The sequence below is a fragment of the Zalophus californianus genome, chromosome 6 (genome assembly GCF_009762305.2).
Source record: "Zalophus californianus isolate mZalCal1 chromosome 6, mZalCal1.pri.v2, whole genome shotgun sequence".
Taxonomy (NCBI): Eukaryota; Metazoa; Chordata; class Mammalia; order Carnivora; family Otariidae; genus Zalophus; species Zalophus californianus.
The window spans coordinates 122,511,317-122,583,405 of record NC_045600.1 but is presented as its reverse complement, the minus strand read 5'-3'; the positions used below and the strand labels follow the sequence as shown (position 1 = coordinate 122,583,405).

Here is a 72,089-nt window from a genome sequence, read left to right as displayed (position 1 = left end):
ATGGGATCATAGACACCCATCTGGAACTGACTTAAACTCTATGAATTTATATCATTGGTCAGTAAAGTACAACTTATGGCCAAATCCAGACTGCTACCTGTATGTATGTGGCATGTGTTGTCTGTTTGGAGCAAATGAAATCAAGGGAAATTTCAAACAAGAGATCTTTCAGACCATGGGAATCTGAAAAGTTGCCCACAAATAAGGTTAAGTATCAAAAGGTCATTCCTGCTTTTGGGAAAAGTGAACTGTAGGTGTTCATTCTTTGCATTGTTTATATTATTTCTCCATTTTGCACCCTTCCTGTTCCTTCCCACTGAAAATTATCATGGGTATCTTGTGAATTGTGTAATAATGAATCTTCTGTTAAAACATATACTTATTTATATTCCTTGATTTTGCTTAAAACTTGTCTCTAAGAATCAGGGATAGCTTAACATGCCCTTTATCATCAAGAGTTGGGAGGCCAAGTCTGATGTCATATTAACTTTCAGGGAGCCCAGATTCCTGATATCTGGTAAGAGTGGTGTGGGGTTGGGAACCAGAATCTCAGTGGTAGGGGAGTCAGAGTTGAGCATAGCATAGGTATAGATCAATGGACTAATGATGGTTGAGGCCAGGGGAGTGGGGACCAAAAATATTTTTTACTTATTTTTAATAATCAACAGAATTAATTGATTATTAAAAATAATAGTGGATAAAAAATAAATATGTTTTACCAGTAACTTAAAAAGTAATTAGTAAAACCAAAACAGTTTCCCTGGACATGTATAATATACTGGTATTTTTTAGTACTTTAAAATTTGCATCTGGACTTGATTTTCAGGAATCTAGTATTTGCTTATTTGTCATAATACTTTGCATTACCTGTGTGTGTGTGTGTGTGTGTGTGTGTGTTTTCAAATGCATATTACATAAAATTTACCATCTTAACCATATTTAAGTGTACAACTCAGTGGCATTCAGTGTGTCACATTACTTTGCAATCATCAACCATACATCTTCAGAACTCTTTTCATCTTGTAAAACTGAAACTCTGCACCCATTAAATAACAATTCCCCATTCTTCCCTATCCCCAGCCCCTGGGGATGACTATTCTATTTTCTGTCTCTATGAATTTGACTAGTCCAGATACTTCATATAAGTGGAATCATATAATATTTGTCCTTTGCTGTCTGGCATATTTCACTGACATAAGGTCTTCAAGATTCATCCATGTAGCATGAGTCAGAATTTTCTTCCTTTCTAAAACTGAATAATATTCTGTTGCATGTGTATACTACATATATGTGCCACATACATAATTCTGTTTTTTTTGTGTTTAGGAAACACTGTTTCCCATAGCAGATGTACCATTTTACATTTCTAACAGCAAAGCACAAGGGTTCTAATTTCTCTATATCCTTGCCAATACTTGTTATTCTGTTTTTGTTATTTTGTTTAATGTAATAGCCACTCTAATGGGTATAAAGTGGTATCTCATTGTATACTGATTTTTTACTGATTGGTTTATGTTCTTTGGAGAAATGTTTATTCCAATTCTTTGCCCATTTCTTAACCAGGTTATTTTGGTGGTGGTGGTGGTGGTGGTGGTTGAGTTGTAGGAATTCTTATATATTGTGGATATTATCCACTTATCAGATATATGATTTGCAAATATTTTCTCCCATTCTGCAGCTTGTTTTTTTTCCACACGACTGATACACAGAGGTTTTAAATTTTGGTATACTCCCATTTAATCTATTTTTTATTTGTTTCCTGTGCTTTTGGAGTCATCAAAGAAATCATTGACAAATCTATTGTCATGAAGCATTTCTCTATGAGATTTATAATTTTAGCTCTTAAGTTTAGGTCTTTGATCCAAATTCATTGTTTTACATGTGGATATTCAACTTTCTGAGCACTGTGTGTTGAACAGACTGTTTTTTCCCCCACTGAATGGTCTTTGTACTCTTGTTAAAATCATTTGACCTATAGGCAAAAGTTTAGTTCTGGGCTCTATTCCATTGGTCTATGTGTTTTGCATTTTTTTAAAAATATTTTTTAGGAAAAAAAAAAAAAAAAAAAAATATTTTTTAGGGGCGCCTGGGTGGCTCAGTCGTTAAGCGTCTGCCTTCGGCTCAGGTCATGATCCCAGGTTCCTGGGATCGAGTCCCACATCGGGCTCCCTGCTCCGCTGGAAGCCTGCTTCTCCCTCTCCCACTCCCCCTGCTTGTGTTCCTGCTCTTGCTATCGCTCTCTGTCAAATAAATAAAAAAAAATCTAAAAAAAAATAAAAAAAATATTTTTTAGGCTTTACATTTCAAAGTTAGCATTCCTAGTAGAGCTTTTAAGGATAAATACAATGAGGAAGATTTTATTTTATTTATTTATTTTAAAGTTATCTCTAGAGCACTGTTTTTGTTTTGTTTGTTTTTAAAGATTTTATTTATTTACTTGACAGAGAGAGACACAGCGAGAGAGGGAACACAAGCAGGGGAAGTGGGAGAGGGAGAAGCAGGCTTCCCACGGAGCATGGAGCCAGATGTGGGGCTTGATCCCAGGATGCTGGGATCATGACCTGAGTTGAAGGCAGATGTTTAACGCCTGAGCCACCCAGGCACCCCTGAGGAAAATTTTAAATCACAGTATTCTGACTAGGAATCTCTGACGACTTTTGTGATATAGGCTATGTGACAAGGATACAGTTCAGCAAACCTTTTTTCTAAAGGGCCAATTTATTAAGGACAGAGAGATTTACTTTTAGAAATTGACTCATGTAATTATGGAGGCTGACAAGTCCAAAATCTGCAAGGGTGGCCTGGTAGACTGGAGACACAGAAGATTTGCATGCATAAATCCAAAACCAGGCTGGAGACAAATTTCCTCTTAGGAAACCTCAGTCTGTTCTCTCTCAAGACCTTCAACTAATTGGATAAGACCCACCCACATTAAGGGGGTTAATCCACTTTACTAAAGGTGTATTTAGATGTTGATCTCCTCTAAAAAAACACCTTTGCAATTGTATCCAGGCTGATGTTTGACCAAATATATGGGTGCTGTGGCCCAGGCAAGTTGACATATAAAATTACCATCATAAATTCATCTCTCGTCAACTTGGCACTCATATATATTTCCTTAAACCGTACTAATCTCCAGGGGTGCCTGGGTGGCTCAGTCAGTTAAGTGTCTGTTTTTGGCTCAGGTCATGATCTCCCGGTCCTGGGATTGAGTCCCCCATCGGGGGGGCTCCCTGCTCAGCAGGGATTCTGCTTTTCCCTCTCCCTCTACCCATCCCCCTGACTCATGTTCTCACTCTCTCAAATACTCTTGGGGTGCCTTCGGCTCAGGTCATGATCTCAGGGTCCTGGGATCAAGCCCTGCATCAGGCTCCCTGCTCAGTGGGGAGTCTGCTTCTCTCTCTCCCTCTGCCCCTCCACCCTGTTTGTGTTCTCTCTCTCTCTCTCTCTCTCTCAAATAAGTAAATAAAATCTTTTTAAAAAATCAAGTAAATAATCTTAAGGAAAAAAGAGTCTCTCTCTCCCTCTGCCCCTCCTTCCCCCAAAAAACAAACATACTTAATTTCCACATAAAGATATTAACAATGTCCTACTTTTGCCTAACATGATACAACTATTTTGAGTAAAACTAAAAACTCACTAACTCTGTCCCCAGAAAAGGATACAAAGTCTTTGGGGGATCTTAACTTTTTTCCTTGCTATCCTGTAACTGAAATACTATGATGTAAAGTTAATGATACCTAAATAAAACATAAACCTACACAACTACCCAAACATATAACAAAATGAAGAGAAATACATATTACTCTTACAGTCCTCCTTCCTTTGGTTTCAGCTGTTATTTATAACTACTGTCTTCTACTACCCATTCTGTATCCCCTTTGCCTTCAGCAAGCACCTCAGCTGGTTGTGGTTCTTTACCTGGTGGTGTAACCAAACCTTCATTTCTAAAGAGTCTGGAACATGAGTAGTCTTTCCTTGTTATTGTAGGTTTTTATTGGCTTTAATTATAGGATATAGTAATACTAAGTGATGTCCTAAGGGATATTCTATAGTCCAAACATCCTCTTCCTTAATTCTCTTGTGGTTAGTAGTCCAATTTTCCAATGGTAATTAGGAGCAGTCACCTAGGCCAACAACACAGTGGCTCCTTTATTTGTTGTTTTGGAGACAAAAGGATCCCAAAGTGGCTGGATAGCAGTCTTAACTTCCAGTTCAGTAGAATCACTCTTTGTCTTCTTTTTGAAGTATCTGTCTTCCTTCTTCTTCTTTTTTTTAAGATTTTATTTATTTATTTGAGAGTGAGCAAGGGAGAACACAAGTTGGGGGAGAAGCAGAGGGAGATGGAGAAGCAGGCTGCTCACTGATGCAGGACTCGATCCCAGGACCCTAGGATCATGACCTGAGCTGAAGGCAGATGCTTAACCAACTAAGCCACCCAGAGACGACAGTATCCTTCCCTTTGGAACAAAAATCTCTAGGCCAGAAAAGCATAGGTCATAGGGACAGGAAGTAAAACTTTGCTAGTAGGTCACTAGGATTAATAAGGAATGGTGCTGCTCCCATTTCTACCCTTTAATTACTGGACCCATGAATCTTGACTGTCTGAGAAACTGTACCATATTGAATGCAGATTCATGGTATATACATCCACCTGGAAAATCCATGCTGAGCCCTGCAAGATATCGCCACTAGCTGGCACCGCTTCTGAGTATTTCAAAGGCCATTATACCATTCGATCAAGCCAGCAGCTTTAGGATAGCAGGAAACATGGTAAGATGAGTGAATTCCAACCATTGCTGTACTTCATTTTCTGTTGTTGGGGAGGAAAAAGTTTTCCTTACCCTTCTATGGTCTTTGGCTGGATCTGAATATTTTTTAAAGATTTTATTTATTTGGGGCACCTGGGTGGCTCAGTCGTTAAGCATCTGCCTTCGGCTCAGGTCATGATCCCAGGGTCCTGGGATCGAACCCCACATCAGGCTCCCTGCTCCGTAGGAAGCCTGCTTCTTCCTCTCCCACTTCCCTGCTTGTGTTCCCTCTCTCGCTGTGTCTCTCTCTGTCAAATAAATAAAATCTTTAAAAAAAGATTTTATTTATTTATTTATTTATTTATTTATTTATTTATTTATTATTTGAGAGAGAGAAAGAGTGAGCAAGCACAAGCAAGGGTGTGTGGAGCAGCAGGGAGCCCAATGTGAGGCTCAATCTCAGGACCCTGGGATCATGACCCGAGCTGAAAGCAGACTGAGCCACCCAGATGTCCTGGATCTGAATATTCTAAAGTAGATTAATGGGAAAATCATGCAAATTTATTGAATATAAATTGTATGTAACATGGGAGCCTTAATAAAGAAATGAAGACCCAAAGAAACAGACCTGAGTATATTGATGATAGATTTGTTGAAAAGTGGGCAGTCATGGAAGAATACATTAAGGAATATGAGGTAATTGTGGTAAACATGGGGAAACATAAAAGGTCTTGTTTGTTCAGCTTTTTCTCAGTATCCCTTTGTGTTCTGAGATAAGGATGTTTATTTTTTATGGATACTGGATACTTTCACATGTGGGTTTTATGGACTGTTTTAGGGAAGAAGGGTGAGGTGGGGGGTAGAGTATGAGTGAACTTCCTGATTCTGTTTTTTCTCAAACTCCTTCATTTTCAAATATTCAATATGCTAAGGTGTCATACTTGGGGGTAGCAGGTCCTGAACCCCATCACTATGAAGTGAGTTCCTTGATCAGAAGCAACGCATGTCAGTGGATATGATATTCTACAAGTCCATAGATGGTAGCTTGACAGTTTGGGCAGAAACACTGCACACAGGGAAGGCAGATCCATATCCAGAGTAAGTGTTTATTTCAGTAAGAGTGAAGTGTTGCCTTTTCTATGATGGAAGGGGTCCAATGTAATCAGCCTCCCACCAAGCACCTAGCTGACCACCCCAGGGAATGGTGCCATATCAGAGACTCAGTGTTGATATCTGCTGCTGCCAGATTGGGTTCTCAGCAGTGGCTTCATCCAGGTTAGCCATGGTGAGTGGAAGTCCATGTTGCCGAGCCCATGCGTAACCTCTGTCCTTGCCACCATTATCTCTCTGTTCATGGGTCTGTTGAGCGATGATGGGTAGCTGGGGAAATGGGCTGACTGGTGTCCACAGAATAGGTCATACTGTTCACTTGATTATTAAAATCCTTCTCTGCTGAGTTCACCCTTTGGTAAACATTCACACAGGACTCAAATATCTTCAATTATTTGCCCATTCAGAATAGTCTATCTGTATACCTCTTGCCCGGACCTCCTTATTGCCAATTGCCCAATCATGTTCTTTCCAAATCCCTGGCCATTCAGCCAAGCCATTGGCTGTAGCACTGCAATCAGCATATAATCGCATGTCTGGCCATTTCTCTTAAGCAAAGTAAACAACTAGGTGCACTGCTGGAAGTTCTGCCCACTGGAAGGACTTCCCTTTACCACTTTCTTGTGTTACTTCAGGACTATCCCAGAAAAGGGACGTAGTGCTGCAGCTGTGTACTTTTGAGTGGTGTCTGCATATCCTGCAGGCCTGAGTTTTCTCTTCCTCTATCATATGATCATAAGGAACCTATAATCAGCCAATTTTATTTTATTTATTAGTTTGAGAAAGAGCTCAATGCAGGACTATATCTCACAACTCTGAGATCATGACCTGAGCTGAAATCAAGAGGGGCGCTTAACAAACTGAGCCACCCAGGTGCCACCAAAGTGAACTTTTATTCTTCTGCAATTTTCTCAAACTCCATTAGCTTAAATTATTCAATATGCCAAGGTGCCATATTCTGGGGTAGTGTGGTCTGAACCGCATCAGTTGTAACTATTCAACTGTGAAGTTGTAGCCATAGATAAATATATAAACAAATGGGCTTGGCTGTGTGAGATAATAGAAAAAATATATATCAGCTATATTTTAATAAAAGAAAAATATATACACACACACACACACATACACACTCACAGTTCCGACACAGAGTTCCTAAAACCCTTGTGATTTTTTGATTGATAAGAACACTGAGAACAACTTTTGTTTTAATATTTGGTCTTTGACCCCATCCCTGACACAGAGCTCCTGAAACCCTTGTAAATTCCTTAGTGGTAAGAACCCTAGGAGCATATTTTGTTCTGAGGAGGCAACTCTGGGTGGGTTCCTGGATGGCTCCTGGATGGGAGCTGACCACCAGAAAGAAGAAGTCATGATTAGAACCTTAGAATTTTTCAGCCCCACCCCTCACTTCTGTAGAGAGGGGAGAAGGGCTAGAAATGGAGCTAATGATTGATCCTGCCTCCCTAATGAAGTCTCTACAAAAGTCCCCAATGCATGGCACCCCAACTCCATGGGACAAATGCTCCTGCTCTTAGGAACCTTTCAGACTTCAGCCTGTATATCTCCTCATATGATTGTTCATCTGTATCTTTTTATCATATCCTTAATTAAACTGGTCAATGTAAGTACAGTTGACCTTTGAACAATGTGGGGACTAGGGGTGTCGATTCCCACACAGTTGAAAATCTATGTATAATTTTTGACTCCTCCCCCTGCAAATTAACTACCGATAGCCTACTATTGACCAGAAGCCTTACTGATAACAAATAGTAGATTAACACCTATTTTGTATGTTACACATATTATATACTATATTCTTACAACAATAATTTTTCTTTTTTTTGGATTAGAAAGCATTGATATGTATTTATTATTTATTTATTATTTTTTTATTATTATGTTCAATTAGCCAACATATAGTACATCATTGGTTTTTGATGTAGTGTTCAGAGATTCATTAGTTGTGTATAACACCCAGTGTTCAACACACATGTGCCCTCCTTGATACCCATTGCCCGGTTACCCCAGCCCCCCACCACCCTCTCCTTCTGTAACCCTCAGTTTGTTTCTTAATTTTTTCAGTATTTCTAGGCTACATGGTTCACCTGCAAGTTTTTTTCAAATTGTCACAAATCTCTGAAAATCTTTCCAATTTATTTATTGAAAAAAATTGACCTATAAAGTGGACACATGCAGTTCAAATTTGTGTTGTTCAAGGGTCAACTGTAAATGTCCCACTGAGTTTTGTGAGCCACTCTAGCACATTAATTAAACCAAAAGGCACAGGAGATCACAGAAATCTCTGATTTGTAGCCACACCACACAGACGTTGTGGGGAACCTCTGGACCTGCTACTTGCAATTGGCCTCTGAAGTGGGCGGGAGCAATCTTCTGGGACTGAGGCTTAACTGTAGGATCTGACACTATTTCCAGGTGGGACAGTATCAGAGTTGAGTTAAATCAACTGAAATTTGAACTTTGTGTAATTTTCATGTGTCCCAAAATTCCCTTTCTGTTGATTCCCTCCCAGCTACTTAAAAAATGGAGAGGCAGTAGGTGAGATTTGGTGTCATTTGCTGACCATCTGGGGTGCTCTTGTCTGAAGCCTGGATACAGTGAGAATGTGTGCAAAAGCCATGGGTAGAAGAGTGTCTTTTTTGTTACTTGTGACCTGAGGGAGTATTCTCAAGAGGAGGGGCACTTCCTTCCCCGGCTCAGCCTCTTCTGGAGCTGGTCTTGGGATTTTCAAGAATGCTGTTCCCCAGACTGGGGGAAGGGAGCCTATAGCAAAAATCTCTCCTAGTTTTCCTGTGAATGGGTTGTGCCTGTAGGGAAACGCTGCCGCCCAGTGCCTTGAGCAAAGTGCCTGTAGGCACTCTCTTGGGCTTCTGTGCTCAAAGTGCGTGTTCTGTTTTGTCTTTTGACCCAGCTATCCGCTTGGGCTTTAGGTTTGTGGAAGAGGAATTATAATGAGAGTCATTGCCGCTAAGAGTCACTCCAGTGTAGGGTAGTGGTTAAGAGCAGGGGCAAAGTAACCAGAGTGCTGGGCTTGAATATGGGTTAAACAGCTTGTCAACTGTGTGACTTCGCGTGTGGTTCTGGACCTTTCTGGGCCTGTTTCCTAATACGTAAGAGGGATGGAAATAGAAAGCAACTCATACGGTTGTCATTTGGATTAATGATAAAGTATCTGGAAAATCACCTGATACACAGTAAGCAGAATATGTGTCTGTAAAATAAATAAATCAATAAGGAAAAATGGTTGTTTACATAGAGTGCAGACTTCAAACCATGCAGTCTTTATTCCCTTGAATTTCTGCTTCTGAATTTTAAATTTTGTCAAAAAAAAAACTTTAGCCTGTCTGCAGTATCATTTCAAATACTGTCCACATTCCGCAAATATTTAAGATACGAAATCATTTTACCTGTGTCTCAAATTGTATCTTATTTTATAATTTTAACTTTTGTATTTGTTTTAGTTCTGATACGTTGGAATAAATTTTAAAAAAGTTGTTTTAGGGGATGACTTTCATTTTCATACTAGCCAAAATGTTTTTAAATAAAAAAGACTAATGTATTTTTTTTTAAAGATTTAATTCATTTATTTATTTGAGAGAGTGAGAATGAGAGATGGAGAGAAAGCACATGAGAGGGGGGAGGATCAGCGGGAGAAGCAGACTCCCTGCCAAGCAGGGAGCCCGATGCGGGACTCAATCCAGGGACTCCAGGATCATGACCTGAGCCGAAGGCAGTTGCTTAACCAACTCAGCCACCCAGGCGCCCCCTAATGTCGTATTTTAAAGTCTCTTCCACAAAAGTCCTCCTAATGGTAGAAAAGATAGACTGGAGATTGTCTAGTGGTCCCACAAACAAAATTTCATATTATCTTATTTTATATTTAAAAATTTTATACCTTGTTCTGTTATATATATAATTGTATTTATTTTATTTTAAAGGATTTTTTTACCAAAAAAAAGAAAATATATTGTATTAAAATAAGAAACTCAAGCCTATTATTCATTTGCCTTTTCCCTTCCTCAAACATAACCATATATCATTTAATAAATGATATTAACTATAGTGCTTAAAACTACATTGAAAATTATGAACTTATACTGAAAAATTAAAAGTTATGTATTAAGAACCACTTAAATCTCTAAAAAATTATGCTTTTTGGAAGGAGTTATGTTATTTTTGTTTGAATTATCTGCAAGCTCCTTCAAAGGCAGGGACTATTTATTTGTTTCTGGATGTCCAGGGCATTCACACAGCAGATACTCAATAAATGTGTGTACATGAATAATCAATGTGTGTATGTCCCAGTCAACATATCTTTAATAATAAAGATCAGAAGACATAAGTATAGATATTTTATTAGAAAATGTTTCACTCTCAGAGCAACATATAAACTACTCTGCAAGATTAAAACAGGGGATTTTATCCAAGAAGCAGGACATCTTATTTTCAAACCAGGGCAGGATTTTTATACTTCCCTCACATTCAGGAAATACAAAACAATTTATATGAGTCAAGATCATCACAATCTATCACTTACTTTTCAATGAAAATTTATTAATGTATTAATTATATACATTTCAGCATATAATAATTTCACAATATAACAAACTCAAAACGGAAATCCACTTTCAAAACAAACTTTTTCTTTGCTTCTTCCTGTCCTCAAGCTTTTCCCCTAACATTGACTGAGTTACTTTAGAAAATGTTAAGTTTGTATATTTGAACTTATCACTGTCTATTTGGATTATTTCAAAAAGCAAGACAATTCAAAATAATGCTGTTGGGATTTATGCAGACCTTGCCCAAGCAGCAGATTTTCTTTTTTTTTTTTTTTAAGATTTTATTTATTTATTTGACAGAGAGAGACACAGGGGGAGAGAGAGGGAACACAAGCAGGGGGAGTGGGAGAGGGAGAAGCAGGTTTCCCGCCGAGCAGGGAGCCCGATGCGGGGCCCGATCCCAGGACCCTGGGACCATGACCTGAGCCGAAGGCAGACGCCCAACGACTGAGCCACCCAGGCGCCCCTCAAGCAGCAGATTTTCTAAGGACAAGAATGTGTGTAGATTGGAAGACCTCATGGTTAGAATCTAACCATTTTCTTTTGGCTGGCTGCCTCTTCTCGATCTCTTCTATTTACCTGCTTGCCTCCTACTCCTCCTGATGGTATACTTGAGTTTTGTAGTGGCTGGGGGGTGGGCTCCACTGCTAGGGAGGGAGCCTGGTATTCTTTGTTCTTCACCTGTCAGAGGAATTAGAAGGGCCAGAGTAGGGAGTCTGTGCGCTGTGTAGGTTTGACTGTGGCAAAAGCAGGTGAGAAGGACCACCTAGATAGAGAGATCACAAAGAGCAAGTACTTCATAATGACTGAACATCCTTGCACTTTTTTCTTTGAAATTCTCTTTTCCTTATTGATTTCTATGAGTTCTTGATATAGTATATATTAAGTATATTGCAAATGGATTCTCCTGTCTCTTTTAACCTTCTTTATTATATACTTTTGCCAGACAAGTGTCCTTAAACAACTTTTTCTGTATCATTTGATTGTTTGCTTTTTATTTGGTACAGTTCATAAATTCAAATGACAACTAAAAAAATAGGCTTACAGAGATGCTTCAGTGGTACATCTTTCTATCCTGTCCACCAACTTTCTCCTTTGTAGGTGACTATGTTAGGACACTTTTGTATATAATTTCTGATCAGTTTATTCTCTTAATTAACTTTTTATTTCAGAACAGCTTTATATTTACATAATTCTTTCAAAGATAGTGCGGTTATTCTATATCTCACACATATATTCCTCTGTTATCAACATCTTACGTTAGTATGGTGCATTGGTTGCAGTTAATGAACCAACACTGAAGTTCATACTTTATTCAGATGTTCTCAGTCTCTTCATAATGTCCTTTCTCTGTTCCCAGATCTCATCCAGGATATTACATTTAATACTCCTCTCTCAAGACTCTTCTTGGTTGTAACAAAACCCAAAAAGCTTCTCAGACTTTCTTTGTTTTTGACAGTTTTTGGATTACTATTCAGGTATTTTGTATAATTTCCCTCAAATGGAATTAAAAAAATATATATAATGTACACACCATAATATCCTCCTTTTTAAAATTGTACAATTCAGAGATTTTTAGTATATTCACAATGTTTTACAAACATCCCTACAATTTAATTCCAGAACATTTTATCATCCTATAAAGAAACCCGATAACCACTAGCAATCACTCCCTACTCATCCTTCCCCCATTCTCTGACCATCACTGCTTGGCTTTCTGTCTCTAAGGATTTGACTATTTTGAATATTTCATATAAGTCACTCATACAAAATGTGGCCTTTTGTGTTTGGATTTTTTCACTTAGCATAACATTTTTCAGGGTTCATCCATTTTACAGCATGAATCAATACTTCATTCCTTTTTATGGCTAAATGATATAGTATAGATATGCCATACCACATATTTTGTTTATCCACTTATCAATTGATAGACATCTGAGTTATTTCCTCTCTCTGTTATAATGACTGCTATGAAAATTCATGTACAAATTTTTGCATAGATGTGTGTTTTCATTTCTTTTGGGTTTTATATTAAAAGTAGAGTTGTGGGTCACAGGATAACTTTGTGGTTAAATTTTAGGTATTACCAATCTTTTTTCTACAGTGGCTGCACTAATTTACATTCCTATCAGCAAAGTATGAAGGTTCCAATTTGTCCACATCCTCCATAACACTTGTTATTGTCTTTTTGATGATAGCCCTCCTACTGAGTGTGAAGTGGCACCTCATTGAGCTAATCTTTTGCATTTCCCTAATGACTAATGATGTTGAACATCTTTTCATGTGCTGATTAGCCATTTGTTTATCGTTTTTTGGGGTGAATTATTTATTCAAATCTTTTGCATTTTAATTTATCTTTTTATTGTTGAGTTGCGAGACTTCCTTTAATATGATATTTGCAAATATTTTCCACCATTCTGCTGGTTGTCATTTTATTTTCTTAATAGTGTCCTTTGAAGCAAAAACTTTTATGTAACTGTGATAAAGTCCACTTTATTTTTTTGGCTGCTTGTGCATTAGGTATCCTATCTAAGAAAACGTTGCTTACTTAAGTCAACATCACACAGATTTACACCCATGTTTTCATCTAAGAGTTTTATATTTTAAACTCTTACATTAAGTCTTTAATCCATTTTGATGTAATTTTTATATATGATGTAGGAGTTCTGATCAGTTTTCAGATTCTGTAGCTTCAGCTGTATAGAGAAAAGTTCTTTTTATTTTGTTTTAATTTTGAGAATAGTTTTACTCCAGATTTGTTGTCCCTTAAGTTTATACCTTTGAGTGTATGACTTGGGGATAGTTCTAGACTTTGGAAAAAATGGAATTGTTGGAAGACATATCTGTCTAGCAACACAGTCCTTACAACAAAGCATATTGGTAAAGTCCCCCCTTCTTTTTTCTTTTTATTTTGTATATTTCTTCCCATTTGCAGGGCATTCTCAATCAGGCTTGTAAACTGATATAAATTATACTCTTTAAGTATATGAGTGATCCAATATGGCAGCTCTCTTTGGATTGTGTGTAAGGCTCAGGGAGCTTATCGTGTGTTCTTTGGCATCTAAAGCCAGCTTCTTATGGTGGTAGAGCAGCCAGAAAATTATCAGGAGTGTGGTCAGAGTTGTCAAAAAAAAGCAGGCTGGAAAAGGATTTGGAAGATGGGTCAATAAACTAGACAATCAAGTATGTTAGAGTTGAGAATTAAATATAATTTTGTTTTAACTTAAGATTTATTTTTTAATTCTAAAGGTAATTAACACTGTGTAAAGTATAAACATGGTAAAAACATTAAAAAAAAACAACACAAATACCCAAATTGTTACAGCCAACATGAGCCTAAAGGGACATGACTAGTGAACATGTGTATGGTATCTTTCAACAAGAAAATGACATGAAGAAAAATCTGAGGAAATATGAGTAAGATACAGATTTTAATTAACAACAATAACATGTATACCCAATTTTTATTTCCCAGTGGAAGTTACCACTGTAATAATTGGGGCTGTTCAAAGAGCTAACACATTTATAGAGTTTTTGGTCTGAATCAAACCCTATTCTATATATGCATAATCACTCATTTAGCTGTCAAATCATTGTGTAAGATAAGTACAATTCCTCCATATTTTACAGATTGAAAAAAAGGCACAGAAAGTTAGATAACTGCCTAAAGTAACATTGCTGTCAAGTTTCACAACTAGAATTTGAATCAAATGAGTCTGAGTCCAAGGATGGTTTTCAACACTATAAGTGGTATGTATCCGTTCATACATTTTTTTTAATGTGCATGTAAACATATATTTACATAAAATATTCACATTGCATTAATTTTACATAATATTTTGCTATTCACTCCCATGATCAGAGTTGACTTTCTATTTCTAGGGGGGTAACTAAAAATAGTCAATATGACAGAGTGGCATATTTTGGCGTAGTATATTATGAACTCCTTCATTTTTACTTCACAAGAATGTGTAAAAATGAACTATTAGTGCAATTTTGTAGATCAAAATCTGTTTAATATTGATAATTTCAAATGATTCATTCTTTATATGAGTAGTATATATATATATAACTATTATATTTCTATATATCAGCCTATTATTGTTTATATACATAGGTAAAAATTTACTTAGCCTATATATCTTTCATGAGGCACATTACCTAGTTTTCAAGATTTTATTATGATAGATGTCTGCACTGACATGTCTCTTCACACTTGTTTATATAGTGTAAGATGATTGGGAACAGAGCACTAGCTTAGGGGGATGGGGGGAATTTTAGCCATTTAGTCACCATTAGTCCACCCTCACCCTCAGTTCTTTGACATGGAGAATTGAGAAAATGCAAAGCTATGTAAAATTCTATGCAAATACAGCTTCAGGATTATTTCCTTAGCTTTCTCTCCTCAGCATTGTCTTTTTCCATGTTACCCATATGTAACAATTTTGGAGTCACCAAAGTGTCTCTTAAATCTGTAGGGGGTATTATTTGGAAAAAAAAATCATTGTATCTACTTGCTCATTCCTATTGTATGAAAGTGTTATTTTCCCCACTCCAGCTATCACTGATTATTGGTAAAAATTTCAATATACTCCAGCTATCACTGATTATTGGTAAAAATTTCAATATACCTATGTAAAGGTTTTGTTTTATGTAGGAATCCAAATTCATTTTTCATTTTATACAAATTGAGTAGACAACTTTTCCAATTTAAATACTTATCCATTCTGTATTGGAGAGTTTAATTACATTGATTGTTTTGGCATAATTTTGACAATTTGAAAAAAAAACTGTAGAAAGCATTAAAAGAAGGAAAGAAATCACACCAAATTCAAATAATGTAGTATCTTTTAAAAGAGATTTTCTTCTAGCTTTGATTATCTAGCAATATTGCATTGACTGTGGTTTTGCATCAATTTAACTTTTCCAAATCAGCATTTCAGACATGGTGTAGGAAAACATGAAGATGATTGTAAATCAGGATTGCCTGGCCCATGGTGCCTGCAAAGATTTGAATTATTTCCTCAACATTTTACAGACATTCAAAAAAAGACCTTGCCATTGAACCCCAGGTCGTGGTGGTGTCCCTGAAGTCCCTCTCTTAAGGCGCTAATGCCTTGGCTATTTGGAGTCCAGTACACATCACGCCCCGGTAATTCCAGTTAGCAGGGGCGCTGGCACCCCTGCACTGCGGCAGGACCTCAGCACTGCGGCAAACTGTTGCGGTTGCGCAGCCAAAGCCGGAGTGGAGCTTTGCTACGCATGCGCATATGGAACTGGTGCGATTAGTTGGTGTTGCTGCAGTGACTCAAGCGCAGAGTGGAGCGGTCGCCGGAGATGCCTGACGGTCTGTACTGAGGAGCGGCTAGCAGCGCGATGGAGCGGGCCAGGTTAGCCGTGTGGATCTCTTCCCTTAGAGACAGCCTGGGAAATAATCATTTTTGTTTGTTCAAGTGTTCCAAGTTTGTAGAACTTAAAGTATTATTGTATATAGTGGGAATCTGGCTCTAAAGTTCTTTGTCCTGGAGAATTGAATGGTACATTTTTGAAGGTTTGGGGATTGGTTGGACCTCCCTGGATGATACTCTGACCATGCTGTGTCCTATTGCAATTGGTATACGCCACTGTATCGTGTCCCATCAGATCCTTTCTAGAGTGGCCCTTTGTCCTTGAGATATGAGGCCATGACTGTGGTTGAGGAGGGTATATTGTGATGGCTGTGGTGCAAAAGGCAGGGGAAGGTATGACGGGGTGGGATCAGTGGGGAATCCACACTACCAAGGAGGGGGTGACAGGGTAGGGCATCGGGTATTGGTGACAGTGGTATCTGGGGGTAGCAGGGTGGCTGCAGTTGTGATAAGGATGGGTCTTTAGGGTGAGGTGTCCACTATGATGTGATCGTGGTTGTAGCAATGGTGTCCGCCATGGTGGTGGTGGGAGGGAGTAGAAGGTAGGCTGTTCTTGGTTGTGATGGTAATGAGGGGGTAGCAACGATGGCCGTGCAGGTGGATTGGGGGTCAACAAGGTGGCCACTATGGCAGTGATATGGAAGAGGTGGCAGGGTGACTAACAAGGTGATCATGGTGGCCGTGGTTGGGGGGGAGGCAGCGAAGTGACCGTCGTGGTGGTGGTAGGGAGGGGCGGAGGTGGTAAGGGGCAGTGGGGGTGGCTGCCATGGTGGTGTTTGGGAGGGGGTGGCAGGGAGGCCACCGTGAGGGTGATACAAAGAGGGCAGCACGGTGAAAGGGGTGACCCACCTTGGGTATGGTATGTGTGGGGGTGGTGAGGCAGCCATGATGATGGTGACGGGAGGGGCGATCGGGTGGTGTTGGGGGCAGTCGTGGTGTGTGGGAACCTTGGAGAGTGGCCGCCATGGTGGTGGTTGAATTAACGCAGTAAAAGGCGGTGAGGGCAGTGGATCTGTAGTCTGGTGGTGGGCTGACGGAAAAGGCAGCGAGTGGTCCACAACCCTTAGTTTGAGGGAAAGGGGAGACCGTTCAATTGTTCTCTAATCTGAGGCAGTCTAAAGAGTTTATATTAGGGCGAACCTGCTATCCATTACTCACCTGAAGGGATAGCTGCACAAATGTTTGCTTTAGATATTTTACTCCTTCATAATTCCTCGCTTTTGTGGTTTTGTAAGATTAGGGATATGGTGTGCAGAGTTTGCTTTATGAACTTGTGAGAGTTGTACCACGTTCTGGGATGTAACACTGCAGAGGCGTGTCTTATCTGCAGTGATTTTTCCTGTATTCGGAATAAGGGTTTCAGGGGTCCACTGCCGCGTCACGACCATTGTGCGGCTCGCCAAAGATGGCTGCCGCTGCAGATGTGCGGATCTGCGCAGGCGTGACAGGGTGGGGGGCAGCCTACCCCTCCCCCAGTGCCGCAGTGGGGGAAGGGTAGTCTATGCACCTTCTCCCAGGCAGCAATTGCGGCGGCACCTTCACAGCGCAGTGCTGAGGGGAGGAGGCTGGCAACGTGGGCAAGCTGCCCCTTCCCCAAAGTGCCGCAGTGGGAAAGGATGCGGGATTTTGGGTGCGCAGGCGCAACTGGGAAGACACTGTCTCCGCCCGTCAATGGGGCGGGCACCGGGGGAGGGGGTTTGCACAGCGTCCGCTTGGTGGGGCTGGCAGCTACCCCTTCACCTGTCTGCTGTAACGGCTGCTCCTGCCTTCTTGTGCTGCAGTGCGTGGAGGGAAGGAAGACATGGAATTGCTGAGCTTGTACCTTGGGCCACCCCTTCCCTAAGGCCACGTTGGAGTGGAGGGGGCAATGGGGCAATGGATTTGTACATTCTATGCCTGCCTAGACTGGCAGCCATGCTGTGCCCCTACTTTTCTGTTGCGCCGGAGAAGGGAGAGATGGGGGCCTGCTGGCAGGGCAAGAAAGGCGAAGTCATCCCGTGATCCACAGTGCTATTACTTAAGGCAGCCCCTATCAATGGTGCTGATTTTAAATGTTTTCTGACTTATAGGGGTCCACTTTTTCATTTTTATAGATTCCCTAGGTTGTATTATGAGCAGTCTCTTTAATATTCAAAGGGGATTCAGTAACCCTTTAGAAAACCCCTAATTACATTTGATTTCCACTTTACAGATTCGATACTTGCACAACTGCATCACCTTTAAGAGTGTCATATTTCTTAATCTGTGGATGTTCTTTTTGTGATGCGGCCTTTATATACCGTTTCCTTAAATCGGGGATCAGGGCTCCTCCAGGGTTTTTAGGAGCTGAGACCTGTAAGTTTTCTTTGCTGAAGGGGAACAGAGCAAAGAATCAGAAAAGTGGAATGCTACACGGCTGTAAGTATACGTTGGATTAGGGAATTCTTGCCCTAGTCAGGTTTTTAAAGTGATGCTTTTGACCCATCATTTTGAAGTTGGACCTACTATGAAAATTTGGTGAGAATATATAATTAAGAAAGTAACTATTCCAGTGTTCTGCATTCCACTTTTGAAGGGAACCATTTTCAAGGACTTTGTTTTTCTTTGCGGAATGTTGATGGGCTTGCTTTTTTTTTTTCCCTCTATCACAAACAATATGGTTGTGCTAAGTTGCAATGTAATTAAGGAAAACATAAACCTAGAAGACTTGGAAAGCTTTGTTGTGGAATTTTTTTGAGTAGTTTTAGAAATAGCAGGAGGCTGGAATCTGTGATACTTACGGTTTGCTCATTTTTTCCTACTTGTAGACACATACTGTTTCAAATAATTATAATTTGCTTTAACTTCTGATCGTTTTGGCTATTTGCAAAATGAGCGTGTATTATCCTGATCAGCCATTTTGTAGTTTTTCACGCAGACTCAGGATCTCAATATGGTGGATCCTTTTGGGAAGACCTCTGAGGTTTCAAGGTCTCTGCCTTGCCCACTGAATATTTGGCTTAGTATCAGGGCTTTTTGAAAATGACGAGGCAGTGTGAACCCTTTCTGTGGTTTAGGGCAAGGAAACAGTCCAGGGATTGTTGTATTGCTATCTAAGGCAAGGTACTGTCTGGTTTGGGTTTATTCAGATTATTTTGTATTATATTGGTTTGCCCAGTGCATCTGTCACATGTTTCATTACTGAAATACTTTCCCCATATGTGGTGATGCTACATCTTTATTCCTGCCCTTTCCTCTGAATGTTGTCAGATTTGTTTTTTTAAAAATTCCACATTTAAGATGTCAAGGCCTCAAAGTTACTTTTTTTTTTAATTGGAGTTTTGTTGACACACAATGCTTCATTAGTTCCAAGTGCACAACGTAGTGATTCAACAACTCTCTATGTTGTGCAGTGTTCATAAGTGTTGTTACCCTCTGTCACCATACAGTGCTGTTAAAATACATACCATTGACTATATTCCCTATTGCATTCCCCTGACTTACTCAGTCCATATCTGGAAGCTTGTACCTCCCACTCCCCTTCACCTATTTTGCCCCTCCCCACCATTCTCCCCTCTGGTAACCACCAGTTTTATCTCTGTTCTTTTGGGTGTCTCTGTTTTTTTTGTTTTTTTTTTTGATTCCACATATAAGTGAAATAATAAGGTACTTGAATTTCTCTGACTTATTTCACTTAGCATAATACCCTTTAGGTCCATCCATCTTGTCAAAAATGGCAAAAAAAATTTTTATAGCTGAGTAATACTGTATTTATATACTGCATCTTTATCCATTCATCTATTGACAGACACTTAGATGGTTGCTTTACTATCTTGGCTATTATACATAATGCTACAGTCAACCGAGGAGTGCATGTATGTTTTTGAATTAGTGCTTTTGTTTTCCTTGGGTAAATAATCAGAAGTGGAATTACTGGATCATGTGCTATTTCTATTTTTAAATTTTTGAGGAACCTATATACTGTTTTCCACAGTGATTGAACCAGGTTACATTCCTACGAAGAGTGCATGAGTTTCTTTTTTCCACATCCTTACAAAGAGTTATTTCTTGTCTTTTTGATACTAGCCATTTTGACTGGTATGAGGTGATATCTCATTGTGGTATTGATTTGCATTTTCCTGATGATTAGTGATGTTGAGCATCTCATGTATCTGTTGACCCTCTATATATCTTTGAAAAAAATGTCTATTCAGTTCCTCTGCCCATTTTTAATGGGATTTTTTTATTTGTGTGTGTGTGTGGGCATGTATGTGCACGTGTGTGTTGGGTTTTATGTTATTTATATATTAAGCCCTTATCAGATACATTACATTATCAGATACGTTACATTATGTTAACCCCTTATCAGATATATCATTTGCAAATATCTTCTCCCATTCAGTAGATTGCCTGTTTTTTGTTGATGTTGTCCATTGCTGTGCAAAAGATTTTTATTTTCATGTAGACCCTATAGTTTAATTGTTTTTGTTTCTCTTGCCAGAGGAGACCTCTATAGGAAAATTTTGCTAAGGCCAACATCTAATAAATTACTGCTTATATTTTCTTTAGGGAGTTTTATGGTTTCAGGTCTCACATTCAGGTCTTTAATCCATTTTGAGTTTAATCTTACTTTGACATTGTACTCTGCTACTTAGCTATATTTAGAAAGAATCCTTGAATTAAGCAGGGTATGAGTATTGACTCAACATGACAGGGACAATGAGATTTTTTATCTTTCTTAGTGTACATTAGGATTTTATTGCTGGTCTCCCTTGCCCCTTCCACTTTTGTGGCCCAGAGCCAGAAAGCTTAAGAGTTGTTGATGGTTAAGGTTGTCTCTCTCACTAACAAAGGTTGTGTAAGGGAGTCATTTCTTTTGCCTTCTAGTTCCTGAATGCTGGCTGGCTTAGAATTTTCTTTTTGATGGTTCCACAGGTTTTGGTTTAGAGGCACTGATTTTTCTCATGATTATGGGAAGATCTGTAGACTGAGATTACCTCACATTTTCTTTTTTTATTTTTCATTCTTGAGATCTTAGTAGTTGAATTTTTATTAGTTTTTTTGGGGGGGCAGATGTAAGGCATATTATATATTTGACAAAATGTTAGGCTATTTGGAAAAACATTATGTGATCTCATCACTTGTTGCTTCTCATTGTATTTCCAAATTAGTATTATTTTTTTAATGAAAGTAATTTTGGAGCAAAAAAATTAACATTGTGCACATACAACATTTTCCATGTTTTTTTGATTAACTTTTTAAAGTATGTTCTATGCCCAATGTGGGGCTTGAACTCACAACCCTGAAATCGAGTCACATGCTCCACCGACTGAGCCAACAAACCCCATTTTTTTCCTTTATTGTTTACTGATTTATTTAAGATTTTATTTTTAAGTAATCTCTACACCCATGTGGGGCTTGAACCCACAACCCTGAGATCAAGAGTTGCATGCTTCATGGAATGAGTCAGCCAGGCACCTCTCTATTTTTCCTTTAAATGCTTATTTTCCAAAAGCTGGTTTCTAGATTGTGAATGCAGTAGGAAGATTATAAATGCACCCACATGTATGTATACAAACTTTCTATATTGTGAAAACAGTGCTGCTCCTTGATGATTTTACATGTAGCTTTAATTTTTTTTAAAGATTTTATTTGTTTATTTGACAGAGAGAGACACAGAGAGAGGGGGAGCACAAGCATGGGGAGTGGGAGAGGGAGAAGGCTTCCCACAGAGCGGGGAGCCCAATGTGGGGCTCGATCCCGGGACCCTGGGATCATGACCTGAGCCGAAGGCAGATGCTTAACGACTGAGCCACCTAGATGCCCCATACATGTAGCTTTAAAAATGGATTTAGAAAATTGAATAATTTTGTGTACTGTTTCATTTCTTCCATGAACTCAGACTTTTTCATACTGAGCAACTGCTATGAAGGGATAAAGGAACTGAAGATTTTTATTTTTTTAAATTTTTTGGTAATGGGTTATTTTCAGTTATACTATTAGATTAATCATAATTGATGGTCTATGACCTAGAGGTCTATGATAGTTCTTTTTATTATATAATTTTAATATAATATTAACAAATATATTTGTGAAGCCATGTTTCATCAATAAATACTTCATTCCCTTTTGGCACTGAATGACAGTCCATTGTATTGAATATACCATACTACACCATATTTGGTTTATCCATCTTTTAGTGGTTGTACTTTGGGTTGTTTCCACTTTTTGGCTCTTACAATTAAAGCTGCTAGGAAAATTCACACTCAGGTTTATATGATTTTGTTTTTTTTTACCCCCTCTTGTGTTCACTTTGGCAGCACATATATTTTACTCTCTCTAGGAGTTGAATTAGTGTCAAATGCTAAACTACGTGGTTCACATTTTTAGGAAGTGTCAGAGGCTACACCATTTCACATTCCCACTACCAGTTTCTCTACCTCCTCCTCCACTCCGGAGGTATGAAGTAGTATGTTTGTGGTTTTTATTTGCATTTCCCTAATAACTATACTGATAATTAAATATCTTTTTTTGTGCTGATACAAATTTTTATGTCTGTGGAAAGCAATCTGTTCCAATCTTTCACCCATTTTTAAGTGGAGTTTTTTCATTTTATTATTGAGTTGTAAGCATTCTTGAGCTGTGTGAATTGCAAATATTTTCTCCCATTTGGCCAGGTACATTTTCACTTTCTTAATAGTGTCCTTTGAAGCAAATACGTATTTTACTTTTGATGAAATCCAATTTATGGATTCCTTTCTCTGGTACTTCAGGTATCTAAGAAACCATTGCCTAATCAAAGGTCAAGCAGACTAGCAAATTATATACTTTTATCATTTAAAAATCTGATATGTCATTTGTGATTTTTAAATGATTTTTTTAAAGATTTTATTTATTTATTTGACACAGAGAGAGAGCACAGGCAGGGGGAGCAGTAGAAGGAGAGGGAGAAGCAGGCTTCCCTCTGAGCAAGGAGCCCAGTGCGGGGCTCAATCCTGGGACCCTGGGATCATGACCTGAGCTGGAGGCAGACGCTAACCATCTGAGCCACCCAGGCGCCCATGATTTCTAATGCTTGACTGAAACACTAAAGTTTTTGAAGCAGTAAAACAACTTGGGTTTATTGAAAAACTATTTGGGTTATTTTGCATAATCTAACATGAATTTGAAAATAGCAAGTGTTCAAAGAATTAGTTTTGGCGATGCTTCTTTGAATTTTGCCCTGGAGGGAGGGGAGCCTGATGAAGTGAAGTTAGTGAAGTGGCTGCCTTTAGCTCAGGTTGTGATCTCAAGGTTCTGGGATCGAGCCCCATGTTGGGCTCTCTGCTCAGTGGGGAGCCTGCTTTTCCCTCTCCCTCTGTCCACCACTCTGCCTACTTGTGCTTGCTCTCTCTCTGTCAAATAAATAAAATATTTTAAAAAATGAATTCTGCCCGGGAAATATTACATTGCATGACTTTTGTAAAATGCTTTTCCTCTATCCTCTCTGATTAGCATTGTTAAATTGCAGTTGTAAGAGTGGTTCCTATAGTTTCTAACATGGATGACCCAGGTGGGAGATAACATGCTCAGATCCCTTGAGCAGCCATTTTCTGAGCTGCTCTGGAGATCATAAGATGGTGGTAGCTATGTTGGTTTTATGTATTTATTTTTTGTTTAAGCATCCCTTTTATTTATTGTTTTACAAATCCTAGGAAAACATTTGCACAGGAGGTTGCTTAAGTAGAAATTTTATAATTTAAACTTTATGCTTTATTCCATTATACTAAAAGATCCGTCCTAATAAAATATTTTCAAACCAGGGACACATGGGTGGCTCAGTCAGTTAAGCCTTTGCCTTTGACTCAGGTCATGATCTCAGGGTCCTGGGATCAAGTCCCTGGTCAGACTCCCTTCTCAGACGGAATCTGCTTCTCTCTCTCCCTCTGCCTACCTCCCTCCCCTGCCCACCCCCCCCTGCTCCTCCTCGCTCTGTCTCTCAAATAAATAAATTAAAAATATCTTTAAAAATGTTTTCAAACCAGTTTTGGAATCAACATTGCTATTTTTTGAGGGTATGTAGGTATGGGTAGTAGGTTAGTGCATATAAGTATATCTCTGTAAATATATAGCTTTATTTCTGCATAATATAAAAATAAGTGGAAATATTTTCTTTTTGCTTAATTCTTGGATATATCCCCCCCCCCCCCAGTTTTCTGATGTTAGGGGACCTTTTCTTTTTTTAAGATTTTATTTATTTATTTGGCACAGAGAGAGAGAGAACAAGAAGGGGGAGCAGCAGAGGGAGAAGCAGGTTCCCTGCTGAACATGGAGCCTGATGTGGGGCCCAAGCCCATGACTTGAGCCAATGGCAGACACCCAACCAACTGAGGCATCCAGGCACCCCAGGGGGCTTCTTTCTTCTTCTTCTTTTTTTTTTTTTTACAAATTTATTTGAGAGAGAGGGAGGGAGAGAAAGAGAGAGGGTGTTTATGAGGGGGGGGCGGAGGGAGAGAAACTCAAGCCAACTGCCTGCTGAGCACAGAGCCCGACATGGGGCTCCATCTCACCAACCTGAGATCATGACCTGAGCCCACACTAAGAGTCAGACGCTCAAATGACTGAGACACCCAAGTGACCCTGATGTTAAGGGGCTTCTAAAGGGAGAAAGTGGTTTTAGGATAGATCCTGACTATTAGAGGATATTTTCATTAAAATTTTGCCATGTTACTTTTCCACCATTTTTATTGATAACAATTGATGTACATTACTACTGTACCTTGTTTTAATTATATTATAAGCACTTTAAAAACTCCATTATATAAAATATAGTTCTAAATACAGCCTTTAGGGGTGCCTTGGTGGCTCAGTCATTTAAGCCGAGGCTTCAGCTCAGGTCATGGTCCTGGAGTCCAGGGATCAAATCCCACATCGGGCTCCATGCTCAGTGAGGAGTCTGCTTCTCCCTCTGCCCTTCACCCTGCTTATACTCTCTCACTTGCTCTCTCTCGCAAATAAATAAATAAAATATTTAAAAATAAATACAACCTTTAAATAAGTGGTTATTTTAAAGTTGATGAAGTCTTACAAAATAAATTCCTCTTTCTGCTTCAGGGACCGCTTACACCTGAGACGGACTACGGAACAGCACGTACCAGAGGTGGAAGTCCAAGTCAAACGTAGAAGGACAGCCTCACTGAGCAACCAAGAGTGAGTATAGTCTGGGTTGAGAATCAATTTAGTTTAGAATTCTTGTTCAAAGTTGAATAGAGTATCATGCAATGAGGGGTACTGAAATGAATTTAATTAATGAAAGAAACCTATGCTTATAATATAGAAGATAAGGCAAAATGGTTGAGTCAACCTTAATCAGGTAGTACTAACTTAGGTTAAATTTTAGTAAAATGCATTTTTTCCCAAATGTGTAGGTGAGTTTTATCAATAAAATTCTACATCCTTCAAATTTGATATTTACAGATTTCTGTTTTATTTATGTTATTAAATCACTTATATGTTTGCAAAATTTTTTATTCATTGACCGAAGGCTACTTTATGTATTCATACATATACCGCATTATTCAGATTTTTATTTTTGGTTAGTACATTTATCCAATTAAAAACTTGAAATGTGGGGCACCTGGGTGGCTCAGTCGGTTAAGCAACTGCCTTCCGCTCTGTTTATGATCCCAGAGTCCTAGGATCTAGCTCCGCATCAGGCTCCCTGCTTAGCAGGGAGCCTGCTTCTCCCTCTCCCTCTGCTGTTCCTGCTTCTACTCTCTCACTCATGCTCTCTCTCTCAAATAAATAAATAAAATCTTAAAAAAACCTTGAAATGTATACATTTGTTCCTCTCTTTACATAGGATATCTACACAGAGGTACACTTTTATTTTTTTAAGAGATTTAATTATTCCTTTTAGGGAAAGAGAGTGTGAGATCAAGCTGGGGGAGGGGCAGAGGGGGAGAAAGAGGGAGAATCTCCAGCAGATTCCCCACCAAGCATGGAGCCTGATGCAGGGCTCCATCCCAGGACCCCAGATCCTGATCAAAGCCAAAATCAAGAGTCAGACACCTAACCAACTGAGCCACCCAGGCACCCCCATGCACTTTTAAATTTAGGTTTCCAGAAGAGTGATTTTAATACAAAACATACTAACTTTTTAATGACATGATACATACACAGTATTTATTAGATCTTGCATTTTGTTATTATCACAAATCTTGACAGAATCAGTGGGTAGCATTTTTTCCCTTTCCCAAAGCTGTTTTATTTGGCTATTTTCCAAAATTACAAATATTAAAAATACATGAATATCGTTTCTTTATAAAACACTTAACTTTGAGATAGAAAGTATCTACTTCAACTTACCATTGCCCTTCCCTCCCTAGAGATAATCCACAGGTATGTAGATGTCTATATTGTCAGACCTTTTCCTGTTCATTCATGTGTATGCACACATGGAAGCAGGGAGAAGGAGAGGCATACTTGTGATCTCTTTTTTTTATTTTTATATTTTTAAAAGATTTTTATTTATTTGACAGAGACACAGCGAAGAGGGAAAGCAGGGGGAGTGGGAGAGGGAGAAGCAGGCTTCCCGTGGGGCTCGTGGAGCAAGGAGCCCAATGCAGGGCTTGATCCCAGGACCCTCCCAGGACCTGGGGATCAAGGCTTAAAACTGAGCCACCCAGGCGCCCCAACTTGTGATCTCTACATATGCGAGATTTATTGTTCTGCAACAGTATGTCTTTGGGGATCTTTCTATTTCAATGCATATAAATACCTCATTTATTTTACAGATTGTAGAGTATGGGTGGTTTAATAACAATTTCATTTATCAGTAGCTTACTGATAGATTTGCATTTCTTTGCTATCATCAACAAAGATAAGGGCAGTCAATTTGAAAGTTAATATTCTTTATCTATATTAATTATTTACATTTTATTTCAGTTCCTCAAATATAAAACTTTCTTAAAAAACTGTTATAGTGGAGCCTGGGTGGCTCAGTTGGTTAAGCATCTGCCTTTGGCTCAGGTCATGATCTCAGGGTCCTGGGATCCAACTGTGCATCTGGCTCTCTGCTCATCAGGGAGCCTGCTTCCCCTCTCTCTCTGCTTGTTTCTGCCTACTTGTGATCTCTCTTTGTCAAATAAATGAAGTCTTTAAAATAAAAAAACAAAGATGTTATAAAGTGGGGGTAGAATTTTGTCTTCTATTTTTGTTATTTGCTCATTTTATGTGGTAAAGTTGCAATATATTCATTTGCACATTTCAAATTACTGGTGAGGCCAACAATTTCCCCATTTTCCCTGTTTATTTATTCTTCTGAGCTCATTATTTTATTACATTTTTATTTTGGGAATTTCTTTAAAAGAAGTATTTTGCGAATGGATATTCTATGTAATTTGTTCTTTTTTAAAAAAGATTTATTTATTTGAGAGAGGCAGAGAATGCCTGCCATGTGTAAGTGAGGGGGGGAGAAGGGAAGAGCAAGAGAGAATCTCAAGCAGACTCCCTGCTGAGCATGGAGCTCTAGCAGAGCTCAACCCCACAACCCTGAGATGATGACCTGAACCAAAATCAAGAGTTTGGCCACTTAACTAACTGAGCCACCCAGTTGCCCCTATAATTCATCATTTATAATAAACTTTTTGCCATATTAATTTTCTCTTGTATGGTAATGTCTTTTGTAACTTAAAAGCTTTTAAAAGTGGTATTTTTACCCAGAATCTCTGGAAGTATCTTGAGTTTGTTTAGAGATTGTGGTTGAGGTATGGGGGATTCTCTTGAGGGGAGGATATTTTGTTAGTGGGTAATGGTTCTGTCATAGTTAAATTTTGTTATAGCTCTTATCTTATGCAGGACCAGTGTGAACCAGCATAACAGGTAATCTCATTTTCTTTAAGACCTCTTTAGGTGTCATTTTCTTGTTCAAATCTGTGGAAACATTTTGTTGCTTTCAAAGAAGAAATAAGTTCATTCCTGACCTCTGCTGTTTATATTACGTATAAATACTACAGGGTGCTAAATGGGCAGGGGAGTTTTGAGTTAGGGAAATAGTATAATTTCCCCAGTCATTTATCTCCATTTTGAGAGTAAGTGGATTATAAAATGGGTAAGCAGTATTGATACTCGTTAAGCCTTGCATAATACATGCTCAGAATTCTCTCAGGATTGGGATAGTTAACAGTCTGTTTATTTTGATAATCCATCAATATCCCACATTTTCCCAAACCATAAGTGCTAAAAGTCAGTATTCCTGAGAAATTGTGTGGTACTGGTTCTAATGCTAATAAAGATTTGCTATTCATGTTCCATCCAAGATACAAAACCAAATTGAATAAAAACCAAAACGATGCAGATGAAACCTCTCACAGACCAACAGTAATTGTTAATAGAAGCTCATTGGTTTTTATTCTTGGAATTGATGATTATACCATCTTCTGATAGATCTGTCAAGTAAATCAGTTTTTGATTTTTGGGGCTGGTGAATGTGTTTCCTGTTTCTTGGTGTATTGTAAATTTGAGAGAATTTGGAGATTGGGGCTGGAGACTCTTCTGGATAATCTATTTTATGCACCTTTTTATATGTCTTTCTAAATTATATTCTGCATTTATGAACTGAATGTTACGTGTACTGCATTTTATTTTCTTGGTTTTAGTTCAGTCTGCAGCTGAATTTCAGGTTAAACCCAAGAGGAACACTCCAATAGGAGTTTAAGAGGGCCAAGGAATATATTTTTGTTTTCTCTGAAACACTTTCAGAACCATATTAGGTCAGACTCTTAGTTGCCATTTGGTAATAAAGGATTGGAACTAAGAATACCCAAATAAAAATGGGACAATTTAAAAAGCATGAGCAATGTAATGAAGACTCTTAATGGAGTTAGTGCAGTTTTGACACGTTAAGGGTACAGTCCCTCCTAAGATTACCCTCAAAACAGATACCAACTGCAAGCCCCAGAGTTTCTAGTCCACCTGCACTTCTCAGCATCTGGATAGAGATTCAGGGTTTCCACTATTTCCTCAGGTTCCATGATTTTCACAGCACTCAAGAAAAGCACTACACTTACTATTAAGTTTACTCTAGGGGATACAGATCAGGATAAGCCAAATGTAGAGACTCATAGGACAAGAGCCATAACTTCATGTCCTTAGGTTGTAATACTCTCAGCTCATCAATGTATGTATATTGCCAAACAGGAAGCTCACCAGATCTGTGGGTGCTTTCTAGAGATTTTTTTTTTAATATTTCATTTATTTATTTGAGAGAGAGAGCATGAGCAGGGGGTAGGGAGAGGCAGAGGGAGAAGCAGATTCCCTGCTGAGCTGGGAGCCCAACATGGTTAGATCCCAGGACCCCGGGATCATGACCTCAGCTGAAGGCAGATGCTTAAACAACTGAGCCACCCAGGCACCCTGCCTTCTAGAGTTTTTATTAGAGTTTCATTGTTTAAACATGATTGAATCATTGGCCATGTGGTTGCCCATGGGCCCCACACTCTAATCACATAGTTGGTCTTTGTGGCTTGGCCAGCCCCTGTCCTGAATAATCTAATTAGCATTAACTCAGGTATGATCCAAGGCGCCACCAAGAATAATGAAGATACTTCTATCACTTGGTAAATTTGAGAATTTAGAGGTTACCTTCCATGAGCCATGGAGAAATTCCAACCTAATTCTTTATTATTTAACAGAATGTTAAAAATGCCATTTTAAAACTGTAGAAAAATAGTGGAATATCTTTTTTTCAGGCCCATTTCCAAATCTATTGAGTAGTTTGATAAATAGACACATGCATATATATGCGCACATGTAAGTGTACACACACTTAACAAGGGCTGAATTGCTGGTGATTTTTTTTTAATGCTTGTCTTGCTAGCCAGTAACACTTCTACATCATAATTTACAGAATCAGATTCACAGCCAGATTACTGATTCATAGGGATATACTGAGGACTTTTGTCTGGAATTCCCTTGCAACTAATAGGTAGTCAGTTTATATAGTTTGAGAGCCTAAAATTCTGGGCTCTGGTAGTTCCTTGTTTCAGGTGGTTACTTCTTGGAGTATTTAGTATGGATAACAGCCTTAATATCTTGCTGGAAATGGCCTTAGCAAATGCCTCCCTCTTGTTGCTGAGGGTTAAAGAATTGTTTCCAGATAGGATTGGAAAGTGAATAATGTATATGGTTTGATGGTTTTTCCACAGGGCTTTTTAAAACAAAAGAACTTTTTTTTTTTTTATTTTAAAGTTTCTTGGGTAGTATCTCTAAAGTAGTAAGTATCCTTCTGTTCCTTGCACATTCTATGTACAGAGAGACTCCTATTTCTTCTTTATAGTCTCTTCACAAGGTAATGGGAAGCTCTGACCCTAATTGAGTCTCTCCTTAAATGTAAGGTTCTACATATTTTCTTTCATGTTGTTACCCATATAGGAAAATCTCTTTTCATTTATATTCATTTTATATATTGTGCTCTTGTCATAGGTGTCAGCTGTACCCAAGGCGATCTCAGCAGCAGCAAATACCTGTGGTGGATTTCCAGGCGGAACTGAGACAGGCATTCTTAGCTGAGACACCAAGAGGTGGTTAAAGCAGTATTGGAACATCCAGGTAGCTGATTTCCAAGTGAAAAAACAGGTTAGAACTGATTGAGTCATGGTTAGGAATAAATAAATAATGTGTTTGGAGGTCACTTAATTACTTGGGATGTGTTAAAATACATTTTTTTTTTTAAATTTCATAATTGAATTTAAATAAAAAAATCCATATAATCACATTGCAGAAAGATTAAAGAAGTAAAAGCAAGCAGTAGGACCTTGGTCTTCTTAACCCAACACTTAGTTTCCCAGTCATTCTAGTGCATGCTTTTTAGGTAGTTTATTTGTATTTAATTTCTATTGGTTTTCCAGTTAATATTATATAAACATACTGCATTATAAATGGATGCTGAATATCCTGCTAATGAATGTTTTGTAATTACCTTTTGTGAGAAACTTCATCTTTTTCCTGGTAGTTTCAATAAAGCTTCAGTGAACTGCTAAGCATAACATATTAGATAGGATCATTTACTCAGCTATGCAGATGTGAAAATAAACTGAATCAGAAGTATTAGCTTAGGTACATTTTCTAAATTGTATTTCAAAGTATTAGTCTCTGTTACCCTGAATAAATAATGGAAAAAAATGGAATGCCAGTTACGATACACTTTCACCTGCATTGGTTGTTTTAATTACATATCATTTGTGCCTACTGAATTATAAATACACATCACATCATAATCAGATAAGCTAAATAATTTTCCATGCATATTTACTAATTATTCCTTTTTTTGTTTTGTCTTTTTTCACTTTTTTGTTTTCAACAACGTATTTGAATCAGCTGACAATGTATCAATGTATTTGATTCAGCTGACAATGTAATAAAAATATTATCCATGATTTTTTTCAATGTGATATAGATTTATTTACAGTCTGTCTTTTTATGTTTTATGTGACCTTTTTAAAATTTTAATATTTGAATGCCTGTAATCCAAAGGGTTTAATATACTTTTTAGAAACTAGGAGACAGGAGCCTATTGATGAGTTTTGTTCTAGATTTTCTTTATTTCTGTTTTGGTGTATTACCTCTCAACTCACATTAATTAGGCCTGTTTATAGCCACTATTTTGAGTTTTAAATTAAAAGATGTAAAACAGATTTTCTGAGAATTCTCCCCTGCTGCATCCTTTACTCAGCGTTCTCCAGTAATTACCTGGAGCCGATTGCAGGGCAGTGGCATTGATTTCAGACAGTGGAATCTGATCATTGTCCCCAGCTGTTCCCCAGAGTAAGGCCATTTTTAAATGATTAAGTGAGAAAAGCAGATTTTTTTTTAAAACCAGGAGTTTTTTGGCTCTTCAGTGCTGTTCATACACTCTTGTAAGTTCCTAAGTATAATTATTTATTTATTTACCTGGGGCTTATGATCAAGAGTCAACATGCTCTACCAACTGAGCCAGCCAAGCACCCATATAATAATTAAGTCATACATTATGATCTTCATATAGGATCATCTGGTTTTCTGATACTCTGTTTCATGTGCTAGTTAAACAGCACTTGTTACTGGGATTATTTTAGAGCAGGGTTTAGTAAAGTATCTGACCCACTCACTGTTTTCCTAAAGGACATTTTATTGGCACACAGCCATGTCCTTTCATTTGTGTATGGTGTGTTGCTGTATTTGTCACTACAGCAGCAGATTGGAGTAGTTGTGACAGATTGAATGGCAGGTAAAGCTTGAAATACTATCTTCTTCCTTGAAAGAAAGTTCTCTGGCATCTTTCTTAGAGAATCACATTTAAAGATGAAAACACCAAGTTGGGACAGTGGGGGACTGGTGATACTATAGAAGGTGGTGGAGAGAAAGGGGTTATAAAGGAAGTTATATGAAAGTGAACATTACAGGGTAGGGAACCAGATAAATTTCTGGGATAAGGCTCAAGTCTAAGAATCATGTCTAAAGAATAAATGTAGATGGGTAGTTTTTAAATACATTTTAACAATTGGTATGTTTTCTTTTTTACAATAAAAATCTAAAGCTTCCAAGTGATAGACAAGAAAAATGGGGAGGTAAACCAAAGATTTTAAAACCCATGTTTCAGGCACAGCCTAAGGTTGACTTTTCTTTCATTTTCCCCATTTGCTTTTTTTTAGTTGGAATCATGCTTTTAAATGAATTTATTTTGTATTTATTTCACTTAAATGTATATCACTGTTTCCTCATTTTATTATAGTCATAATTATCATTTCTAATGAATAAATGATAGTTCATTCATGATTTACTTTTCCTTGTACTTGTTTGCTATGCTTTTATAAATATTCTATATTTTAAAGATATATTTGGTATCTTGAATTTATTAGGATAAGTATCAAATTGTGGACTGTAGGGTATACACATTAGTATGACTCTTAAATGTTTTGTTACATTGCTTTCTGACAGCATCATAAGCGTTGTTTGCCATCAAGAATAATTACTACTAGTGCTAGTTTCTCAGTACCATCTTTGTGTGTCTTTTTCTTTGATAAATAAACAGTTCCAAAAATGGAAAATTGTTTTCTTTGTGTGTGTGTGTGTGTGTGTGTGTGGTTTTAATTGGCATTGCTTTGTGGATGAATACTTTTTTCCATTTATTGTGTTTTCTCCTTTTACTTGTTAAATTCTACACATTTTCTGTGAAGGGTGTGATATTTTACCAGATTTGAGTGAGCATTAATGCATTACCATTATTATATGATTTCTCATTTGTTGTATGTATCTTGGACAAGTTTGACCATCTTATCTTTTCACTTAAATTTGTATAAAGTTTAATCATTTGAAAGTCCAGACTTTCCAAAAGTTTAAGAACTTCTTCTGTGAGGAATCTCAGGATGTTTGAGTCAGGGGGCCATTTATTTGCTTATGCTTTTTGATGTAAGGAGACTTATCATAACTGTTAATTCATCAGTGCAATGTGATGTTGCTGTTCTTACGCTGTTCTTCATGAGGCATATTGCTGTCATTTGCTATGGAGATAAATTTGATCAGTCTCCAAAGTGAAACATCCTTTCCCTTATAAGTGTTCATGACTATGGTATACTAAATTTAGGAATAAGAGATAACTTTCTAAATCTTAGGTCCTATTCGTTAAGGAGAGTCTTTTCTTAACCACTTCATTCAACCCCTATTCTGAGTTGTGAGTAAAATGTGTATCTCTTATTTATATAGAATATTTTATATTATATTACACATCTGTGTTCCCAGTTCTTTAGGTCTCCAGTTCTTTAGTTTATGACTCACATCTCCAGGTACATTTTTATACTTGATAACTGGTTAACAACATCTAGTAGATGTGGAAGGGGTTTATAAACTCAGCAGGTTAGGTGATGGACAGAAACAGGACTGCGACTGGCCTTTCCTTTTTACTCTTCCCCTATACAAAGGAAATGTTTGAATTTGTTGGTTAAGTTAAACTATGAATTAAGCCTGATAGTTGTGTTCACTGAAATGCCAGTTGGGACAGAATATTTAAACTGAAGCTGATAGGGAAATCTGTACTTGAATCTTTTTGGTATCTGAAGGTAAAATTTTGTTTCTGAATTTTAAAGTTTTATTGGAAAGGTGACTGACTATAAATTCACCTTAAATGCACATTTGATGCTGGGTTCCATTACATCCTTACGTAAGAAACTTTTCAGTGATTACATTTTTTTTTCCCTTAAATGAACTCTTGAAATCTAGCCCTACTGTTTTTTCCTTTTGTTCTAATAATCACAGTCTTGCGGTGCAGTGTCTGGTAGTACGTCTCCATTGTTGATGGTAGAGGGTGTGTACTCCAGTAATAGTGTCTTGTTGAATGGTTAGCATTTTTGTTTTTGTTTTTATTTTTTTTCACTAAGGATGATATAAAAAGTAATGTTACAAACTTTGTACATTATGTGAAAGTCTTGTTGACATTTTACATTTTAAAAAAGCTCTTTTGATTTATAGTTTATATACCATAAAATGCACCTAAATTTTTCATAAGTACACTGACTTTTGCAACCATTGTCAGGTACTTTTAGGATGCTGCATTACCAAAGTAAGATCCTTCATGCTTATTTACATACATTCCCTGTTTCCACTCCCAACTTCAGGTTACCATTTAATTTACTTTCTGTTTCTATGTGTATTTTTTCTATTTCTGTAGATAATTTACTTTCTGTTAATAATGGATTGCTGAAGACTTTATATCTTCATAGATACAATATTATGAAAATTGCTAAAAAATGAAAATTGCTACTTTAAAAATAAACAAGTACAGGATTTAAACAGCTTCATAGATAATCCTGTCAGGATGAAGAACATCTGTATTATAGGCCTTAAACTACATATGTTGCCTAATTGCATTCAAATAAAAAAAAACTACATTTATTTGGGGAGGGTTGGGTACATTAGTCTGCTGATTTGAATAGATCTTTTGAGATCTTTACATGTCAGTTTTATGCAAAACATTAATTCATGTACAAATATTGGATGCTACAAAAGGGGGGTATCCCTGATGTCATTTATCTTTAAAGACGTAAATTAGGTAGATGGAAGAAGAAACAAGTGTATAGATATTATAGTTAGTTAAGATAAATTTTGGATGGACTCCTGGGTGGCTCAGTCTGTTGAGCATCTGACTTTGGTTCAGCCCCACATCAGGCTTCCTGCTCAGTGGGGAGTCTGATTCTCTCTTTGCCCCACTCCCACCCCCCTGCTTGTGCGATCTCTCTCAAATAAATAAATACAATATTTTTTTTTTAAAAGATAAATGTTAGAGAAATATGGACGATGTTGAGTATATAGGTAGATTGTCTTTCAGAAAAAAGGCACAAATGGTGCATGGCAGTTTGCATTTGGAGAAAAAAGGTTAAGAGATATTCTGAGTAATGATGAATTTATTTTTTTAGATAATCTGTTACTCCAAATTCTCATAAAATGCATTTAACAACCATCAGATTTTTATAATTATGGGGCAACATCTACATCTTACCACCCGTAACTGAATTTTTTCTTTCCTACTATTCCTTTTACTTCTTATCTAGTGTCCTATAGTTCCACATGGAAAACTGTATCCTCAAAACATTCTTTTACAGTATTGTTTTGATGTTATAGTTCACACCCACACTTTAAATGATTTTATTTTCACATCCTGAAATAATTCATAATATACTTAACCAGTGTACATAGCTGTTTGAAAAGTGTCTCTGTTGAAAACAACAATTTTAATGTCTGTATTGTTAAAAGTAAAATTATATTAGATTTTGTTTATGATATGGGGCTACATTTCTGCATAAAGCCAAATTCCCATTCAAGTCTAATTTGTGTGTTTACTTTTCAAATAAGTATAATTGGTAGCTTGAGACCCTTTTCCAGTTTTGACTATATTTGATTTCCAGACTCAAGAACATTTTCATTAGTATATTGGGAAAAATAACACTGTTGTAATAATGCATTTTTTTATTGCTAAGAAAGTTGCCCATATATCCTAATAAACATACTTCAGTTGTATCCTATTTTAATGTAGGAAGTCATAAGCAGGTACATGATAATGCATTTGGTTCTTGGCAAAGAAAGATAATCTAGCATTATTTTGAAGTGCTTTTGGCAGGGTTGAGGAGTGGGGGGAGATTGAATTTGAAAACATTTAGGTGGTTTAACTAGGAAGCAAAGGTTTTAACCCAACTCAGGACAGTAATTCAGATGGCTAAACATAAGGATATCAAAATGTTGAAATAGAGATGAAACGGTGTTAACTTGGGACCAGAGAATGAAGCACTACCTAAAATAAGAATGGAAAGAAAAGAGATCACAATTTTTGGAATGGGAAATAAAAGCAATTTTTGAAACATTTAAAAATTTCTGCATAAAGCAAAAATTTAATAAACTTTGTCAATTTTAAGTACATAAAATGGGGGAGTTAAGGTGAAGGAATAGTGAAATGTGGTGTTCACTTGGTGGGTATAAGAACATGGGAAGTCTTTTGAACATGTCTGTTAAAATGATTTTCATAAAAAATTGTCTGCCTGTTTTTAAACATGGTAGATTGCAGTGCAGCTAGATCATGCTTTCCTCTGCAGGCTCCATCTACTGTTTGAAGCTTCTGCCCCAAGCTTGCATTGTTTGTAGGAGAACCTGCGTCATACCTTTATCTGTAGCCTTCCCTTAGGTCTTAAGGATCCTGAAACCTTACTGTGGACATTGGATTTGGTGGAACAGCAACCATGGTAAGATGTATATTAAGACAGAAGGGTGAAAAGCAACTGGAAGGCTTTGGTTTACCAGAGTGTGGGTTGTCTTTGGGTTCTTAATGTTAGAAATAAGGAATACATCTTCAGAGATGGTATCTCATTGTATGATTTATCAACTGAAGGAAAGCTGTGTCTGTTGTTCTATTGTAGTGAAAGATGAAAACATCTTAAGAGGGATCTTATATGTGAGAAAATACAGAAGAGAATTTTCATTATGATTTACAATAGTAAGGGGCAATCTAGTAGATGGAAAACTCAGGTTATAATAGACATAAAGTCTACATTAAAAATGGAGGGGTCTAGCAATTCACAGCATGAGAAGTATACAATAATAAACAGTCTGTAGAGATAAAATACACTAATCAGTTTTGTGGTTCTGTTAAAGTTTAAATAACTTACAGCATGTATTCCCAACAGGAAAGATACCTTAAAGCAGCAAAAATTGATTTGGAGAAGTGGAAGGAATATTAGATTTTACAATAGCTTGTGGTCTTCCTAAGGACTACAGTATATAAATAGAGATACAGATTTATCAGCATATTAAAATTTCAGTGGAGTGGGTGATTTAGGATAAAAATATTTTTTAAAAGGTGACTTAGTAGGATAAATGAAAGTGAAGGAAGTTTGAGAAACACTGATCCAAGTTCTGAATGGGAGGAGATGTGGGGTGTGATATAACTAGGATAAAGGTCTTTGGGGGAACTAAACAGTAGTTTGCATTGGGTTGATGGGAATTGGGAAGTTTCTGATGGAGGTAGGAATTTCCTGCTGTTTGGGTATGTGTCTAGGGAAAAAGAAATAGTCCATGGGGTCGAGTGTTCTAAAAGATGGTGGGATTTGGGATTAAAATTGGGAAAGGAGAGGAATTAGAATCATAGAAAATACTAACATGAAACTAGGTTTGTGAATCTGTTGGGGAAAAAATACAGTTAGGGAATATAGTTAGGATGATGGGAAACTGCATAGGGAGACAGTCTGAGAAGTAGAGGGTTCCACAGAGGAGTATAGTGGTCCTGGGCCTAAATTTGGTCCAGCATCTTGAGACTGAAGGGATTTTTGGAAAAAACATGGGAGGAAAGATGGGTTAAGGCAACCAAGTTTAGATTGATAATAGGAATAGGGAAGACATGGTGGGGAGACAAGCTGATGAGTGACAACTTTTCTTACTCCTTTCAGACTGTGGGAAAGAGCAGCAAGATGCTGCAGCACATTGACTATAGAATGAGATGTATCTTGCAAGATGGCCGAATCTTCATTGGCACCTTTAAGGCTTTTGACAAGCATATGAACTTGATCCTCTGTGATTGTGATGAATTCAGAAAGATCAAGTAAGACAACTTTGGGTTTGGATAGTGAGAGACAGATGATAGAGGGTAACTTAAGGAGGGAGGGAAAATGTGGCAGGGCTAATCTATTGCCTGACCTCCTAAACCATCACTGAATTGAATCAGAGTCTCCCCGTCTTAAAGTCAGTGTACTTACTGTTTTAAGTTTGCAAACGTATTCATGAACTTAATTTGGAAAGAACTCACAGTATGAGCAGAGTATCAAGTTATATATATTTAAAAAGTTATAAAATGTTATTGATAGGTTAGGTTCTGTAGTATTTCTTCAGACTGAAGGAATCATAAGAATAACAATTTGTTCTTAATGGTTGAGGAGTTGGGATATTAGAATATGCCAGGCTAGTTTTAACATTTGTTCTGCTAGCCTCTTTGTATGGTCCTTGTTTTGTCTAAATCATCATGTGCAGTGTTGATTTGGTGTCCATTCTTAACCCTCTTTCCTTATTGTATTTGTGATTTGTCCATTTCATTTCTTCAGGAATAACCTTTGTGTTTGTGCCTTACCACATTAGGCTACCTGGTTTATACCTGTGACCAAGGAGCTTCCTTTCTCAGGGCACTATTGACCATCTGCAATAAGATCACAGAAATTGGTGGATTTTAGTGGCATTCTACTTCCACCCAGTTGACTTACTATTCAGAGCAGTTGAGTTGGTGCTTTTAATATCATCTCTGGACATGCAACATGGCTTTGTTTCAGGCTTTTATCATGGGGCCGAACTTGAGAGGCATCACCCTGGAGACCTGGCTTGATTTACTTTATTTCCACAGTCCGTGATAAACCGTACAGATGTTTAATTTGCCTACTTCACATAGGTTTTATTAAATCTGAAGAAAAAGGCGATGCTCAGCACCAGTTGTCTGCTGTACTCTTAAGTCTGTTCCTCTCAGGCAAAAAACATATTCCTCATCTTTCCCTTTTCATGTATTCTCAGTCTCCTCCCCGCACACCAAGTAGGATTATATCAGATATTCTAGGATGGTGGATGTTTCAGTGTTAGTTTTTTTGTAAGTGTAAATAATCCAAAATTTTCCCCTAAAATACAAGAATCCCTATGATATTGAAAATTCTAAAGGTATTTGAGAGTTTTAGGCATATTAATTTCTGTTTCCCTTTTCTCACTAAGTTATAGGGATAATTTCACATGCATAATGCTTTAAGGTGTGCATTATTCTCTGATAATACTTAGTGAGGATTGTTGAATGGCACTGTCAATTGCTTTTACCTGTATTATGTAATATATGCCTCATGAATGTATGATTTTTGCTGCTGACAGTTGTGACTCTACACAAGGTTTCTCTCTCTTTTTTTAATTTGTTTTTAATTCCCCATGGTTATATAGTAAGTGGTAAGGCCAGAAATGCATAGGCATCTCTTACTCAAAGCCTTACTTTTTTCTTTATCATTTGGTATGACATCATTGCCTGTTATTGTTACTATTTTAGCTGTCATCCAGATTTACTTAAAAAAATAATTTTAAAAAATTAACTTCCCATGTTAACATGAAAACACATTTCAGTTTACTTGTCTTAAAAGTTTTAGCCACATAATTTGCATCTCTGTTTAACAAAGAATAAATTAATCTTGCTGAAATATAACACTGTGGGAACATTCTGGAAAATTTTGATAGGAAAAGGGCTTTACCATTTACCCTTATATGTCAGTGAGTCTAGTGTTTTTGTGTTTTGTCATAGTTTAGCATGAATATCTTCCATCAATTATTGTCTTCCATCAATTATTGTCTTAGTTGATACTTAACTGTAAATTTTAGTGAGTGATCTCTAACTTAGCTTAACAAAGTTTACTTTTGATTTATAGGCCAAAGAATGCGAAGCAGCCAGAGCGTGAAGAAAAGCGGGTTTTGGGTCTGGTGTTACTACGTGGGGAGAACTTGGTTTCCATGACTGTGGAAGGACCACCCCCCAAAGATGTAAGGGAACTGTAGGATAGGGCAGAATATTATGTGGAAGGACATCACAGTATTTGAGATGTTTGCTAAATGAGGGTACAAAGAGGCACAACAATAGTATACATTTGTCAAGTACAATGTGCCCAGCACTTAAGGTCAGTGCTAACTTGTCCATATTTGGTGATTAAGGACTTTCTGATGAATTATTCTATGTGCTGGGGACTCCCTAGATAAGGGTGGGAGTGGCTTATTTATATGTACTCAAAATTTGACATAATGTACATTTAATCGAATGCCTCCATAGTGTACTTGTGTATTCCTCTGAATATAGAATTAATACAAGCTAGGTGGTGTGGGAAGATAGTGGGAAGAGTGATCTTTTAGGAATAAGACTATTCATAACATTGGTGAGTCATTTGATTTCAAATAATTTTTCTTGTTTCAGACTGGCATTGCTCGGGTACCACTTGCTGGAGCTGCAGGAGGTCCTGGGGTTGGCAGGGCAGCTGGCAGAGGAGTGCCAGCTGGTGTTCCAATTCCCCAAGCTCCTGCTGGATTAGCAGGCCCTGTCCGAGGGGTTGGGGGGCCATCCCAACAGGTGAGGAACTAGGAGAAGGTTTTATATTACTGAGAGAAGGTGCCTAGAGGCTGAATAGGTTTAAAAGCACATCCTATACTATGTAAGCAGCATATATGTTATAGAGGGTGCTGAAAGACAAATACACATTAGGAGGGGAAAGGATTAAAGCCATCGTGATAAGAGGAACTCACCACAATTGGTGAGTAAGGAGAAATACAGATGGGTAAACCAGAGTTGAGAAAATGTGAAAGGACTTAATAGGTTAAAACAGGGAATGTAGGGTTTTAAGAGGATGTATTAGTGTGCCAAGATTTTTAAAATGAAAATAATGGGAGAAATACAAAATTGCTATAATTATTTCATATTTAATAGGCTGTGGTATCCACCAATTATTTTGTGTTTGAATAATGTGAGAATGTGCCTTACCTTGACTGTATCTGACCATGCCTTCTCAGGTAATGACTCCACAGGGAAGAGGCACTGTAGCGGCTGCTGCAGTTGCTGCCACTGCCAGCATTGCTGGAGCCCCAACTCAGTACCCACCAGGACGGGGGACCCCACCCACTCCTGTGGGCCGAGCAACACCACCTCCCGGTAAGGAAATGATACAGAAGTAAGAGAATTGGGCGCATATATATATATATATATATATATATATATATATATATATATATATATAGTTATGTGGAAAAATATATTATCTGGAGGAAGTGAGGACTAATACTCTTAAGAAGACACTGAACTAAGGAATAGCCTAAGTACCTAACTAGTTGCTTAGATTATGTTTCCCACTTTTAAACAGTAGTTTTTAATGAAAAGATGTGGACTCTATTGTTGGGTATGGCTTACATGGTAATGGTCCAGGAGAAATTGTTCAACCTTTTACTTAGTATCTGGGCCCATTTCTTTAAATATTATCTTGTATTTTATTCTGTCATCTTAGCTGAGCTTATTTATGAGGACTTTATCTCTGCCATTTTTCTTCTTCAGGCATTATGGCTCCTCCACCTGGTATGAGACCACCCATGGGCCCACCAATTGGGCTTCCCCCTGCTCGAGGGACGCCAATAGGCATGCCCCCTCCAGGAATGAGACCCCCTCCACCAGGAATTAGAGGTGAGTGGCTACACTTTTGTGCAGTGGTGCCAGCTGGGCCCCTTAATACTTACGTGATGTTTTTCTAATGGTCCCATGGAATTTTGCTTTTTTTTTTCCCCCCAGGTCCACCTCCCCCAGGAATGCGTCCACCAAGACCCTAGGATACTGTTGATCCTTCCTAAGTCACCCTTTTCCCTGCAATGTGTCTTGTGAAATTGTGTAGAGTGTTTGTGAGCTATTGTTTCCTCCTTGCTGCATTAATATTAGCTAATAAATGCACAGAGCAATTAAACTGCGAGGTACTGTTGTATGTTGTACAATTTTTTGCCTGTTGATTTTATTGAGATCAAAGTGAAGACTGGGATTTTCTGGTCTTAAAGTTATTATGGACTAGGTGAATTCTGTTAAACAATGCATTTAAATAATTTTCTCTTTAATTCTTAAGATAAAATGGTTGTGATACCTGATTAAGCTTCCTAACTTTCACTTTGTGCATTGAGTGGTATCAGTCCATAACCTTGACACAAAAGAAAACCCTTAACCAGGGGGTTAAGTGGCTAGGCTAAGCCTCACATAATGGCATCTTCCTCTTTCATACATACCTGAAGGGAAGAAGGGATGGGATGAAAGGCCTTGTAAGGCCACCTATGGAAGGAAACTGTGGTACTGAATCAGACTTTGCTCATTAAATCAAAGCATTTGGAATTGGAGATACTCCTTTTCATGGAAGATTATCTCAGTTGATGAGCTTCTACAGTGCCCTTGTGACTTGTGTGATCAGAATAGATGATATGATCCTGGAATAATCATCACTACCTACCAGTAAGTATTTCCTTATAAATTTTTAAATTAATGGAAGAACCTGGGTACTGGGAGCCAGGGAGATTTTATATTTGGGTAAGTTGTGTTACTTAAAATACAGATAACTCATACCTTAAAATGTAGTTGATACTCTTGAGTACGAATTATCCAATTGCATCACTTAGTGATGTACTGAAAATGTTTAGAGGAGTGGACGGTATCTTCCAGATGCCCAAATATCTAGGTCCAGTTTGAGTTGGTTATGTAATAGTGATGAACTCACTTTTAAAAGGAAGGGGGAAGAGGTTTTTTAGATTTCACTGCTAAGCTTTCAACTGGGCAATGAATCAATCTTTATTGATTGTAAGAGTAGTTTATAAAATAGGAGTTAAAGATTGGTTTTAACTCCTTAGTAAATTCAGACTAGTAGATTGTGCCGCCTTCCTTGATTTTACCAAAAAAAGGTTGTGTGTATATCACCATTTCCATCTTTTATTTTTTATTTTTTTATTTTTTAGAGATTTTATTTTTAAATAATCTCTATATCCAAAGTGGAGATCCATATCACAGCCCTGAGACTAAGAGTCATATGCTCTACTGAGTGAGCCAGCTAGGTACCCCTTCAATTTCCGTCTTTTAAATCATGACCTTTCAACTAATAGTCTCCAAAGGAAAAGGGACCCTCAAAATTACTGCAGTTGTCACCAAATTTATATGGTCTCTCCCAAAGTAGTTTCTAGTCTTGGTGGCCACTATCAGGAAGGGAACATAAAGTAGCCAGGTCCTCCTTGGTTTAGTGGGTTTGTATAAGACAGATGTGATACTTATTTTAGAGACTGTGAATGTTACAATGGAACTTCTTGGTTACTAGAGCCCTAAGCAAAGTACTTTATCAGGATCTCTGAAGGCAAAGCATTTCTGTTAAGATAAAATTGACTCTGATATATATGACTTAGAACTTCTGCTCTAAATTTTGTGGGTGGTATGCAAAGAGCCTTGTTTTATATGCAGTTGGCTCTCTGGACCAACTTTTGAATAATTTATGGTACTTTTTCCCGTTTTTCTTTTTTTTTTGCTTTTTCCTGTTTTTAAAGGAAAACTTCCTACTTGCATATATCTGCTGATGTGGATGGTCCTCAGATTTTGGCATGAGTGATTGTGCATCATTTTTTTTAAGATTTTATGTATTTATTTGACAGAGAGAGAGAGAGACATTGAGAGGGAACATAAGCAGGGGGAACGGGAGAGGGAGAAGTAGGCTTCCCACTGAGCAGGGGCCCCGATGCTGGGCTCGATCCCAGGACCCTGGGATCATGACCTGAGCCAAAGGCGTAACAACTGAGCCACCCAGGCACCCCAATTGTGCATGATATTCAAAGAAAACCTATTCTCTCATATTTCCTTAAGTAAAGTGTAAAGTTGAACGCCATTTTCGCACATGACAAGAATAGATTCTGCAAGATGCTTACTTCTAATGGGTGTTTTGATTTGGTGGTAATACTCTCTGCCTAGAACTTCCTTGAATTGTTTGATAACCTTGATTGTGGGAACATATATTGAAAAAATACTTGGCACAGATACTCCTATAATTGCATGTGGAGTGTAAGTTGAATGTGGATCTTTTGTTATAGATTGCTAGATATAAGCTTCTACAGAGTTCCATTGTGAACACATAATAACATAAGAGTTTTCAAACATTCATGGCAGTAAATACTTTTCCCATAGGATTTTTCCCATTCTGCATTCACATGAGTTACACATTATATGTAAAGCACAGTTGGGCAATGACATCTTGATTTCCTGGTCACATTTATTAACAGTAACTTCATGAATATGTATACATTGCACACCAATATAGGTTTCTCATTGTGGTTCAAATAACAGTTTCAAATAGAATTCTGGAATTTAATAGTTATGTTACCTTAAATCTTTATGGTTTTGAGTTTTTTGTGGTATTTTGTGTTTATATGATCTGATAGGTAAACTGGGACTTAGTATAAAAGTGTGTCAAAAGTGATGTAGCTTCCTGCCTTCATAAACTCACTACTCTTCAATCATGTAAAATTTTAGGAGTCCTGTAATTTTTCAGCTTTATCAATATATAATTGATAAATAATTATAATTTTAAGATGCGTTACATGATGATTTACTGTACATCTATATTGTGAAAAGATTACTACAACAAGGTTAGTTAACACTCCAGCAGCTTATATAGTTACCTTTTTTTTGTGGTGAGAACATTTAAGATCTACTCTTGGCAAATTTCAAATATTATAATACAATATTGTTAACTGTAATCACCATGCTGTATATTAGATCCCTTGAACTTACTCATCTTATAATTAATTGTCTATACCCTTTGGAAGAATGAAGGGGGGAAATCGGAGGGGGAGATGAACCATGACAGACGATGGACTCTGAAAAACAAACTGAGTGTTCTAGAGGGGGGGGGGGGTGGGAGGATGGGTTAGCCTGGTGATGGGTATTAAAGAGGGCACCTATTGCATGGAGCACTGGGTGTTATACACAAAAAATGAATCATGGAACACTACATAAAAAACTAATGATGTAATGTATAGTGATTAACATAGCATAATAAAAAAAAACTCTATACCCTTTGATCAGCATCTCCCCATTTTCCACACCCCGTCAGCCCAAGGCAAACACCATTATAGTCTGTTTCAGTGAGTAACTTTTTCAGGATTCCCATGCAGGTGATAACCAGAAGTCTTTTTCTTTTCTTTCTTTCTTTTTTCGTGGGCAGCAAAGCAAGGTTTTTTTTTTTAATTTAATTTAATTTAATTTAATTTAATTTTATTATGTTATGTTAGTCACCATACAATATATCATTAGTTTTTGATGTAGTGATCCAAGATTCATTGTTTTTGTATAACACCCAGTGCAAGATTTATTGAGCGATAGCAAAGTGGTAGTACAAAGCTCCCAAGGAGGGAGGGAACCCGAGGGAGTTGCCCAAAAGTCTTGTAATTTTTGTAAACTGAACTGATGTTTTATTTCTTGTAGGTCTTAACTTGTAGTAAAATAATAATGTAGTAGAAAGCAACTTATGGAATTATGTGATAATTGTAATGCTTGTCTAGAATTTTCGTAATCTGATTTCAGAGATAAGGAAACCAATTTGTGTTTATTTCCAATAAAACTTAATTGATTTCAGCAAGTAGTTACAGCCTCTGTGAGATTATATGAAGTTTTCAAATACATGTTATCCAGTTGATAATACATTGCCAAAGTCTTACTCATCTTTGCATTCTAGTTCCCTTGGGACTGGCCATTCATATAATAAAGCTCAATATTTGAATTATAGTACATAAGTAAAGCAAGATATTTTATAATTTTTGTTGTGTTGCAATTTTTTTAGTCTTATGAAGGTCTTTTTTGCCCACATAGTTGATGACTGTGAAAGGAGGAGAGAATTTGACAACTCAGTTTTCTGACATGTCACTGGATCCCACCCAGTAGTGTTACAAGGAAGCTGAAAACGGTGTTAGCTGCATTTAGGACAAACATAAACCACTCCAGGTAAAATAACCTTGTAAAAAAAGTAATAGTGTATTATAGAGGCCTTGGCTAGGTTCATGATGACAAAGGACCTTGTCTGAACATAATGATTTCTAAATTTGAGCTTAAATGACACTCTGAAATCCAGTCAATGTGCCTCAATAGACTTTTCGGGGAACATTATTTTCAACAGAAAATTTGGCTTATTGTGAAAACTTTGAATACTTAGAAATGGCAGGTGTAGCCGTATACATTGCCAATTCTTCTTTCTTAAATTTTCATAAGATATTCTGAGCTCATTATTTTCCCCCCCTTTTTTTTAAACATATATGCTGTTGAAAGCAAAAAAGGAAACTCCTCCTTAGATCCCGGAAGGCACACACATATGCTGAGATGGAAGCAAGGACATGTAAAAGGAGACTACCTCTTTGATCAAACATTGAATGCCAGAGTTGGAGGTGTCTGATGATGTTCAGGAAAAAGGGGAACTAATATTTGTGGAACATGTATTATGAAATACAGTGAGTATGGTAAGTGTCTTTACATGGACACCATTGGTGTTTGAGGACAATTTTTTGGTTTTGTTTTTCTTCAGTTGTCTGCAATGATCAATGGGCATAGAACCTATCACACAGTAGATGTTTAAGAAATGTGTCAGCATTGCTAATTTTTTTTAAATGTTAGGGTGCAAGTTTTTAGATTTATTATAGTTCCTCCCATGTAGTGGAATGTCTGATTAGAATCTATGCCTATCTAATAATCTAGCTCTACACTCTTAACACAGAAGTGGTCAGCTCTTCCTAAATAGGAGCCAGTCAGAACTATTTGGTGTTTATCTGTACTTGTTGTAGTGAAGCTAGGTACCGTGTTATGAAGTTGACAATGTGTTTGTGGGGATACTTTTTAGTCATTTTTTAGTCAAAAAGTAGAAATAAAGTTCTGTTGGATTTTACAGGGGTGAGAGGAACTCTCTTAAGTGAGATGATGAAGGCCCAATAAGAGAGCAGTATTTGAAATCCAGTTCCAAGGATGTGTTTGTTCTAGATGTGAATGTTGATTAACGGCTTCAGGTATTAACGCAGCAAATCCATCTGTGCCAAAAGTGAGTAGACCATGAAGGGGAGCAGCTGGGTGTTGGCTACAGTATACCTCATTTAACTTCTCAAATAATAGATGAGGAAACCTCAAGGGACTTTCCATGTACTAAAAGGGATGTGCCTTTGGGGCCCTGGTATCTTCTGGTGGCAAGGATGCAGACTGGAAGAAATAGTCCCAGTTTTTCTTCTGCATTCAGTATCACCTCAGTTTTGCTCCAGAATCCATGTTGTTAACTCATGTTTTTTGCCTATAATTTAGGAAGTTCTAATGTGGAATAGTAATAGTAGGAGAAGACTTGACTGGGTTAATTTCCTTTGGTGAGCAAACAGATCAGCCAGATGTTTGGTGATTTTGAATCATTTGTCTTAGATTTACAGTTGATGAGGAGAACACAATGACCCAGAGAGGTTAGATATTTGTACATCTGAAATCATTGGGGTTTCTGTTCCCATATTTTTAAATTTAAATTCAATTAGACAACCTAAGGTACATCATTAGTTTCAGATGTAGAGTTCAGTAATTCATCAGTTTCATATAATACCTAGTGCTCATCACATCACATGCCCTCCTTAATGCCCATCACCCCATCCCCCCACCCACCTCCCCTCCAGCAACCCCCAGTTTGTTTCCTGTAGTTAATTACCTATGAGTCTCATGGTTTTTCTCCTTGTTTGATAACTTCCCAATCAGTTTCCCTCCTTTCCCCTATGATCCTCTGCACTGTTCCTTATATTCCACGTATGAGTGAAACCAAATGATAATGGTCTTTCTCTGATTTATTTCACTCAGCATAGTACCCTCCAATTCCATCGACATCGATGTAAGTGGTAATACCTGTTACCATATTAAATAAAATTTATTTTTACCCCATATAGGTTCTTTTTTCCCCTTTTTTTAAAAAGAAATTTAGGGGTGCCTTGGTGGCTCAGTTGTTAAGCATCTGCCTTGGGCTCAGGTCATAATCCCAGGGTCCTGGAATTTAGCCCCACATCAGTCTCCCTGCTCAGCAGGAAGCATGCTTCTCCCTCTCCCCCTGCTTGTATTCTCTCTTTCGCTGTGTCTCTCTCTGTCAAATAAATAAATAAAATCTTTAAAAAAGTTTTTATTTAAATTATATTTGGGGGCGCCTGGGTGGCTCAGATGGTTAAGCGTCTGCCTTCAGCTCAGGTCATGATCCCAGGGTCCTGGGATTGAGTCCCGCATCGGGCTCCCTGCTCCTTGGGAGCCTGCTTCTCCCTCTGCTTCTCTCTCTCTCTCCCCCTGCCTCTGTCTCTCATGAATGAATAAAATCTTTAAAAAAAATTATATTTGGTTAACATATAATGTAATTTAGATTCCAGTATACAATATTGTGATTCAACATTTCCATACAATACCTGGTGCATCACAAGTGCACCCATCCCCCCCACCTCCCCTTATTTGTGCTATTATTAACAGAAAGAAAGTTAAAAAGTACAGTTCCTGATAAGAGTAATTTATTGTGTATTAGGAGATCTATATCAGGAAAAGTAGTGTGTGCTCTATTCTTTCCATGATAATTTGGATTATATTACCATATCACTTTGGTTCTTTGTATTAGAGATGTTAGACCTCCTTCAGAATCCTCAACACTGTCTATCAGTGGACTTGTTGGACTTTGTGGGTTTTTTAAAAAAAAATTTATTGTTATGTTAATCACCATACATTACATCATTAGTTTTTTTTTTTTTTTTTTTTTTTTTAATTTTTTTATTGTTATGTTAATCACCATATATTACATCATTAGTTTTTGGTGCAGTGTTCCATGATTCATTGTTTGTGTATAACACCCAGTGCTCCATGCAGAATGTGCCCTCTTTAATACCCATCACCAGGCTAACCCATCCCCCCACCCCCTCCCCTCTAGAAACCTGTTTGTTTTTCAGAGTCCATCACCTCTCATGGTTTGTCTCTCCCTCCGATTTTCCCCCTTCATTCTTCCCCTCCTGCTATCTTCTTTTTTTTAACATATATTGTATTATTTGTTTCAGACGCACAGATCTGTGATTCAACAGTCTTGCACAATTCACAGCGCTCACCATAGCACATACCCTCCCCAGTGTCTATCACCCAGCCACCCCGTCCCTCCCACCCCCCACCACTCCAGCAGAAATTCTTAATCTCAGGAAACAAACTGAGGGTTCCTGGAGTGGACTTTGTGTTTTATCTATTTGATTTTCCTTAATTTTATTTGACCATTCACATTGATTCTCACTTAGCTCTGGAATATTTTGGTGGATGTTTTAAATGTATCTTCCTTAAGATACTTGAATATTTCATTTTTAAATTTGTTGGATGATTTACTTGTAGAAGTAGATTATAAACAATTATATTTAGTTCTAAGACACCAAAGATCTTAATGTTATTCTGTCACATTGCTGGGGTTTTACTGTCTTTAATTTTTTCCCATATTGTTACCTTAATTCTGTGTCAGTTGAATGATACTGTTGCCATTTAACTTACATTGTTAAATGAAGATGATCATTCATTTTCCCAAGATAAAAGACTTTGCATTAGTAGAGATGTATTGTCTGCAGGTATTAATTTCTTTACAACTACAGTAGTAGTTGTTGGGAAAGACATTAACTAGGTTTATGATGAGTTATAATTACAGAGCATGAAGAAGTGAAGCTCAGTACTCGGAAGTCCATCCTAAGAGTCAGTCTAAGTACTTGGGACACACATATTCTGGACATAAGTTCTTGGCCTGTAAATTTCATGTTATTTGGAGCAATATTGTGCAGATTAGGGAGAATAGAAGTGCAGGTTTTTCCAGTGAGATAAAGGGAAGTGAACTCTAAATTCCACTACTGCAGTTTCCATGTAGAGTATCTTCTATGTTTGTAACATTTGTATATCTCACCTGTCTTTTTCATTATGAATTTCAAGTAATAATTTCAAGAGAGTAAAGACTTGGTAGCTACTATGCTTTTTTTTTATATTAACTATCATCATTCAGGTCTAACCTTATACCTGTTTCCCAAGAGCGTGTCCCCAAACTATGAGGCAGCTCCAATTCCCATATGAATAAGAAATAGCTAGTTTATTTTTGAGATATTGCTTTGGTCTGAAATGAGAGTTATACCTTAAGCAGAGTGTTAAAATTACATCAGATGGATTACTATAATTCTGTTAATAAGGTACTGTTTTCTGTATCTTAGCAATTCATAGATGGAGATTTAGAAGTTTTGACTGATTCAAGGGGATGAAAATGGCATTTTGCAGTTGTTAATATTGAGCCCTAGAGAGGAACTAATTTGCTAAGTACCGTGCATTTTCTTTTGAATCAGGACTTTAATCTCCCATTATTCTTTATTATTTATCTTTACTTGAATGAGTAATGGACCTTTCGTTATCTGTGATTGGCATTCTACGATTAGGTCCTTGGGATTTGCTTATTTTAATTATGAGGGAGTTGAATAGTAATTAAACAGGTAATAAGGGAAAAACCTATAGAAATGTACCATGGATAGTTGAATACACCAGGATCTTATTCTTAAAAAGTTATCTTAATTTGTTAAGGAGTATGTGTGGTGTGTGTGTATATGATGTGGGTATTGATACTATGACAAGTGATAGTTTATAGGGAAAAGCTTTTGAGGTTCAGAAAAATTACTCTCCTTTTTTTTTTTTTTTTAAGGAGCAAGGGGAGTAAGTCTTTTCACAGGTATTTCCCTTATTAAGTCTCTGTTCCTTAAATAAATTTTAGGATATTTATAACCTCATATTTGTTTGACCTCTCTCAGTGTTCCTGATTCTGCACAAATAGGGATATGCTGGATGAATTGAGAGAAATGAGCTACCCTTTCTACTAACTGATTTAGATTAGAAACATAACATTTGGATAAGGAAGGAAGGAAATATACATTGGAGTCTGTTGAGGAGTAGTGTTGACTTGGTCATTTGATCTTGGATATTTGGTACAGCATGGGGTCGTCAGTTATTATTACTGTGAGAAAGCATGCAGTGGTATTTGCTGGCTCAGCCCTGTCCAAATAACCTCATTCTTTCTTTTCTTTCTTTTTCTTTTCTTTTTCTTTTCTTTTCTTTCTTTTCTTTTCTATTGGAGAGAGAGCGAGCAAGCACAAGCAGGAGGGAGAGAGGGAGAATCTGAAGCAGACTCCACACTGAGTGCACAGCCCGATGTGGGGCTCAATCCTACAACCCTGAGTTTAGGACCTGAGCTGAAATCAAGAGTAGGCTTCTTAGTGGATTGTGTCACCTGGGTGCCCCCAGATAACCCCATTCTTGGAGTGCTGCTTCTTTATAAGTGATCTAAAGAAAATCCTCTATAATAGGAATCCCTGGAGGATGATTAGTTTTTCAGTTTTTATTTTCTTTTGGGGCGGGTGGCTTGATGATCAGATTCATTGTTTCTTGAACCTGATAGCAGTGTTCATTCCTAAAAGAGAATGTGGGGTTCAGCCAAGCTAATTTATGATAGGAGTGCTTTGTTGAGAGAGTATTAGAAGGAATGAGTTAGCAGTAGGTGGTGAGAGCATTGTTGAATGAAAGGAAGGTAAGAAGGAAAAAAGACAAGGTTTAGGTGATTATAGCATGTCCTTAGTGTTGTAGAAGTGTGATGGAGACCTGTAAATTGAGAGCAGTGTTAGGATTCTTTCAATTGTTGGAAATAGGAAAGCTCCCCTGTTTGAATATTTTACCAGTCGGGGTAGGTTAGGAGTCACAATTAACTACCATTTACCATCTCCTTTGTCGTTAACTTGAGTGTATGGGTGTCAGCCAGCTTTGGAATGTTAGATTCTATGTGCCTTTTCTTGAGATGACTAGGCAGTATTATGTCCTCTGTTAAAATTACAGTGATTAGGAAGATGTGCTGATCAAATATCTGTTCATTATACAATTTACTGGAATGGGTAGAGTTGTATATTTCTAGGCAACTTAGATTAAATCAAACTTTCTCCAACTTTAGTACACTTTAAGAGTCACCAGGAAGTTGGGGCACCTGGGCAGCTCAGTTGTTTGGGTGTCTGCCTTCTGCTCAAGACATCATCCCAGGGTCCTGGGGTCAAGCCCCATGTCAGGCCCTCTGTTCAGCAGGGAGTCTGCTGCTTCTTCTCCCTCTCCCCCACAGTGTGGGCTCTCTCTCTCTCACTCACTCTCTCTCAAATAAATAAATAAATAATTAAAAAAAATAAAAGAGTCACCAGGAGGGCTTGTGCAGTTTGAGTGAGAGTTTTTGGATCAGCAGTAGGTCTAGGTCTGAGAAGTTGACAGATGCTGATTTCAGCACCATATGTTGAAAAAAACTGGGTTTTATTCAGAGAACAAAATGCCAGCATATATTTAAATTATGTACTTCAATTTATTTTTGATAATGAATCAACTACACAAACTTTCACCAAGTTCACATTCAGTAAAATGACCAATAAACAAAAATTTATAAAAAAAACATAATGTTTTTTTTTTTTAAGTAGATGTGATCTCAGTGAATAGTGTGATTTCCAGGACATGGTAATTTCTGCATAACAATTCTACGTTTGGGGCAAGGTTTATCTGGTTTTGTTCTATTAGTCACAAAACAACATTACTTGAATTACTTTGCATTTGAGCATAGGTTTGTGTTTTTTAAGATTTGATTTTTAAGTAATCTCTACACCCAGTATGAAGCTCAAACTTATAATTATCCCAAAGATCAAGAGTTACACGCTCTAGTGATTAAGACAGCCAGGTGGCCTTGTTTTGTTTTATTTTAAGCATCCACTTCTGGATCATTTTAAGTATTAGGCCAGAAACTGACAATAGCAATGGATTTCTGGGTGTTGAATTTGGGATTGAGTCTGTTTTCTGGGGAAATTTCAACCACTGTGTTACAGTTTGGCTGTGAATACTGTGGTGGCTCTATTTGGTTATTGAAATCTAGTGCTGTTTTTTAATGATGCTTCTTTATGGGAATAGTCTTACAATGCACTGTCTACTTCTACTTATAAACAACAAAAATCAGCCTAGGATTTCTCCAGGATTGAAAGTGCTGAAGAATATAGATATAGTTGAAATCAGAGTCACACACCCATGCTGTAGCAAATAAGGAACCCACAATTGAAATGAGGGGACTTTTTTCCTGTGGCTTCGAGTGAGTAAAATAAATTACAGAGGACTTTTTAATACTGTAACTTACGATTTCTGAAAATAAGGTATTGAAGTGAAACTGGTGTTCTTATTTTTGAAGGATGACACAACATTTGGGGCATTGTATTTTTCTTAATTTACATTTTATTACCTTCTCTAGTGAGCTTTTCTGGACAATGGCTGTGTATTTTAGATAGATGGGGTGTTTTCTCTTTTTTTTTAAGATTTTGTCTATTTATTTGTCAGAGAGAGAGAGAGAGAGAGATAATGAGCACAAGCAGGGAGAGAAACAGGCAGAAGGAGAAGCAGGCTTCCTGCTGAGCAAAGAGCCCGATGAAGTACTCAGTCCCAGAACACTGGGATCATGACCTGAGCCAAATGCAGACACTTAACTGACTGAGCCATCCAGGTGTCCCAGATAGGGTGTTTTCTCAATTGAGTGAATCATGGCCCTAAGTGATATCAAAGTAACAATAGAAATATTGGCTTCCTCTAATAATCTTTCATGATTATAACATGAAAGATTTGTAAAAGTGGTTACAAAAAGGCATAGACTTAATTCTTCCTTTATAGGGAGAACAAAACATTAATAATTGGAATCTAGGAGGAGTTTGAATAGTTAGCAATTTTTGTTATATTGGTATATTGTTAACAGAGTTATTGGTGGATGGGCGCCTGGGTGGCTCAGTTGGTTAAGCAACTGCCTTCGGCTCAGGTCATGATCCTGGAGTCCCGGGATCGAGTCCCACATCGGGCTCCCTGTTCAGCAGGGAGTCTGCTTCTCCCTCTGACCGTCTCCCCTCTCATGCTCGCTCTCTCTCTCATTCTCTCTCTCAAATAAATAATAAATAAAAAATCTTAAAAAAACACAGTTATTGGTGGAATCAATACATAACTGAACAAAAGTCATAACAAATTTCCTTATGGTATAGGCAAAGCTTGGCTTCAGTTTAAAGCTCAAATTTCTCATTCTTTGTAATTTCTTGAGTCATGAAACATGGACATTTTATTGTGCCACATTGCTGGGGGTACAAAATTAAGTGATACTGTCTTGAAGTCAACTTGCCCATTCTGTCATTTAGAGAGTGCCAAATTTTAATTTGGGGCCTTGATGGAAAGGGAAAAGGGTGTCCCTTAAGGTTGTCTACCCTTATTGGATATTTCTGTCTGTTTCAGGATAGCTCACAGGAGAATAAATCTTCCATGTTTAAATATTTTAAAAAGCACGTGTTCAGTTGAACTTAACCCTTTGTGCAAATCTCTTAGAAATCTAGAGACATTGTTTAGGATTTATGACAGTTTACTTGTCAGTAGGTAATAGAGTACTTGGTCACATAAAAAGATGTGAAAATGTGTCATTATTTAGGTTGGCAAAATATATTGGTTATTTATTCTCTTGTTTTTTGTAATGTACATAAACATCTGTACAACTCTAAAAGAAAAGACTTGGAACAATTGTATTCAAAATGACAAAAACATGTACAGATAATTCAAAGAAGAAAATACAGCCAAGTAAAATGAAATGTCTAAAAATAACTTACAAACATCCTTAAAAATCACTGATACATTTGTTTATCAGTTTTACATAGATGTAAAAAGGCTATGCCAGCTCAGTCAGGAAGTGGCTGTCATTCATGGACATGAATGGAGCCTAAGAAACATGGACCAGTATTTCATCCAGACACTTAGAAAATTTATTGGACAGTAGATTCTGTACAACAAACTCCATTAGATGGTTGTTCTCGAGCTGCCTTTCTAGATTAGTTTTGTTGTTATTGTTGTCTTTTAACTGTATTAAAACTTCTAACTGGTCCCCTTACTTCTAGCTTCAGATTCTCTGTTTCATCTGTCTGCCAGAGCAGTCTTTTGGAAAGATGTGAAAAACCTCGTCACGTTGCTTCAAAATCTGCAGTTGACATGTTTCAAGAGCGTTAGAAATAAGCAATAATCAGAGAAGAGGACAAAGATTATATAGATTGATAATATTTAGAGCATCTTTGCCACTGACAAAACTGGAAGTTTTCTACTTTTAGTCACTGAACATTTGGATTCATAAATTTTGTGACATTCCTTTACTTTTATCTCCTGAATAAGAAGCTCCTGATAAGAATCTGGAGAAATTTGTACAGCAAGAAAAAATGTGATTAAAATCCAGGATGATATAGGATAATGTGCAAACCTTTTTTCCATTAACATGAACAGGAAAGGATAGCCTGATTCCCTCTGCATTGATAAAATTGTAGTTTTCAAATTCTTCTGGAGAATCCTTTGCAATTTTACTTATGGACTACTGTGGAAGTCTAAACCTGACGCTGATTTAAGGGGTCATTGACCAGGACCCTCCTGTAGAGACACTCTAGCTCTTATACTCTATTTATTTCGTGGTCCAACATGATCAGCACAGCATCCCTCATTCCAAATTATTCCCAAAAATGCAAGTGTGTGAAGATATCTACTGAACTGAAAATTATTTCAAGTGGATGGCACTTGTAGTATTGGTCTAGTGTGGACAATCTCAAGTAAATATAAGCCAGCCTTCTAGAAATATGTGGAAAGAAGGGGAAGGACAACACATCCTGAATTCAGCTAGAAGCTTCACCAACTACAAAAAATCACAGACAAAATAAACAGAGATATATACTGTCCTGAAATTCATCTTCCTTTCAAATATTTATATTTCATTGGCAGTCTGCATTTGGAAAAAATATCTCAATATTTTTCTTTCTATAGTTATCAACTTGCCATCAAAATATTTACCAGTAGGAGCCCTGCATATGTGATATTTATTGCCTATGTGGTAAACACAAATATTAGTTTTCTTTTTTTTTCTTCCCCTACCTGCCATTTTAAAACAGCTAGGAACCTAATCTATTAACTAATTTACTGGACATATATAGCTTAAGAATTTATTTAAATACTTAAGAAAATTGTGATTGGGTAATGATACTGAAATGGAAATATAAAATACTCAGTAAATGATGACTATGCATGGACTGTTCATTGGATGTTTGGAGGTGAAGAGAATGAAATTCAACATGTAATAGTTTTTTATTGTATTTTATTCTTAATCTTTTTGGGAATCTAATGCTCAAGCAGAGAGGCCTACATTTATAAACAAATCTATTGTTTTTAGATACTTTTAAAAATGGTTTCTGTGATAATAGAGCTGGTTTTGTAGGGAAGTTTCTAAAAACATGTTTGGTAAAACTGCCTTCTGGAAAATATTTTAGAAAAGAATGGGCCATTTTGCAAAGATATCCTCAATTCTGTATTTATTGTTTGAGTGCTTATGGATAGTAAAGAGGAAATGGGCATGGGGAGTGTTTACTATATTAATCAGGAAAAATATGTAAGGCACTAGTTATTTATGTGCATTTTGAGAATATTGTATACGAAATAACCAAATATAACTGCTTTGCGACCATAAGGCATTGTGATTGCTAAGAAAGCGGTTGCTAACATATGCAGAAGAAATATTTTTAATACATGACTATAGAAATAGAAGTTACCTCTGAATGATGCACATTTAAAATCATTTGATTGGATTATTGCTGTGGCTTTTTGGGGGGGGTTGGAGATTGTTCTGTGTGCAGTTGTCACATAAGAAATTTCATTAAGGCTGCTATATGTGGATGTAGATGTTACTCTGTAAACGTTCTTTATGTTAATATTTGTATGGTATGAGATTTAATTCTCATGATGGAATTGCTGCATAAGAGGCCAGCCTCTGTGCATGTTTGGGCTAGGATTTGATGGGCTTTTTTATTTCTCTGCATATAATAGAAAAAAGTACTGTGTTAAAACATCTTATAAAGCGTGGTGATGGCCGACATTTAGGGCATTTTAATATCAGAATATAATTTTGTTGGTTACTGAGAGGAGTTTCTAGACTGCCTTGTTTGTATTAGACAGATAAAAGCAGAATTTAGAAGTTGGAGAATAGGAAATTTTTGAGGACTCTATGTGTATGCATATGTACAGAGATAGTTCTTAAACAGCCAGGCTTTACTCCATGTTCAGATGTTGGGAATCTACCTATATTTTATTAATGTAATGTTAAAGAGGTGTGGGTTTTTGTTAAAATTTTAATCAGTGGAATTGTTGAATTGCCTCTCAAGATTAATTCCTTTTCAGTAGATATTGTTACAATGTTATATATAATGTAAGTTTTTTTTGTTGTTTTTGTTTAACATCACATTCTCTACATAGATAGGCATCACTGTAAATATGTATCACCTTATTAGGATAGACATTTTTATTTCCCAAAAGTGATAATATATCTATCCTCTCTGTGTGTTCATCAGATCTCTAGGCTCAATTTTTAGGTTGTGGTAAATATGTAGTGTTCAGTATAATACCTCATTGTTTTACATAAGATTCATCATGGTGGAAATATTGTAACTGTTGGTCTGCCTCTTATCATGGTTTTCAGATGTTTGTATACAAACAGAAAATACAGTTACTAGATAAATTCTACATGTGGTTAAACATAACAGGTTAGAAAAGTTTTCATGTCAGTGGAATTTGACATTTAATGATAACTGAATTGTTCTTGTTTTAAAATACTTACATCTAGTTGTATAGGTGTAGGTGACTATAAGTTTTTATGGAGGATGTTCAAAATTGTTTGTCAAACCTATGGTTATTAAAGAATGGGCTAATCCAAGAAATGTTTTATATAATGTGTATATAATAGACACAGTTACTATGTTTTCTTAAAGCCAAGGAACTATTATATCAGCATGTTTTGTAAATATATTAATTATATATAGAGTGAAAAATTACCAAAACAGTTGTCAGATTATCTCTTAGTAAATAATTGGGCTGCTGAAGTTCAGGGTATTTTGTTAGATTGCTCTGTGTAAAAGGAGAGAAAGATTTATGCGATCTGAGGAGAAACCAGATTAGATTGTTCTGTGTAAAATAGGATATATAATAGTGTTTGCTTTAAACTTTTAATCCTTGATTTTATAGGGGTTGCTTTCATGTACACCTGTATATATACATGCAGGTGTATTGTATACATGTCTATAAAATAAGTGTTTATTAAAGTTCATAGCAAAGAAATACTGTTGGCAAGTTAAGTATCACTCGGTTTAGTTTGTTCCTTGTGTCCTTTTGTGGTTCATGATACAGGGAGTTTCAGTTTGAGATTTAGTTGCTGAAGATATTGTTAGATTGCTACTTAAGTTATAGACCGATGTTAGTTTTTGTTTCAGAACATCTGCATAGGATTTGCTCATAGGCACGTATTTTTTGAAAACCAATCTGAGAGACAATGTAAAAGCATTTTATTTTGGCAAGCTGAATCACTATACCATGTTTATATGGGATGTATTTGGTGATGGAGATTATTATCATTTTTTTGGATCTAGAACATTGTCATTTTAGAAAACACTTGGGTATATAATTTCTGTCAATTTTGGAAATATATTTTCATTGAAACGTTAAAGGTAGAAACATTGAGTATAGATAGAGTGAGCATCTTCATGAGTTAGGCTTGATTTTGATTTTTTTTTAAATTTTTGTGTCTTTTTTAAGGTTTTATTTAAATTTCAGTTAGTTAACATACAGTGTAATAATAATTTCAGGTGTACAATATCGTGGTTCAGCACTTCCATACAACACATAGTACTCATCACAAGAGCACTCCTTAATATCCATCACTTGGTTAATCTATGCCCCCATCCACCTCCCCTCTGGTAACCCTGGGTTTCTTTTATAGTTAAGAGTCTGTTTCTTGGTTTGCCTCTCTCATTCTCTCCCTTTGTGTTATTGAGATTTTTTTAGTTAGACATTTTTGTTAAAGTACAGAAATTATTGCCATTAATATTTTTAAATATGAAACGAATAATATCTTACTTCAATATAAAATTTTGATGTTAAATGTTGAGAACAGAGCAGGGAAACCTTTCACTGGCTTATATAACATCTTAATTTCCTAGGTATGTACAAATAACCCCTACACACACACACACACACACACACAGCATGCATACACACAGTAAATCTATTAACATTGGACAACTACGGCAAAAATTAATATATTACAAATAGAAGTGTTACAAGACCACTCCTATGTTTTCACTTGGTGTGTGTGGGGTTGTTATTAGGTAGTTGTGCACATGTGATCAGATCTTTTTTTTATACATAACTTGATAGATGTGCAGACATTTCTGTTATGTATTTGAATATATTTCACCTAAAATTAGAGCACATAAACTTTTTTTAATGCTTGTAGATGTGAAATGGTAAAATAAGGTTCTATTGTTAAGTATGATTTCTAGAATGCTGTGTATGTAATTATTTATAAAACATTTGTTATTTCTAGATATATATCCATTGCTGACAAACATACTTTTAAATATCATACTTTTTAAAATCAATATAGTAATTAGTTTCTCTGCATGTTCAGTGGTGTGTTGTGAGGGCTATGGATGGAGGGAGTGGTGGATGTTTTCCAATTTCATCTATAATGTATGATTCTTTTGCTTCTTAACTATTATTTTTGGTTTAAAGAAAGTGTGAACATCATGTATATGTTGCAGTCATGCTGTTGAGAAACTATAAGTTTGACATGTTTAACATTTGCAAATTATTCTAAGAATTCTATATGGGTGGCTCTTTGTGGTTTGTTAAACAGTGGTATTTGTAATTATAACTTTTGACTTAGGAAATATATAGAATTGTTGAACATGATAGAGGGTAGAAACAGTATTCTTTTGATACTGTTCACCTTTGTATAGGATTATATGGATTGCTGGAGTTGTTAAAGACAAATGACTTGAAAATTGAGTTAAAAGATTCTGAGCTATATTTTTGTTAACATTTGTGTGTGTTTATACACACGCACACACATGTATATAGTCAGGGAGAACAGAGTGGTTAAAAGTTTTGTCTCGCAATTTCATTTAGAAGAAAAATTAGACTGCGATAATTAAATTGTACCCATTTTATATAAACATATTTCTGCTTAAGGGACATGTAGGTATATCTTATTTTCTCAGATGTACTTAGGTTGATGAAATTCATTTTTCTAAAGAACATTTTATAGAATCTAAATTACAAAATTCTGTGTTCATCTGTTATGTGGCAGTATGACAACTTTGTAAATAATGGGCAAGTGAAATATTTATTTTTAAACATTTAATATTTCTAGATGTACTGAGTGTCACAGTATAATGTAAATGTTTTCATTGTAAATGTGTTAGGATTATTGTATTTCAAAATCAGCTTGGCAGAGAAATGGATCATTGATATGCAGGCTCTTGGAGCTGTGCAACATTTATATTAATTTGGTTGTTAAGAGGAGAAATAGAAAAGATTGTGCATTATCCCATCCTCATAGTATAATAGTATGCCATTGTATAAGTACAAATTATATATTAAAAAACTTGTACCATGTAAATTCATTTGATGTTTCTGAATGTATCATAATGTATTTCATTAGGAGCTTCCTGATACATATATGTATATATATGTGTGTGTGTATATCTTTTATTTTTATGTTAAGACTATTTTTTAGAGCATATTTAGGTTCACAGCAAAATTGAGGGCAAGGTACAGAGATTTGCCGTATAGCCCCTGAGCAACACATATATAATCCCCATCATTATCCACTCCGTACATGCATAATCACCGCCATTATCAATATCCCTCATCAGACTGGTACATTTGTTACTACTGACGAATTTTCATCGACATGTCCTTATAACCCAAAGTCCATGGTTTGTTTTGGTTAACTCTTGGTGTTGTACATTTTGTTAAGTTTGGACGGATGTATAATGACCTGTATCCATCATGGTATTATACAGACTATTTTAATTGTCTAAAAATTCTCTGTGCTCTACCTATTCATCCCTCCCTCATATTTATTTTTATGGTTGTTGTTTACATTGGAGATATAAATGACTTTCTTAAAGAGATTTTATACTACCTCTTGGAACAATATACAGTTCTGTATGTGTTCCTTTGGTTGCATGACAATATTCAAGACAACTTTGTAAATAATAGGCAGATAGAATTTTTTTAATTTTTAACATCTAGTCTTTCTAGATGTGTAGAGTCTCACAAGGTATAATTTTGTAAATAATTCATTGTAAACTTTCATAGTCATTGTTATCAAGTATTGTAATAGCATTGCAATTGATAACAATTTTAGGTTTCTTGAACTATACATATTTTGGTATCTATTTATTGAGTTGTTAGGGGGAGAACGTTAAAAGGGTGTACTTCCACTCTTGCATACTCTAAAAGAAAATTTTACATTTTAATCACTGCTTAGTCCTTGTATTTATCATACACTATTATACATTAAAAATCCTAAGTCAGTTATTTTATAGCTGTATTGCTGAAAGGGCATTATGTGTTTTAATTATAGGAAATATGTTATGTAAGAAATTTTATTCTCCCTCTTCAAGCTATTCAGTTTCGTATTTAACTGGACTGCATGACAACATTCAAGACAACTTTGTAAATAACAGATGAATATATTTATAAATACCTAATTTTTCCAGATGCATGAGTTTCACATCATATACATTTATAAATATTTCATTGTCAAATACCATAAATTGTTTTTTTCTAAATATTTTGTCTGTAATAAGTAATTAATAATTGTTCTTTTAGTGTTATGTAACATTTTGATGTTTGTTGGTGGGTTTTTGGGCAGAGGGATAGACAGATTGCTTACTTTTTCTACAGATTGTTCCGTTCTCATGTAGAAGAAAGGATTAGATTTTATACTTACAAAATGAGTGAAAATACCCAGGATGTACTTTATCCTTAGAAAGAAGAAGGAAGACGTGAGAAAGGGAATTGTGGTTTAAAATCACAGATATGTTAATTGTTAAAAGATACTTGTATTACTGGGTATTTACCCCAAAGACACAGATATAGTGAAAAGAAGGGCCATATGCACCCCAACGTTCATAGCAGCAACGTCCACAATAGCCAAACTGTGGCAAGAGCCGAGATGCCCTTCAACAGATGAATGGATAAAGAAGTTGTGGTCCATATATACAATGGAATATCACTCAGCCATCAGAAAGGATGAATACCCAACTTTTACATCCACATGGATGGGACTGGAGGAGATTATGCTAAGTGAAATAAGTCAAGCAGAGAAAGTCCATTATCCTATGGTTTCACTTATTTGTGGAACATAAGGAATAGCAGGGAGGACATTAGGAGAAGGAAGGGAAAAATGAAGGGGGGAAATCAGAGGGAGAGATGAACCATGAGAGACTATGGACTCTGAGAAACAAACAGGGTTTTAGAGGGGAGGGGGAAGGGGGGATTGGTTAGTCTGGTGATGGGTATTAAGGAGGGCACGTACTGCATGGAGCACTGGGTGTTACACGAAAACGATTGTGGATCACCACATCAAAAACTAATGATGTATTGCATGGTGAATAACAATAAAATTTGTAAAAAAAGATCAAAAAAATAAATAAAAATAAAAATGAGAAAAAATGTTTTAGAAATCTGCTATTTGAATTTTCAAAAGAAGAATTTAAATAGTCATCATGGATAAAATAAAAACTTATTTTAAAAAAGGACTTGTATTGCTAGGTAATTATTTTACTATGTTATAAAGATCTACTTATCACAAATTTGTATGTGTATGTGCATATACATATATAATATAAATGTTAAGCACCTGTATACAGTAAAATTAGTTTTAGGAGTATAAATCTGATGGTATTCTCATTCTCATTCATTAGCTTATTGCTTTGCATTTTATTTTTTTGAAAATTATGGACATAGTATTTCGAATCTAAGCTTAAACATTTTATAATCCTGCTTCATGGTATATCTAAGTGTATGTTATTTTTAATATAAAATTGTTAAGTAGCTCCATATGTGTTTCCTCTTCTTTTACCATGTATATATACATCTAAATGAAAATAGAATTTCTGTGATTTTGAATATTTATTATTCTAAGAGCTTTTTGAAAATGTCCAGTGTGTAATTATATTTGTATGTTATGCAATAGTCAAATAAATGTCGAAAGTGTTCCATCATAGTAGCCTGTAATAAATTATGAAAATTGCTTAGAAAGAAAAAGTATAAATGAAGATATAAATTCGTTTATTTTTTGAACAGCAATTTGACAATAATAGTTGAAATTCAAGTGTGTAAATATTTGAAGTGGTATAACTTGCTGCTGGGATTTTATCTATTCCAAGTCTCAAATTTACAATGAAGAAAGTATGTTATATATTGAGTATCAAATAATTTGATTCCTGATCAAATAATTGAGCATCTGAAATATAAGATCATAATGGTTGTATCTTTCATCATATGAATATAATTTAAACACTGGAAGATATTCTCATGTGAAAGGGTGTTTTAAGTGGATATTTTAAATTATTTCATTTTTTGAACAAATATCAACTAATAGTGTGTTTACAGAGGTGTGTCCATATGCCTCTCATTGTTCTAATGGAAATGGTAATATTTACTATTCCTGAGGAATGTAATTATCCTGACATGATTACAGAGTTAAGTAATGCTTACTCATCAGTGTTATTATATTGGTGATTATTTTAGCATTCTTAAGATTTTTCTACATGTGTAAGTTAAATGGTAAAACATTGTTAGTTATCTGTATATTGCTACCTGACAATCTGAAATAAATATATGAATTGTTGAAAGTTGTCTGGAAGATCATACGGCAAAAATTTAACATTACTGTGTAGAGAGTTGGGAATGGAAGGACTGCATCTGCTTTCTGCATTGAAATTTTAAAGATATTTCAAAAGGAACATTAAAACAACAAAAGGGAATTTTAAAGATACAACCAAGTTGTGCCTCTCTGTATCCTTGCCTGTTGACATCTTGGGAGTATTGGGCTGTTATATCCAATTTTGTATTCCCAGTGGCCATTCTGAATAGTTTGTGAGTGATCACGAAGAACGTGTAATTTAGAGACTCTAGTACAGCAGAGTTATACACACTGAAACAGTATTGTGGGATCCAAGAAGAGAGTATGGGAGAAGATGGGATTTGAGGTAGGTGCTAAACAATTAGATTTGAGTTTACAATCACATGAATGATTAAAATAAGTCATCGAAACTTTTTCTAAAGGGTAAATTTTCATAATGCATTGCCATATTTCTGGTTACTGACTAGATCGCATTGTTTGAGGGAGAGTATTGGAGTAAGTTACTCTTAATGGGAGTAATTGAAGAATGGATTCTTTACTTTCTTATATGGTAGTTGAGTCTGTCAGGATTTCAAGTAGGTCCTTACATTTTTTAATATATTCAGAATAAACATGAGAAACATTTCAATAAATTTGTGTTAAATATTCACTGTTAAGGTAAGAAAAATTTTTAAAAGTTACTGTGCTATTAACTGCTTGTTTATCTCCATTCGCTATTCCTGATAATTCTGAAGTCATCCTAACTTGTGTGTCCTGGTGTCCCATTTGTAACTGGCTACATTGTATACTTAATTATCAGATGTACATGATGAAAAGAAGAGATTTATACATAACCTGAGGACAGCTGACATCAGGAACATTCCTCATGCTATGGACTTCCTCAATTTAAAAGACTTATCTGGGAACCACAGGTAAGAAGGTACTGGATCAAGAAATGCTGTTTTAGGACAAGGCTTTGTCTAGGCTCAGGAAAATATCACTGGTGCAGACTTTGGAATATTCAACCATGTCTGAGAATTAGAAAATTAATTCTTTCCAAAGATAATTTTACTGAAATAGAGATGTGGAGGATATGTGGAATGTAGGAGATTATTTGTGTATTCTTTCAATTAATTACCTTATTTATAATCAAATACAGTAACATAAGTAATGTTATAAAGAAAGTGATCAATTGTTCATTAGCTGGGCAGAAAGAATTTTTGCAAGTAAATTTCATAGTGTGTTAAAGGGAGAAGTTCATGGAAATTGAAAAAAAAAGGGGAACACTCTTGGACTGTTGGTGGGTTGGACTGTTGGTGGGAATGCAAACTGGTGCAGCCACTGTGGAAAAGTGCGTGGAGATTCCTCAAAAAGTTAAAAATATGGTTCAGCAATTGAACCATGAGGCATTTATGTAGAGAATACAAAAATACTAATCCAGAGGGATACCTGCACCCCAGTGTTTATAGCAGCATTATCTACAATTGCCAAACTATGAAAATAGCCCAAGTGTCCACCAACTGATGAATGGATAAGGAAGAAGTGGTAAATAAACAATGGAATGTTAATCAGCCATAAAATAAGAATGAGACCTTGCCATTTGCAGTGAGGTAGATTGCAGTCATATATTTGTCAATAAGGAAAGACAAATACCATATAATCTCACTCATGGGGAATTTAAGAAACAAAACAAACTAGCAAAGGGAAGAAAGAGACAGAGGCAAACCAAGAAACAGAGTCTTGAGTAAAGCGAACAAACTGATGGTCACCAGGGGGAAGTAGGTAAGAGGAATGGATAAAATAGGCAATGGGGATTATGGAGGGCAGTTGTGATGAGCAAGTGGTGTTGTATGGAGGGGTTGAATCACTAAACGGTACATCTGAAACTAGTAGTACACTGTATGTTACTAACTGGAATTTAAATAAAAACTTAAAAATATTGGTAAAGTAATGGCTGATGTTGGAGAGTTACATCAGCTGTGGGACTGATTGATGAGGTATTGTTTCTAAGCATTAAGAGAAATTTATAACAAAGTTCAAGATGAGCTTCCACTTATCTGCTGCTTTAGATATTCTATGACATTGGTGTATATCTTACCTTACAATGTTTCTTTTTTCTTCCTATCAGGAGATGATAGTTCCATGAATACACACTTCTGCCCTCTTTGTTCGTAATTGCAAGATTTGGTATCACCAGACCTCTCATTGACAGTATTATTCATTCATGTGTTCTTCACCTCCGATATCTGGTCCCAGGAATACCCCTTGGCGAAATTATTGTAAGAACAGATAAGTGCTCATTTGATTCAGGGAGGGACACTTTGGTTAGACAGGAGTTAATTTTATGACTCTTTTTAAGATTAATGAATTTTTGGTGGCAGCTAGTGGGGAATGAGATCTGTTCAGGTTACATATTGTTGAGTAATAAATAATCCTCAAACTTGGTGGCATAAAGCTTCTATTGTGTTGTTATTTAATGAATTCTGTGTGTGAAAATTTCTGACAGTGCCAGAATGTGGAATCAGGTGGGAAGAACCAGTGTTAACAATGATTCAAACAGCTAAGGGCTGGAATCATCTGGACTCTCCTTCACACATATGTTTTGTGCTTGGTTTGGGATGACTTGGAAGGCTGGGCTTAGATTAGAGCACCTTTAAAAGAGTTTACCCGGAGGAAGTATCATAAAAATGAGTATTAGAAGAGAGCCTTGGGAAAGTGGCATGTGGCCTTTGTGAATGAAAATTAGAAGTCATGTAGTACCAATTCTGCCATATTTTGTTGGCTAACATTGTTATATGACCACCCAGAATTCTAGTAGAGATCCCATCTCATGGTGGGGTAGGGCCAAGGTAACTGCTGACCTGTAGTTTCATATAAGACCAGATAAAAGAAGGCACAGTAGTTAAGACCTACAGCTGTGGAACTTTAGAATTTTATTTTTTTTTTAAATTTTGGGATCCATTCACAATATTCCTATCAAATCATATATCTATCTTTATGAGTTCAGTTAATTTTGAGAGTCTCACTTCTCACACATTTTGAATTTCTTGCAGATATTTTTCAACAAATATCTTACACATTGTCTGGCATAGAGTAAAGTTTTACTGAATTGTTTTGTGACTTTGGGAATAAATTACGCAAAAGATAACTTGGAGAAAAAAAATTACATTTTTGGGATTAAGTGAGTTAGAGGAATGCAAAAGAGGGAAGAGCCCAGGTGCGCTAAGCTGATGCTGAAATATGTAATCTTAGAAGTAACTAAAACAGTGAACTATAGGAAGTGTGAAAGGGAGCAGTTGTTAAGGAAATCATTGATGTTATAGCAAATAGTGTATCCCAGCTCCTGATGGATCAAGAGTTTTAGGATTCTCATTTTTCTTTCTTTTCCCACTGTGCCCCTCTAGAAGGTTAATTCACGGGATATGAGGCCAAGCGTGAATGCAGACGAATTCCTTAGACATTGTTTTTCAGAGCGCCTTGGCTGCCTACCTGTTGATCCCAGAATAACCTTAAAGGTGAAGACTTTATTCCTTAGGATTAATCATGACTAAATAGAAGATTAAGGACTTCTTGGGGGAAGTGCCTACTCAACAGTTTTGTGGTAGCCAGCTGGAATAATGGGTTAAGATCTAAATCTATTCTGAAGTTCCATTGTAGCATCTATATCTTTAGTATAGTTACCATTTTTTCTCATCAAATGGACTGAGGTCTCTTTCTTATTTTTTTTGGAACTTTTTGGCATTGCTGTCCTGTTTCTTGTACAGAAATGCGTATAGATTACATGAAATAATTCTGTATGTGAATAAGCAATCTAGAGATACAAGCAACCATTCAAATACATAGTTGAACAGAGACATAACATGAGAATTATCAGGGTATGAGAAGAAAGAACTGGCTTTTTTTAAAGTTGACATGCTATGTTACATTAGCTTCAGGTGTATCAGTAGTGAATAGTGATGGTGAATCGCAATGGTCAACACAATAAGTGTAGTTACTATCTCTAGCCTTATTAGAAATTCCAAATCTGCTGAGGGTTCTAGAGGGGAGGGGGGTAGGGGGATGGGTTAGCCTGGTGATGGGTATTGAGGAGGGCACGTTCTGCATGGAGCACTGGGTGTTATGAACAAACAATGAATCATGGAACACTGCACCAAAAACTAATGATGTAATATATGGTGATTAACATAACAATAAAAAAATTAAAAAAAAGAAATTCAAAATCTGATCCATCTATTATTTTTTCACAATTAAATGGCTGTTGCATTTCATTGTACCTAATTTTATTAGCTCCTACTGATAATTGTGTAAAAGTGTTGTTTCTAACTTTTAGCCATTTCCTAATGTGTTCTCTCAGGTGATGACTTAACAGAAAACTGATGCTCTTGCTTCTGTCACCATCTTCAAATCCAAAAGACAGTCTTCATAATGTATGGAGACTTCTGTTTCATGTGTTGGAGTGGCTATTCCTCACAGATCAGAAAAACTGGACTGAGAAAGCTCAAGTTTGAAAGTCCTAAAGAGTGTCATTGGAGGGAATTGTAACCAGGCATGTTGAATGTTTTCATTATTGACACTGGACTAAATCTCAGGAGCTTGAATGTGGGAGATGTTATTATACAGAAATGCTCAGGATGGTGTGATTGCAAGGCTTCATTTGAGTGTTCCCATAAGTATAAAGTGCATATATTTATAATTTTCACTTACTACAGGGTAAATTTAAAATTGATTGATAAAAAAATTACCTTTTTCCATATTTCAAAAGGCACAGAAATTTGTGAAGGATAGTATTTTTTACTTAAATGCTTTTTTCCCCTCCTAATTCTACTTCCCAACATTATCTACTGTTAATGGAGTTTTGTGCATATGCTTTTGGGGTATATTGATGAACAAATGGTTACGCTAGTAGTCTTTTGGATACATATATTAGCTACAAATTTTCTAGGCAGTTACATGCTTTATATAGAAATAATTTTTAATTTCTCTGGCTAATTTGTTGAAAACAGTCTTAGCATTTCCACCTTATTGGAATTAAGTATATCCAAAATTTATATTCTGAGTCAACAGTAGAAATTTTCCCCAAATGGTATAAATTGTCCTCATCAATCTTGTCTCCCACTATTTGTTTATGAGACTTCTGTTTTCTTGAACAGTAGAAACATATTTCAATATTTTAATCTTTGAAAATGTGGTATTACAAAAAAATTGCTTTCCTTCCCTTACTGTTCAGTTCAGTCATCTTCATATGTCCTTAAACCTTACTAGTCACTTATTTCATTTTCCTCTGTGGGTTTTTTTTTTTTCATTTCCCTTAGAATATTAGTATTTTTGTTACTGGTTTCTAAAATATCATTTATGACTAAGGATGTTAAACATCTGCCATGCATTGCTAATGAAATACCATGTGGTTCTCATCACCGTTTACTGTGATGTTTTACTTTTTGGTTGTACAGAAGTTGTGTATTCAAATATAATAATGTTCTGCTTTATGCCTTTTGAGTTTTGTGTTTTTATTCAAAAACGTGTACATCACTCTCATGCATTCTTTGTATTTTCTTCCATTTTTTGGTCAGTTAATTCTGTCATTTTATTTTTTCCATTAATCATTACTGTAGTTTTAAAGCATTATCTACTCAAATGATTTACCTTGACTTAAGGTTATTTAGGAATTCCCACATATAATCAACTGCATTTCTCTGTTTGCCTTACTGTCTATTGATACTTTAAAATTATTGATGATTTTTAGCCTATTCCATTGAGATCTATCTCATTTCTCTTCTTTTTTTCAGAATATCCCCTGTCTATAGTCACATTTTTTTCTCTCAATTGATGCTTAAAATTATTTTGCAAGTTGGAAAAAAATGCAGTTTTACTTTCATTTGCACCAAATTTAATAGATTAATTAGGAGAGAATAGATCTCTTTAAAATTGAGTCATCTTATCCAACTGCAAGGTACGTCATTCTATTTTTAATCAAATTGTTATGTTGGAAAACTGCTGGTGTAATTTTTTTATTCAGTCCCAGTCATTTCATAGTTTTGTTAATGTAGTGATGGGGATTGTACAACTACTTTATTTTCTTACTTATATATGAGATATTTTTGTTTACTTTTCTAGTGACATTTCATTAAAATTCCAAAATTTTGCTTTTCTTTTTTAATTCATGGTTCTTACAGAATTTATGGAAGAAGAAATGGCCCTTGCTTATTTGACAGTGAATATTAATCCTATTAGTTTAAGTTTCGTTTAGTTAAGGGTCATTTTAGGTAACTTTCCTATCTTTACTGGGCATTTTTGGCAAAATTTGTTGACAGTTTAATAAAATGATTTGTATTTGTCATGTATTATAGGTGATCTTAGTTGCCATTATAATTATTGGTTAGGCTAAAAACTAACTTTTCCTAAAAACGAACATTCTTGAACTATATTTTTTGTATGTGTGAATGTGCGTTTCTATTTGTTTGTGTATGTATATTCATAAACATTTCCCTATTATAATTGTTACAATTTTATTTGCAATTTCTGAAAATACCCTAAACAAACAGCTTCTATTCTGTTTTTGTCAGGTTTTTGTATTTGGTGTACCTGCTCTACCAAAATGTTTGGAGTATTATTTTTTATAGCCTGGAAACAAGAAGTACTAACAATAATTTTTTAATTTTTATTTTCAAATAACTTTTGGATTACAAAAATGTATATTGTTCTCTACCTTCTTATATTAACATCGTTCATTTGTATTACACAGTTATCTAAGCCAGGAAATTGATATACTCCTGTTAACTGATCTTTTTATAATCCATGATTGAAAGTGGAATCCCACATTGCATCTAGTTGTCATAGTCTCCTTAATGTCCCTTTTCTTGGGGCACTTGCCCAGTGTTCTTTGATTTTTCACAATTTTGATGTTTTTGAAGAATCTACAAAATATCTAACTATTGATATTACTCCTTATGGGTTTGTGTGATTTTTGTCATTGAAATTTCGGTTGTGCATAAGATTACTACAGAAATGGTACTCCCTTCTGAATTCACCACTAGAGATCACATACTGTTGATGTACCTTGTGACTAGCAATGTTACTTTGATTACATAGTGCTATATAATAAGTATTCTTAGGGGAAGATACTACAAATACTGTTAATACTTTTATCTGTAAATTTTAGACTGTATTGTTGCCTGCAATAATTAATACACGGTGTTTCACAAATTGTAATTTTTTTGACAAAAGACTTTTTTCTTAGTTTCAGAAATAGAGCTAGTGATTCATCAGTTGCATGTAACACCCAGTGCTCTCATTACATCATGTGTCCTCCTTAATGCCCATCACCCAGTTACCCCATCCCCCCACCCAACTCCCCTCCAGCAACTTGTTGTCTAGAGTTAAGAGTCTCTTACGGGTTGTCTCCCACCATGATTTTGTCTTACTTGAATTATGTGTCTGTTTCTGTGCCCCTACCATACTGTCTTGATGATGACAGCTTTGTAATAGAGCTTGAAGGCTGGAATTGTGATGCCACTAGCTTTGGTTTTCTTATTCAATATTCCTTTGGTTATCTGTGGTCTTTTCTGGTTCCATACAAATTTTAGGATTGTTTGTTCCAGGTCTGTGAAAAAACTTGATGGTATTGTAATAGGAATCGCATTGAATGTTTAGATTGCTCTAGGTAGCATAGACATTTTAACAATATTTGTTCTTCCAATCCATGTGCATGGAACATTTTTCCATTTTCTTGTGTCTTCCTCAATTTCTTTTATAACTTCTGTATTTTCTTAGAGTATAGACCGTTTACCTCTTTGGTTTATGTTTATTCCTAGGTATCTTATGGGTTTTGGTGCAATTTGTAAATGGGATCAATTCCTTAATTTCTTTCTTCAGTCTTGTTCGTGTATAGAAATGCAACTGATACATGTGCATTGATTTTGTATCTTGCAACTTTGCTGAATTCGTGTATGAGTTTTAGCAATTCTGGGATGGGGTCTTTTGGGTTTTCCACTAGAGGGTCATGTCATCTGCGAAGAGTGAGATGAGTCTTTTGTGCTCATTTGGATGCCTTCTATTTCTTTTTGTTGTCTGATTGCTGAGGCTAGGACTTCAAGCACTGTGTTGAACAAGAGTGGTGATAGCCACTGTGTTCCTGACCTAAGGGGAAAAGCTCTCAGTTTTTCCAAAACCACATTGAGAATGATATTTGCTGTGGGCTTTTTCTATATGGCGTTTATGATACTGAGGTATGTTCCCTCTGTCCCTAAACTGTGGAGAGTTAAATCATGAAAGCACGCTGTATTTGTCAAATGTTTTTTTTTTTTTAAGATTTTAATTATTTGACAGAGAGAGAGAGAGTGAGAGAGGGAACACAAGCAGGGGGAGTGGGAGAGGGAGAAGCTGGCTTCCCGCTGGGCAGGGAGCCCAATG

The 72,089-nt window shown here is 36.4% G+C and overlaps 2 protein-coding genes, 2 long non-coding RNA genes, 3 other non-coding genes and 1 pseudogene across 11 annotated transcripts in view; 7 read left to right on the top strand and 1 right to left on the bottom strand.

The window, feature by feature from the left end:
* The window catches only part of LOC113910380, a 5,048-nt pseudogene extending 3,834 nt beyond the window's left edge, over positions 1–1,214 (bottom strand).
* A 14,475-nt stretch (positions 1,215–15,689) lies between these two features.
* SNURF (SNRPN upstream reading frame) lies at positions 15,690–36,537 on the top strand. 3 transcript variants are annotated; one of them, XM_027569587.1, is made up of 4 exons: positions 15,690–15,828; positions 24,898–24,993; positions 30,268–30,420; positions 31,162–31,220. In XM_027569587.1, the coding sequence occupies exons 1-3, from the start codon at positions 15,815–15,817 to the stop codon at positions 30,371–30,373; spliced, it is 216 nt and encodes a 71-aa protein (XP_027425388.1). In that variant the 5' UTR covers positions 15,690–15,814; the 3' UTR covers positions 30,374–30,420; positions 31,162–31,220. The 3 variants fall into 3 exon arrangements, with proteins under 3 accessions (XP_027425388.1, XP_027425389.1, XP_027425390.1); XM_027569588.1 differs by lacking the exon at positions 31,162–31,220 and adding an exon at positions 36,402–36,537 and having other exon boundaries at positions 15,693–15,828; positions 30,268–30,393; XM_027569589.2 differs by having other exon boundaries at positions 15,693–15,828; positions 30,268–30,393; positions 31,162–36,393.
* SNRPN (small nuclear ribonucleoprotein polypeptide N) lies at positions 30,282–42,077 on the top strand. Of its 2 annotated transcripts, XM_027569586.2 has the most exons (8): positions 30,362–30,420; positions 36,491–36,548; positions 37,749–37,900; positions 39,738–39,849; positions 40,274–40,426; positions 40,864–41,002; positions 41,399–41,524; positions 41,630–42,068. In XM_027569586.2, exons 2-8 carry the CDS (start codon positions 36,546–36,548, stop codon positions 41,665–41,667), a joined length of 723 nt encoding a protein of 240 aa, XP_027425387.1. In that variant the 5' UTR covers positions 30,362–30,420; positions 36,491–36,545; the 3' UTR covers positions 41,668–42,068. The 2 variants fall into 2 exon arrangements, with proteins under 2 accessions (XP_035583819.1, XP_027425387.1); XM_035727926.1 differs by lacking the exon at positions 36,491–36,548 and having other exon boundaries at positions 30,282–30,420; positions 41,630–42,077.
* Positions 42,078–45,898: 3,821 nt separating this feature from the next.
* Positions 45,899–45,971, top strand: LOC113910806. Its single transcript, XR_003516291.1, has one exon. It is a non-coding gene; the product is annotated as a small nucleolar RNA SNORD107 (small nucleolar RNA).
* Positions 45,972–49,530: 3,559 nt separating this feature from the next.
* On the top strand, positions 49,531–49,591 carry LOC113910797. The gene has a single exon (XR_003516283.1). It is a non-coding gene; the product is annotated as a small nucleolar RNA SNORD64 (small nucleolar RNA).
* Positions 49,592–51,294: 1,703 nt separating this feature from the next.
* LOC113910805 lies at positions 51,295–51,364 on the top strand. The gene has a single exon (XR_003516290.1). It is a non-coding gene; the product is annotated as a small nucleolar RNA SNORD108 (small nucleolar RNA).
* Positions 51,365–62,522: 11,158 nt separating this feature from the next.
* On the top strand, positions 62,523–69,155 carry LOC113910543. Of its 2 annotated transcripts, XR_003516085.2 has the most exons (5): positions 62,523–64,047; positions 64,501–64,612; positions 65,809–65,959; positions 67,085–67,195; positions 68,035–69,155. It is a non-coding gene; the product is annotated as an uncharacterized LOC113910543 (long non-coding RNA). The 2 variants fall into 2 exon arrangements; XR_003516086.2 differs by lacking the exon at positions 67,085–67,195.
* A 314-nt stretch (positions 69,156–69,469) lies between these two features.
* The window catches only part of LOC113910544, a 24,474-nt gene continuing 21,854 nt past the window's right edge, over positions 69,470–72,089 (top strand). Inside the window, exon 1 of the long non-coding RNA XR_003516087.2 lies at positions 69,470–69,630. This is a non-coding gene — a long non-coding RNA (uncharacterized LOC113910544). The remainder of the gene's footprint in view (positions 69,631–72,089) is intronic.

Bases quoted from the DNA above. Each gene is read 5' to 3' on its own strand.
- SNRPN (XM_027569586.2), top strand. The intron at 37,901-39,737 runs GTAAGACAACTT...TTTGATTTATAG, and splicing joins GATGAATTCAGAAAGATCAA to GCCAAAGAATGCGAAGCAGC. The intron at 39,850-40,273 runs GTAAGGGAACTG...TTCTTGTTTCAG, and splicing joins AAGGACCACCCCCCAAAGAT to ACTGGCATTGCTCGGGTACC.
- SNURF (XM_027569588.1), top strand. The intron at 24,994-30,267 runs GTGAGTATAGTC...CTCTTGTCATAG, and splicing joins GCCTCACTGAGCAACCAAGA to GTGTCAGCTGTACCCAAGGC.